We start from the raw sequence: 72,089 nt of genomic DNA, 5'->3' as shown, positions 1-72,089 counted from the left end.
AGCTCAGGATAATCGATTATAGCTTCTAATAATCGATTAAATGCGTAAGAGTTCTGGAAGTACAAGTTTTTCTAAGTATTACATGTTTAAAGCCTTTCCTAATACATTTATTATCTATAAAGTGCTTTTAAAACAATTAGAACAGTCTATCTTGTTGCAGCATCATCAAAATCATTTATCTTCAAATTTACCAATGCTCCTCATTGGTAACAATCTCCCCCTTTTTGATGATGATCAAAAATCACTTTTTAAAAGCAACTTTGGGTTATCTGCAAAAGATACAAACTAACACACAACAAGAAGAGTTAGTAGTAACTGCACATATTTCTCCCCCTTTTTGATCATAAGCAAAAAGAGTCATAATGCTCCCCCTTAATATGAGCTCCCCCTCAATTAAACAATGTATGTACTAAAACAATAGATCATATTATTCATGAAAACATTAAAGATTACAAGGGCACATAAAGCAAGACATGAACATGATAAAACATCCTAGGAATTCAAAACAAAAATTTCTCCCCCTAAATGTGATATTTCCCTTAAACTTAAAAACAGATTCTGAAAAATATTTTAAGATCTATTCAGTCCAATGCAATGCAGAAATACTTACAATGCAATATTAGCTTAAATGAATGTGATCACAGTTACTCCAGGTTTAACAAGAAAGCATTCCAGCTAGCACAATCAGTTCAAAAACTAATTTTGACAGCACAAATTTCAACTTCCCAAACACCAACTGATTCATGCACTCTCATATCCCAATTTATTCAACTTCATAAATTTAGCTATGCATATCAAAACAACATATGCAAAAATTCAATCACAAGAGCTGATTCAGGTTTTATCTTTCAACATTTTTAAACAAAATAATTTACATCAAAATTATGCAAATTTGATCCATTCATTTACTGCATCCAAGCTCTCAATGTATATTATCATAGCTCATTCGTTATGCATTTGAACTTAAAAGCAAATTTCCACATAACCAACTTTGAAATAGAAATGACAATTTAATTTTCACATGTCTTAATCATCCAAAATTGCTAATGAAAATCTGTCAGCCAACTCATTTAAATGACTTTTTCATAGTTTTGATGCTTGACAGAGATTACACCAAAGGTACCTTCAAAGTACTCATGAAATTGAATACTAAGCCAGTTAAACACAAATTCAATAGATAGTTATCAATAAAGCACTGAAATAACAATGCACATGGCTTTACATGACATGAGTGAAATTCAGAACATGAATATCTTAAATAGATGAATTTCACTTGATCAAAATGTGTAAACAGACAAGAACACACCACAGGATGAATAAAATAGTTATGAACATATCATTTGCCTAACCAGAAATGAATATGACATTAATTAAATAATGGAAGATCAAGTAAAAACAAGATGCAACATCAAAGTTTAAACAACACTTAGCTCAAATACTTGGTGCTTGAACGAAGGCTTTTGGATACCACTTGATGGAGTTACATCCTAGCTTGTAGCATCAATTCAAAGAGCAGAATATCATAGAGTTCTCTTCTCCTTTTGAAAACTTAACCTACAAAGTAAAACAATATAGTTTGGTACCCATAATCTTATTTGGGTCCTTTAAGGTTAGAGACATATTATTTTATAACAGGAATCCAAGCATATTTCCCATTTGGAACATCAAAATGTTTAATTCTACATTTGTTTGAAGTATGTCCCTTTTTCATGCAATAAAAACAACAAACATCATGCACCTTGTTTTTCACAAAAGTCCCTTTCTCAACCCAAACTCTACGAGTTATCTTAACTTTAGACTTTTTATGATGATGCATGTTTATATTTCTAACATTGCTCTTTTTAAAAACATTTTGAACATGTGAGATAGGCTTGATTCCTTTAGAAAGTAAATTTTCCAGTATGTCAATATCAAACATGTGACTTTTACAAGATAAACACTCAACAGGTTTTTCATTTGGATTAGATTCAGACAATTTTGTTTCAAGATTACTAACTTTGTTTCTTAATATGACTTCCTCATCTAATGCATTTTCATATTTCCATTTCAATTCTTTAAATTCCTTTTTTATATTTTTATGAGCAACATTCAATGTTTCAGATTCATCAAGTAATTCAAGAAACGCCTTTTGTAAATCAAATTCACTAGATTCATAGCTAGAATTACTTACTTGGCTTCCAACATCATCAAAATTAGCTGTCAAACACAAGTTTACTTCTTCAACAGAATCAATGTGAACCTTCTTCTTCTTGTGAATTTTCTTTTCTTTTCGTTCTTTACTTCTTTTGTTGCTTGAACAATAAGCTTTCACATGGCCTCTTTCACCACATCCATAACATTTGAAGCTTGAAGAGGAACCTTGATAGTCCTTCTTTTCCTTCAAGATTTTGCTTTCAGATGATTTATCGTTGGCCATCAAGCATAGATTTTCTTGCTCATTAGAATCGCTTGAGCTTGAGGAGTTTGATGTAGAGCATGAGTTCGAACAAGTCAACTTAGCCACATTCGATACTTCATCATGAGTGACTCTTAAAAATTTCCACATTTCCTGAGCACTTTTATAAACAGATACTTTGAAACAATCATCAATTGTTAGTGCAGATAAAATTATATTTCGAGCCTTAATATCAAATTGGGCTCTTCTATTTTCCTCAACAGTCTAGTCAAAATATGATTTTTCTACTTCCACACCATCAACTGTATTTTTAGGAATATATGGACCATTTTGTACGGCTTCCCAGATGCCTCTGTCAATTGACTCTAAAAATATTTGCATTCTTATTTTCCAAAACGCATAATTTTCCCCCGTAAACAAAGGAGGTCTATCAATAGAAGCACCCTCAGAATAAACTTGATTTTGATGACCGGCCATTTTTGCAAAAGTTTGAAAGAATATCAAAGCAAGCTCTGATACCAATTGTAGGAACAATCGGTACCGTTATAGAGTTGCGCAGCGGAATAAAATACTCAGAAAAGCGTGTTACGGTCACAAATCAAGTTTTGATAGTCCGTTTTAGAAAAACAATTTTCTTAGAGAAAATTTATCAAACAGTTGATATGCGTAAAATGTAAAGAGTATAGAGAGCAAGAAAATTCAACACAGAAATTTTATCCTGGTTCGATTCAAAAGAATCTACATCCAGTTGTTAATCACTATAAAAAGTTATTAACGTTTTCACTAAAAATAGTTTCACAAATTACAATAAGAGTGAATAAAAACAAATAAAAAACCTTCCTTCGACGAACGAACCGGAAGATGACCACCTTGCCAACTCGAAGAGAACCGCTCCGACTATCGACACACGAAACGCGAGCTTCTCCTATTCACGAGACCAGGCAAAGCACTTGAACTAGCTTTTTAGAACTTCCTCAGATCACACTGTATTCTCAAAAGCTCAGAGTTATCTTCTTAGAGTTTTGGAAGAACCTTATATAGCCAACTATTCTGAATTCGCAGATATGAATTATAACTGCCGCAGATAATCGATTATTGTTAGTGATAATCGATTATTTGAGTCCGTTACAGGGTTTTTCAGAAGTGATAATCGATTATCCTGAGGAATAATCGATTATTCTAGAAACTTTGGCAGTTCTCATCAGAACCAGTGATAATCGATTATTTGGAGTAATAATCGATTATTCCAGACCAACAGGGTTTTCAGAAAAGCTCAGGATAATCGATTATAGCTTCTAATAATCGATTAAATGCGTAAGAGTTCTGGAAGTACAAGTTTTTCTAAGTATTACATGTTTAAAGCCTTTCCTAATACATTTATTATCTATAAAGTGCTTTTAAAACAATTAGAACAGTCTATCTTGTTGCAGCATCATCAAAATCATTCATCTGCTGTAGTACTTGATGAATTTTATAGAATTTCAGTGTGTAAGACAGCACAGGAGATGTGGGAGGTCCTTAGAGTCACACATGAGGGTACAAACGACGTGAAACGTGCAAGGAAGAACACACTCATTCAGGAGTATGAGATGTTCAGAATGCAGCCTGGAGAAACAATATCTGATGTCCAGAAGCGTTTCACTCACATTGTGAACCACCTGACAGGTTTGGGTAAGACTTTTGACACTGATGAATTAAATGTGAAAATATTGAAATCATTAGACAGGTCTTGGCAACCAAAGGTGACTGCCATCTCGGAGTCTCAAAACCTCACTCAAATGTCAATGGCAATTCTCTTTGGAAAACTTCGTGAGCATGAGCTTGAGCTGAGAAGATTAACTGCAGAAGAGGATCAAGGCAAACGAAAGACGCTTGCCTTCAAGTCTGAAATCTCAAAAGGAAAAAGTTCTAAGAGAATTGAGGACGATGATTTCGATGACGATGAGGAAAATATGAGTCTTATGATTAAGAAGTTTGCTAAATTTATGAAAGCAAAGGGAAAAGACAAATACCGTGGAGAAAGGAAAGAAAATCAAGGATCTCCATCAAGCGTTAAATGTTATGGATGTGGTGAAAGAGGCCATATAAAAGCCGTTTGTCCAATTATCAAGAAATTTCACAAAAAGAAGAATGTCCACATTGCTTGGGTTGATAATGACTCAAGTAGTTCAAGTGATTCTGTTGAAGAAACAAACTTATGTTTGACAGCTAATGTTGATGACACTGCAAGCCAAGTAAGTTGTTCTGATTCTGAATCTAGTGAATTTCATTTGCAAAAAGCTTTTCTTGAATTGCTTGATGAATCTGAAAAATTGAATGCTGCTCATAAAAATTTGAAAAAGGAATTTAAAGAATTGCGAATTAAATATGAGAAGGCATTAGATGAGGAAGTAAGTTTGAGAAATAAAATTTGCAACTTGGAAATGAAAGAGTCTTTAAATGTTGAACATCCTGTTGAATGTCTTTCATGTAAGAGTTATATGCTTGATATTGATATTCTTGAAAATCTTCTTGAAGTTGCAACTGGAAATAATAATATTGAAATGCCTATAACTCTTAGAAAGGTTTATAAAAACAAAAGTGTTTTTAAAAGTAAGAACAAAATTAAAAGAACCCGTAGGGTATGGGTTGAAAAAGGAACTGTGTCTTATAGAAACCCAAATGTTGTCACATGCTTTTATTGTATGAAAAAGGGGCACACTTCTAACAAATGTAGACTTAAACATTTTGATGTTCCAAATGGAAAATATGTTTGGATTCCTGTTATAAAGTAAATTGTCTCTAACCTCAAAGGACCCAAATGAGATTATGGGGACCAAAACTCTATTGTTTTGTTTTGCAGGTTAATTTTTCAAAAGGAAAAGAAGACTCTATGGTATCCTGGTATTTTTTAAGAGCTTTGAAATAATTTATGAATGTTAGATGTGTCTTAGGTTGAAAATTTGGCCCAAATTTGTGTTTTTCGGAAATTAACGTAAATAATCGATTACCAAGGGTAATAATCGATTATCTCGTCCTCAAAATTTGGATTTTGACAATTTGGCTCGCAAATAATCGATTATTTAAAGTAATAATCGATTATCTTAAGTCACAGCGTAAAAAAAAAAAAAAACTTTTTTTTAAAATTTTTTTTTTATGGAATCTGTCTTTGATTTTTAAAGGGAATATTACTTTTAGGGGAGTAATTTTTAATGAATTAAAAGGATCCAAATTCTTTTTATGTTAACAAATTTAGGGGGAGCATAAAGATTAGATGTTTTTCTGATTATGATAAGAAATTGAGAAATCTATTTTTGATTGACATATTATGGGATAACTGGTACCTATATAAGGGGAAGATATATGAGTTTGTTAGATATCTTGTTTTTATCTCTATTATGGATTAATTAATATTGTTTGTACTTCTTAGTTAGAGTTGAATTTCTGTTGTTCTTATATTCCAAGAGGTATTCTGTTCTTTCATGTTATGAAATTTCAATTTTATTTCTGTTTTGAAATGCATCAATTCTTTTGTTGAGGGGGAGAAAAATTTGAGGGGGAGTTTTTCCACTTTTTTACTTTTTGCTTATGATAAAAAAGGGGGAGAAAACTTCTAATTTAAGTAGTGCAGTTATTACTAACATGTTTGTAAGTATGAAATCTGTGCAGGAAATTAGAAATGCTTTTAACAAGAAGATATTTTTGATCATCATCAAAAAGGGGGAGATTGTTACCAATGAGGAGCATTGGTATCTTGAAGCTACAGTGAAATTTTGATGATGATAAAAGCTGAAGAATTGAAGACTCTAAATGCATCTTTGTTAAACGCATTTTGTAGAAACAAATGTATAGGATAAAATGTAATGATGTAAAAACTCTTAGAAGTTTTCATATTTAGTGAGTCATTGCACAAATAATCGATTATCAAGAGCAATAATCGATTATCACAAGCCAGTTTAGAAGAGATTTGCTTGCGCAAATAATCGATTATTACACAGAATAATCGATTATCACTGTTTTATTTAATTCTGTCCAAGTCTCTGGAATAATCGATTATTGCTCAGGATAATCGATTATCACCATTTTGAAAACCCCATAACGGACACAAATAATCGATTATCACTTATGATAATCGATTATCAGTGGCAGTTGGGAGATGTTTTTTTAGTTTTTGACCTTGCACGAAACTAGGCTTATAAATAGAGGTCTTCACAGCTCTTAGAAATAACTTTTCAATTGAGAGTATTAGAGCTTTGTGCCTAAGGGAAGCTCTCTGTGAGTGAAAATGATCTATGCCATTTTGAGAATACAGTTTGTCTGAGGAAGTTCTCAAAGTGATAGAGTGCTCTTGCCTGGTCTTGTGAATAGAAGAAGCTCGCGTTTTGTGTGTCAAAGGTCGGAGCGGTTCTCTTCAAGTTGGCTGAGCAGGTTCTTCCGTTCGTTTGTCGAAGGAAGGTGTTTTCTATTCTTTGCTTATTTTGATTATCTGATTGTAATCTGCAAACTATATTTTTAGTGAAAAAGGTTAATCACTATTTATAGTAATTAATGACTGGACGTAGAATCTTTTGATTCGAACCAGGATAAAAATTCTGTCTTGATTTTCTTGATCCCTAAACTCTTAGCACATATTTTAACTTGTGTTGTGATCGTTACACGCTTTCCGCTATCTATATTTTATTCCGCTGCGCGACTCTATAACGGTACCGATTGTTCCGACAATGCTCACATATAGTAGTAGCTTTATTCGTAATAACTTTTTTTTTTGTTTTGTGGTTGAGATTATCACTTTGTTTATAGTTTTGATTTAACTATATTGTATATAAATTTTTAAATTTATGGTTATTTTGGATGATAGTAAATCTTCCTTTCTCTAACTAATCTATTATATTAAATCGATGACAATTATATAGTTTAATGTTATATTTTGGATGATATATATTTTTATATTAAATTAAGTAATTATTTAATACTACTTATAAATAATTATATTAAGATTAAATAATACAATCATTATATTAAAATTATAATTAAATAGTTTCTAATTAATTTATTGAGTAAATTTTTACATTGACAATGAACATGAAAAACTATTGTTTTAAATTGGAAGACTTTGTTTTGTTAAAATTTAACAATAGAGAGAACTCATTCCAGTCTAGATAGTTCTTCACTCAATCATTTTGTTGCATGTAGAGATGGCATAAAAACCCGTACTCGCGGGTATCCGCGAATAAAATCAGCAATCGGTATTTAGTACTCGTGGGTAGCGGGTATCTTAATACCCGCTTGTTAAAGGATTGGGTTCGAGTATCACATTATTTGTACCCACGGGTACCTACTATCCGTCTGAAAAATGAAATTACAATTTTATCCTTCATCCTTTAAATTATTTTCTAAGTAGTTGTTGTATCCTGTCTCTACCGTCAAACCCTAAATCTTAATTTTTTCTCCTACATTTCACTCACATTGTCGTCACAGAAGGAGAGAAAAAAAATGAAGTTTAATCCTAGGGTTTCCTCTAGTCGTTCTCCACAGATCTCATCGTCTACCATTTTCAAACCCTAAATTGCGGTCACAAGCAGCGCCAACCAGTCATCTTTGTCGCGTAAATCTCGCAAGTTCGTCATCTTTCTCTTGCACAACCTGCAAGAAGAATCCAAACAGAGATTCCAAAACAAAATTGCAACTTAACCGCGGCTCTAGGGAACCAAAAATGCAACTTGTGCCACCGCCACCTCCTTTGAAGGAGCCACCATGAGAGCGCCGCTGCAGAAGAGAAGATGTAAAACCCTATCATCACGAGAGAACGTCCAACGCGGGGAAAATTTTCATGCAGTCGCCGCGAAGCATCTTGTCGTGGTTCAATTCGCGGCGCAAACTCTCTGCATTTTGGAACCCTAATTTTTTGGATGACAATGAAGGCTGCCACGTGGCATCCTTCCCCTGCTTTCGTACCGCACCATATGGGGAGGAAAAGGACCACTACTCTAAACTTAAGGAATAAACCTTAAAGAAGGGTTTGGGCTTGGCCTATTTTCAAGAAAAAAATTAATAATAAAAAAGGTGATTTAGACTTTTTGCCCGTTTTCATAAAATAAATGATTTGAACATTGGCCCAATTTTGTTTTAGAAAATTATGTTTTTTTTTTCAATTTAATTTATTTATTTTTAAAAAATCATAAAATATTATTTGTTAAAAAAATTTACGAGTTGAAACGAGTATCCGCAGGTTGGAAAAAATCCGGAGATTTTTTTATACAGATATCTGACGGGTTGCGGGATGGGTAAGGATACAATTTTTTACATACAGATTGGATTGAGGTATCATACTATCTGTGTCCGACCCGACTCGTTGTCATCCCAGTTACACATCACGAACATGCAATACACTACATACTTTTTTATTAAGAATATACTTGATTTAGTGTACTTAAGAATATTTTATTTAAGAATATTTTATTTATTCAAAATAATTGGACCAAAAACAGAACAACGGAAACGTGTTATTTTGTTTTTGTACGAAAAATATTTTTCTTATTAATTATTATAATTATATAATAAGAGCAGTTAAAATCTATATCAATTTCTTACATATCATGGAACTAAAAAAAATTTTCCAAAAAATTTTAGAAAATAATTATAAATGGTGAGAAATAAAGAAAAAAAAGTATTTTGTGTTGGGCAAATAAGAATTTGAAATTGTGTGGCAATTACAATTGGAAATGTTTGATTGAGAAGGAGAGGATTGGGAGTTTGACCCGATCCATGAGAAGTGATGACAATTTAAAAACCGTAAACCATACGAATCAATCAATGATTGGAACTTGAGAGGTTTATGTTGAAAAATTGTAATAAAACAGTTGTGGAAATTTGAGAGCAGAAAGGTTAGCAACGCGTAAAGACAGTCTGGGAACTGGGAAACGGTAGTTGGAAGTAGGCTGGAAAACCGCCACACACAGACAGCGATACCTCCCTCGACCTCCAACCGACACATGTACTTCACAACAACCTCTGACCTATTATTCTATATCTTTTATTACCAAATCATGCATTAATTTCTTATTTTCCGTCTGTTTTTCTTATTTCTTCTCTGTATGCAACAACATTATTCTTCCCATAACTTAAAATACACGTCCCACACCGTCCAAGCCAATATACAACACAAACAACAACATTTGTTCTCTCTATAAATACATGTTATTATTAGGTCACTCCTACAAAACATAATCAACAACAACTCTCGGTGTGGTGCTTATAAACATAGGATGGCTTATTCCGCTGTTAAAGTCTATGTCGTGTTTGGGCTTTTGGCCACCGCATGCTTAGCACAAGCCCCTGGACCTGCACCCACCCAACCACCATCAGCAACCCCATTACCACCCACGTCAGCACCTGCCCCATCACCTACCGCGAACACGCCTCCTCCTGCGGCTGTACCTGCACCAGCACCAGCACCACCCACACCAACACCAACACCAACGCCATCTCCTTCAACTCCTCCACCAACTTCTTCTCCTCCTGCACAGGTCCCAAGCCCAAACATCTCATCCCCTCCTGCACCAGGCCCATCAGGCGCAGCTCCAGAGCAACCAGCTTCTGAGCCTCCTTCCGCAGCATTCTCCATAAGCAAGGCGTACATTGCTGCCACCGCTCTTGTTGGGACCTTCCTTGCCGTGGCTTTGGCTTAATTACAAAAACTTTTTCCTTTTAATTATGATTAAGAGAAAATATTTGATTTATTTCGGCTTTGGTAGCTGTTGAGTTCCTCTGTTTAATTATCTTATGTTTTTTCGTTTGTGTTTTCTTTCATTGCTACATGATTCGGTGATTCTTCTCATTCCTGTATCTAGATCAATGTAAAAACGCTTCATTCTTTTTTTCTCATAATTGCCTTCTTTCCTATAAAAAAATTGCTCAAAATCATGATTTTCAATTGCTGTTGATTGCGCTCATTAATAGGTCATTAATCGTTATTAAATACTTTTTAAAATTTTGTTATTAAAATGATTCGTAAGAGATAGGAAAATAATAGTTTGGTTGACTAATAAACTTTTACAACTATTTACTGGAGGTGGCATTCAATGTGGCATATCATTTCATGGTTTTATTTTCTAATTGTATCATGATATGACATGGTAACAACTTTTTTTAACAACTTTTTTGAAAATAGACTGTGTCATTATCTTATTGGTCCATATATTTGAAATAGACCAATCACAAGCTATCACACAGACGTTGTAAAAAAGTTGTCAAAAAAAAATTGTTAAAAAAATATTTTCCTTTCTATTTTTAAATAATACCTCCTAATTTCTATTTTTAAATTCCACCCTTGCAAGAGGGGAAAGTGAGTGAGGGCTTTTGTTTAAAATTAGGGTATTCTAGGTTTTTCAAATAAGGAATCTTATGAAATTCTTGAATTTTTAGATTTTCTTTTGGGCATTGATTGAGACTGAACTCGTCTCCCTTAACAACTGAAGAATCTCTTTATTTACCATCCTTCACGCTAAAAGCTTTAAGTATGTCATCAACATACAAAGCCCTTCCTTTTGAATATAATCTTTCACCCCAAGACAAACTTTATACCTCTCCATATCACCGTTAGAATCCCTTTTGGTCTTAACTTCATATATCTTAAAATTCAAATTTTTGTGATGAGTGCATATTTATGTCCACATTTATGCTTTAAAATTCAAATTTTTGATAGGATAATTGTGCTTAAATGATTGATTTTAAGTGAATTTGTGATGATTGAAATTGTTGGGTTTGGGAATTAAAGAGACGTAAAAAGTGAGTTTTAGCGCATAAAATATTCTTGGATGTTCTTACGTTTATTTGTGCAGGTGAAATTATAAGTTCTATTGGTCCAAATGGCAATTCAAGGCCCAAAATCAGATTTTATTTGGAAAATAATGTATAGATGGACCAAACAGGCAACTTTTACCCTTGCACCTCCCAATTTCCCTACATACACCCCTCTTCTCTTAAACAGGCCCAATACTAAGCCAAACAGTAACCATATTCTAAATACACCTCCTAAATTTACCTACCCATACCCTTCCTAAGTTAGACTCCACCAGATCATGCCACGTGTCTAAATCCTCCCCACACAGATCTAGCCAACCACATGCCGCCACATCAGCCCTAACCCATGAGCATCATCTTCCACCTTCTCCACAGAAACCCTAGCCGCCAATGCCGTAAGCCGCCGTTTCGCTTCCGCCGTACCATCCTCATCGCCGGCCAACTTCTTCTCCCTCCTTTCTCACCGGAAGCCCAACGTCACCACCACGCCACAACCTCCGTTCATCTTCTCCCTTCTCGGAACCAAATCGCGCCACCATCTCCATGCCGCCGTGAAGTCGCCGCGCACTCCTCCTCCTTCATCGCGACAGAGAGCGTCTCTTCTTCCTCGCCGTTGCCCAACCACCATGCCGCACCGCCAGACCATGAAGCGCAGCGCCGCAGATCGCAACCTTCAACGCACATCACCATCATCAGACCACGCTTCTCGCGCATCACCTACACTCAGAAAAACCACACAGCAAAACCCAATTCTTCCTTGCGAAATGGCGTCGTCGCACAGCAACCGTCGCGCTCCACGCCACTCGCGCCTTGCCACTACAGTACCACTATGCCACCGCCACGGTCTCACCTTCACCATGGTCTCGCCGTCACCACCATGAACCACGAGTGCGCCACCTTCTCAGAACCCAATCGCGCATCTCAATCGCAATTCGTGAACTTCTCGCGAGTTCCATCTTCTTCGCACCGCCTCCATCACCGCCGCATAATTCCGGACTCCGCCACTTCTAGTAACTTGCACTTGGAAGGAGGAAAACCCAGAAAAACCAGATTCACAGAAGGCGAGCTCGAACAACGATGCAGGAAGAGGCACAGGAGCTCCCTTTCCCCAATCTGAAACCCTAATTTTGGGTGGGAAAGGGGATGACACATGTCAGTCTCCCATTGACTGCGAAAAACTGGTCAAACAGAATTGATTATGGTCAACTAAGGGGTTCAGTTGCAATTTTAGGAAATTCAGCTGGGGCTAAAATGCAGATAAAAGAAATTTCAGGGTATTTGTGCAATTTTGGAAATTCAGAAAAGCTAAAAGATAAAATTCAGTTGTTGAATTAATTTAATTTGGGAATATCAACAGAAAATATCTTCAAAATAATGTTATAATTATCTAAATCTTTTAGTTATTTGGAAGATATAAGATAAAAGATTCTATCAACTGAATACTTATAGTCCAAGCCCAATCAAGCTCTATATAAAGAGACCCAAGGACTTCACTTAATTCATTCTCTCATACTCCTTTCACTTTTCTTTCATCTTGTATTCAACTCCATTCATGGAGAGCTAAGCATCTAGGGCTATTCTGTTGTAATTCCATGACGGATTCTGAGGTTACGTTCAGTTAATGCAATTGTTTACTTTGGTTATTGATTTAAGTTGTTCTCTCTATGTCTTTCATCTCTCTATCTTGTTAAAAGCAAAGATTTTTGCATCATAATGTGTTTGAATCTACATGCATATTGATTATATAAGTTCTAAGGTTTCTAGGTTTAATTGAGAATTTACTTTGATTTAATTTAGGAACTTTCATATGATTAAATGGTTTTTACTATCAATTGAGAATGTACTTTGGTTAATTAGTAATAATTTCATCTATAATCAATTGAGAATTTACTTTGATTGATTAGCTTTTAATTTGCTTACGAGATTTAAGAATAGACATGATTAAACACAATAAAATTTGATTGAGAATGTACTTTGGTTGAATTTATTGTGAATAATCTAGAAATGTTTTGCATTTGATTGAGAATTTACTTTGGTTAAATGCATGATCGCCCTCAAATTAATTAAGAATGTACTTTAATTAATTTGAAACTTAAACAATAATCAATTGAACAATTATCCGTGAATAACCGATGATGAATCTATCTTGGAAAAGCAGTGGAATTAGCCTATTTCATCGTAACTGTTTTTAAGTTTCTTATTTGTTCTTTAAACATTCTTAAACCATTACTTTTATTCATAAGCATTGCATTCATAAGAATCAGATATTCGAAAGCAATTCCGTGTTCGTTGGGAGACGACTCAGGGTTACTTTAACCCTATCTACTTTATTGAATACTACTTGGCAATACTGAAGTTGCCTTGAAAAGTAGTATTAATTTGATAGCTTCAACGACAGCCTGTCACCCTTCCTTTTGAATATAATCTTTCACCCCAAGACAAACTTTATACCTCTCCATATCACCATTAGAATCCCTTTTGGTCTTAACTTCATATATCTTAAGCGCCAATCCAAGTTACACTTTTTACACTATTATAACTGCTACTGGATAACATGATGGAGGGACTACAAATGATAATCATTGGGTGAACAATAAATATGTAAAGCAATGGATAACATCTTGGGTGTATTGTTTAACTTGTTTAAAGTCATATTGTTGGATAAATAAAATTGACAAGAATATTTTTATATAATTTGCACATTATTATTTTTACACGTGACATTTCATTAGGAGTGTTACAGTTTGAGTCATAAGTAATGTTGAAAATACTTGTGTAATATAATTTATTATAGTTGAACCCTTTTAGGTTCTCTTAAAGGGGAAGTGAACTTAGACCATCTTGAGTGAACCTATAAAACAAGTCTTCATTATATTGCATCTGTTATGTGCTTATATTGCAGTAGAACTTATCTGGTTTCGTAGGGATGGTCACAATATTGAGATGGAGAGAGAGAAGGAGGCTACCCCATGCGTGAAGAAATAGGACTTCTCCCTACACCACCACATTCCTCATTTACCCTTCATTTATTTTTGTTAGAATATGATGTTGGGGCAATATTTGATTAGAAAAAAATTCAATCAATTTAATACTATAGGTAGCTTGGAAACATTTACAAGTTCAGCTTGTGCTACTTCCATGGGAAAATTTGCAGCTTGATATTCATTACACCTTGTATTTCTCTTCCCTTTTACTTTTGGACTTGCTAGAACTGTTTGTTTGCTTGATTTCCATTTTAATTATGAACTTCTTGAGGATTTAGTTATCTCATCCTTAAATTTGATAACCTCTTTAATATCAATGGCTTTGAACTTTGTGACCACCTAAAGACTTGTATTGTTGTTTTGGATATAGTTAGCCAAGGCTTTAGAACATGAGTTAGCCAAGGCTTTAGAACATGACTTGGTCACTTGTCTAATATTCTGATAGTTAGTATGATATTTAGTTCAATATATGTATTAATGCTACAGGAGGAAATAAATTCACCAATTTAAGGTTGAATGCTTTTTTAATTAGGTTTAATAGGTTTGGAGGTCCCTATATTTGCGGGCTCGTTTCAATTGGGTCCTCCAATTTTGGAAGTGATCAATTAGGTCTCTAATTTGGTCAATTTGATTCAATAATAGCATTTTCGTTAAATGAGGTTAACGACGTTAACTTTTTTAACAAGTGGCAAGTTGAGGCATCCAGGTGGCACCGTTTTAGCCGTATAGGTGTATTTTTAACATTTTTAAATTATTGACAAATAAAATAAAAGCAGAATAATGAATAAATGAATTTTAGAAATATAATTATAACTCATTAAACCAAAACAATGTTTCCTATTTTGGGGTCAGGTAGCTCGTGTTTGGAAAATTGGGGAAATCTGCGAAATTGGGGAAATTAGAGAAATTAGGGCTCATCCTTGTATTTGAAGGTCAAATCCCTAAATTAAAACTGTGTGATAGGAGGTCGAGGTTGTAGTTCTACGACGTGGCTGGGTGTAGTGCTTGTGGTTGTTGTTGTTCGAAGACGATGTCGAAGGAGCACTCTTGCTATTCATCGAGTTGCAGTGCCAGGCGGAAGGAAAATGGTACGTCTTCACCGATCTGCTACTGTGGTCAAAGTTGTGTGGTGAGAACTGCCAAAACTACGAAGAATCGGGGCAAGCAATGTTGGGGATGCTCCAAGTATAAGGTATGTTAGATTCAACTCAACCTAATTAAGTTGTGGTACTGTTTGTGAGAACAAGGTGGTACTCCCTAATTAAGTTGAATGTTGTCTTTACAGAATGGTGGTGAAAAAAGTGGTTGCAACTTCTTCAAATGGTGCAATGATATTGGTGGTGACGAAAGGGGTAGCTTCTTCAACAGTGAAGGAAACAAAGAAACTTTGGTGAAGAGTGAAGACATGGATAGTACTAGGAAAATGATAGTGAATTTACAAAAATCAGTTTTCATTGCTCAAAAGTGGATGAAGGTGTTGATGTTGTTGGTGTCTGTTTTATGTGTAATACAGATAGTTTTAGTTTCAATGTTGATGAGGAAGGGATGATTTCTTGTAACTCTGTTGTAGGTTTGGTCTGTTGTAATGAAATTAATGAAATGAATGAAATGGAAGAGTTGTTATAAATCCAGTCCATATATTGTGTACAAAATTACTGCTAAATCACAACATTGTTATAATGCTAAATCATCTTTATAGAATAAGCAATTTCAATTTATGTTGACAAGACGCAAGATAGCCGAAGCACAAAGACAATCTCAGTGGCACGAGGGTGAGTGTGAGGAGGGTTTAAACTTAAAGAAAACATATCCTGTTCAGACCACAGATACATTGCTGAGATATTATTGGCTTCAGCTCTACTTCTGAGAGCTTTGAGTTATGAGCTGCTAACATTTTAAATTAGACTCATCAAGTTAAGTAGTTTGCTTTCGATAAAAGGGGGCAACCATGGAAAAATTGGTTACAGGAAGCTAAACACAAAGATAACAAAAACTTCTTAAAGAACTCATCACTGCAAACACAGGAAGCTAAAGACAAAACTTCTTAAATAACAAAAGCTTACAGCAAACTGGTATGAATCATTCCATAAAAGCAAAGATAACATTCCATTAAAACAAAGATAACATTACATCAAACTGGTATGAATCACAAAAGGTTCAACATCAGAATTTTTTACATCATTACAAGGTACAAAAAACGACTGCTGCAAGAAGTTTTGTTTTCAACATCAGAATTTTTTACATCACTACATCATTAAGGCTGATTTGATGAATGTATGTTTTCTTCATTTGTTGGGTTGCTTTGTTGTGTTTGGTCAGGGTTGACTTCACCATCTTGGGTTGATTTCTGGCAAGAAGTTCTGTGGTGACCCAGCTCCTTACAAATGCCACATCTTTTATGCATACCACCCTTCCTCATTCTTGTTTCATCCCTGACTAACTCCCATTCCTGCAACCTTCTTTTCTTCTTGGGCCTCCCTGACAATATTCTCTTATTTGGAGGGAGCACATCATTATATGGGGTAATTTGCGACATATTCTGACCATTAATTGGATACACAATGGAAGAGTACATTTCTTCATATGTTGACTTCCTAAAACAAAATGGGATGAAGCCATCTGCATCTAAATTCAGAAACTTCATAACAGCCAACGCATGACAACATGGTTATGATTGGCTTTGACCTTGTATGCAACAATACACTATTGAATGCCTCTGACATGTTGTTTACCAAAGTATCACACTTAGCAGTGGTGGTAAACCTTGATCGTGACCAGTATCTACATTTCAAGAGATTAGGAAATATGGGTATCACATTCTGCCACTTCCACAACTATGAATTGAATCATATTTCAAGAGATTAGGAAATATCATCATACCTGGGAGGAATTTTTATAAGGTATTTGAAGGCCTCGAGGTTCACTTCCTTTAATTTTGTCATTTCGGTTTCCCAGGCTTGTGGATGAGTTGTTGTAGCTGCCTTCCACATCATCCGCTTTAGCTGCTTTGAAGGGAATTTTTTCTTGAAATTTGTGTAAAGGTGCCTAACACAAAACCGATGATCAACTGTAGGGAGCACTTCTTCAAAAGCTTGCATTAAGCCCTGTAATTTGAAATTGACAGTGTTGTTAAAGGTCTCATATCAATAATAATGAAAATTAACATACGTATTTAACAATAAAGGGCATGTGAATAACCTTTTGTTGATATGATATGAATGTCAATGATGCATGTACTGCCTCCCCACCAATGTCTTCAACCACAAGTTCCAGAAACCATTTCCATGTTTCTTTATTCTCTACTTCCACAATGGCATATGCTAGAGGTAGCATCTGGTCATCGCCTCTTGCAATAGCAGTTAGCAATTCACCACCATATTTACCTTTTAAAAAAGCACCATCCAGCCCTATAATTGGCCTGCAGGACACAAAACTGTCCTTGCAGGCCTTAAGACAAACATAGAACCTCTTGAAAATATGGCCATCGACATTCTCTTCCACTTCCACCTTCACTTTGGATCTAGGATTACGAGCTAAGAGCTCATTCACATAATCATATATCCTTTTATATTGTTCTTTGAAACACCCATCTACATGGTCTGAAGTAATGGACTTTGCTCTAAAAGCCATGGATCTAGATACACCAACATTCCACTTTCTACTTATCTTGTCACGAATTTCCCCTACCTTGACTTTGGGATTTTCTCTCACGGTTTTCTCCAACCTCTTACTCAGCCATTTTGAATTAAGTAATTTGACTTTGTACTCTCTACTACAAGTGTGATTGTCAACAATAGTCCTTAATTGTCACGTTCGTACTGCATTTATATAACCACAATATGCCATCCAGGGGCACTTTCCTTTAGCACCCATACACTTCACTCTAATTCTCTTCTTATCATTTTTAACACATGTTAGATTTCTCCCATTTTCTACTGCATATGTTTTTATGGCATCCAAAATATCTTGCTTGTTAGCAAAATAAGTGCCCAAATCCCACTTGTAATCCACCATTGTTTTACGCATACTAAATGTTACAAACTTTCCATAACTTTCTTCCTCATCATCTTCTCCATCACTTTCTCCTCCACTAAGCAATTCTTCTGATTCCCAATTATCATCAGACAGACCTCTATCATTGTCAGTATTTATACCATCCTCAACATCATTATCGGAAATACGAGTCTGTGATGGTCCATCATCTTGCACATCAACTGAAATTTCACCAAACCAATTCCCAACTCCATGCCCTACCTCTTCTTGGATATCACAGTCAACTAGGTCATCCATACTAGGAACATCCACATTGCAATCAACATTGGCATCCTCACCACTGCAACTCCAACTATGAACATTAACATCATCTCTTTCAGACTCACCCACATCACATTCAACTTCAATTTGACCTTCTACAACATCATCTCTTTCGGACTCACCCACATCACATTCAACTTCAATTTGACCTTCTACAACATCATCTCTTTCGGACTCACCCACATCACATTCAACTTCAATTTGACCTTCTACAACATCATCTCTTTCGGACTCACCCACATCACATTCAACTTCAATTTGACCTTCTACAACATCATCCCTTTCGGACTCACCCACATCACATTCATCTTCAATTTGACCTTTTACAACATCATCTCCCTCAACTCTTTCTTCTGAAACAGGAACTTCATACTCATCATCACCTACCTCCTGACACTCATCATGAACTTGTTCACACTCACCATCATCACTATCATGCATCACAGGTTGAACTTCTTCTTCACCTATATTATGTGGAACATTTTCTAACAAGTGTACGATCTCAGGTTCACACACTGTGTGAACAACAAATAAATGAACTTCTCCATTTAGCCTAGCTAAGTTCATCATGTGCATGGCTCCTCTATCATCAGACAAAGCCTCTAACCTATCATCTAATACAAAACCCCCCTACACAATACCACAACTTCTTAAATCCATCATATCCAAGTCCTTTTACTACACTGACTATAATGAAGTAACTCCACACGTCTGGGTCAAAAGACAGAGTTGTACTTTCCCCCTCATACTTAAGTGGCCCATCGTTTATGAAGTGACCTCCATGGTGGAAAACAACTTCAAAATGATCCTCCATGTAATACACTATAACAGTATATATCCTATAAAATAATAAGACGACAATACAACAAAAATTATATAAAATTAGAAGCAGGACAAGGAAACACAGGGACAAACTACAACATAACTTAAACAAAAGAAAAAGCACAAGAAAAAAACATGGGGGACCACATTGCAACACCAATATAAAGCAAAACAACAATTAGGGTCTACTACGACACTTCAAACATGGAGGACCACTTTCAACAACAATTTCAAGAACAACATAAATAACACACTACCACACCACTTCAAACATGGGGGACCACGACTAACCATGCATCATTGTCAAAAATATACAAAGAAGTAAACATTTACTAACCTGGACACGTGCTACACCTCCAACGACCTTCGCGAAACTCTTCCACGTGATTCACCGCCAAAAATTACCTGCTTCTAGTCAAAACCACCGATAGATCACTACAATTTTATACAACGAAAGCTTATGTCTAACTAATTTCTCACGCAAAAGCGATGCTCCCCAAATGCCAGCACAATGCCATTTCTAGCAACGAACCCTAAGTTCGCAGATTTCCCCAATTTCTCAAACACAAGCTACCTGACCCCAAAATAGGAAACATTGTTTTGGTTTAATGAGTTATAATTATATTTCGAAAATTCATTTATTCATTATTCTGCTTTTATTTTATTTGTCAATAATTTAAAAATGTTAAAAATACACCTATATAGCTCAAACGGTGCCACCTGGATGCCTTAGCTTGCCACCTGTTAAAAAAGTTAACGTTGTTAGCTGCATTTAACGAAAATGCTATTATTGAATCAAATTGACCAAATCAGAGACCCAATTGATCACTTCCAAAATTGGAGGACCCAATTGAAACGAACCCGCAAATATAGGGACCTCCGAACCTATTAAACCTTTTAATTATTGTCTCTCTCTCCTAGCATTAAGCAACATATATGAATTCTATTTGTCTAGTCTTTGCTGCTTGGAATTTTGACTTTGATTAGTTTAGATCACCAAGGATTTAACATCAATTTTTTTCCCTTTCTTCCTAACCTTGGTATTATCTTCAAGTTGAAAATAGTTTAATACTTGGTTTTTTAGCTCATTCATGTGATTATGTGATTTGGACAATTAATGAACAAATTTATATTGTAGATCGTTTTACTGTGGTTATGATATTGTGTTGTTGTTAGTATAACTATCTAAGGAGTAATCATGACAAATCATTGACTTTAATATTACTGATAGATTTACTTTTTCTTTTGAAAAGATTTATTTAGAAAGAGATTATATATATTTAACATTAGTCAATCCCATATAAAAAATTGACATGATTTTTAATATAAAATCTCGATACTTGAATTTATAACTTTTTTTCTTATATGATATTTACTTTTGTCATCTCTACTTAATTATTTACAACAAATAATAATATGAATATAAGTGTAAAACAAAATCAATGTAAAAAAGAACAAAGAATTATTATGAACAAGAACAAATATTTAATTTTCAAAAAAGAAAATTTCAATTGGTTTGAGGTTTTTGTTATTTCTCTACGACAATATGATTAACTATATAAATTTATAGCAATATATAAAAATTTCAATACTTCTCTTATAATTTTTTCTTTAACATATTTTTAAAAATTATTTAATTGAAAATTGCATTGAAAATAATTTTTTTATTCATATAATTGATTTTATCTATATTTTTTGATAATTCGTCTCGCATAGTAATATAGGTGTAATCACAACAACTCTATAGATAAATCTATTATGCAAATTATTTTATTAATGGTGTCTCTTCCATTCATATAGGCAGAACAACCATACTTCCTTACTTCAGTGTGAGGAGGTTGTGGCAGAGTGGCTGAAGACGACCTACATTGGCAGAGTGATTACTGCAATGGCTGGCTAAGTACTTTCCATGATGAATTCATAGAGATATGCAAAAAGCTTTATGCCAAACAACATTTTCAGTCCTTTCAAAAAGAAAAAGAAGGTTGCATTGCATCATACTTACATTTTCTACATTAATCAACAAATCATAAACAGATCCCACCTCACCAATTTATTTTGTCATATGGCTTGTTAGGGATGTTGATGTCAGCTAGTGTGACATCCCAAAAATACAGTAATAAAACCATATAATTGAAAAATCACTTAAATAATAATTCAGCACAGTTTTTACTAAACATAACGAACGCTCAAGGACGAACGTCCTTGAGTACAGTCTTACAATAACAAAGAACGAACGCACACAACCGTACGTCCATACATAAGGTTTCAAATTTAAAGTCGAACATACATAAATCTGACCGAACGGTTTACAAATGAAATACCGAACGTTCGTAACAAAATGAAAACATAAGGTGGTCGAACGACCAATAAATCCCATCACTACGCTACCAGCCGAGCGTCTCACTGCTCGATCTTCACCTCAACGTCCACCAAGTTCTCTTCGTTCAGTGCCTCTCCCAAACGCTCGTCTCCTTCTGCTCACATCCACGCAGATGATCATTGCAATGACAAGACGGACGTACAAGGACAATGGACAACACAAGGAAAACGAAAGGGTAAGCTTATGTAATTTAACTGATGCAACAACATATAAATCATGTATACAGTTCATCACAAACATACACATCAACGCACGCATCACACGACTGACCGTCCGGACTGTATGAATCTGCGTAGTTACAGGCGTTCACGCACCCGGGTGGTGTGGTAACTGGCATCCTCATCAGCTGCCACCCGAGGTTAATCCATCCGTCCAAAGTACCCCTAAGGACGAGGACCTCCTGCCATTCCCACGCATGACGTGCCCCCTCTATGTGAGGACGAACACTCACGGAATATCAGGATTGAACAGCCAGCATTAACTTCCCACAGTCATACTTTACAATTTCTCAAACTCTCAATCAGGAGTCGTTCCAACCCGGAACGCTCATTCAAAACCATAATATTCTTTGCAGCTCAAATAACATTCATCATTTATTTTCCATCATTTCACAACCGTTTTCATCATTAATAGGATGACCATCAAAAACCGTACGTTCTGCATACTGAGAACAAACGCTGTGAGCGAGAGCAAAAGACGCTAGTTAAGATTCAAGAACGAACGACCCAGATTTGTAGAATAGGACGATCGTCCTTTATCAGGTCAATCAGTTTAATGGACGGACGTTTAAAGACTTCCAGGGAATGTTTTTCTTTATAAAATTTATCACACTGAACCCACTGCCAGTCAATGACCGAACGTGGCAAATCTGAAGTGGACGTACGCTATTTCAATAAAACCGAACACCAAACATAACGAGCACTCAGTAAAAGACCGAGCCCCATCTTTAGAACGAACGCCAATTTCAAAACCGAGCACCATTTGGACGAACGCTCAGTTCAAAACCGAGCCTCATTAGGACGAACGCTCAGTGTGAGACCGAGCCCCAATTTGAGCGAGCGTTCGGTAGAAGACCGAACACCATTTTGAGCGAGCGCTCGTTATGGACCAAACACCATTTAGAACGAGCGTTCGGTAAAAGACCGAACACTCCTAAGTACGAACGTCAGGTGTGAGACCGAACGTTTATAACCTTAAAATAATAGATTTTACGAACGAAAATGAAACATTTCAAACATACCAAATACAACAAAGCTTGGCCGAACGCTCAAGAAGACAGTGGAACATGAGGACGCTCGTCCTCGACCAGGGATCATTCCAAATGAACGAATCCCATTCTTCACTATTAAAAAGGGAGACCGAACGGTCAAAGACCGTTCAGCACGAACGTCCAATATGAAGGGAAAGTCTCTTTCAATTCATTTACATTCCAGTTCATTTCTCATTCAAATCTCATAAATTTTCCATTCGTTCATATCAAAATTTCATACTACCCATAACATCAAAACTCAGGTATTTCATGCATTACATCAACGAACGTCCATGCATATCAGTCACAGTAAACATCATGCATCATACTCATCCAATCAAAGAAACGAACGTTCATACGATACACATATATCATACATCATGCATTGCTTTCATACAGTCAAATAACGAACGTTCACATAGCATATATCAAATCAGTTAAATTAAATAAGCTTCCCTTACCTGGAAATGACGAACGTTCACAGACGCACACAATTTCTCCTTTCCACTACAAATCCCCCGCTCGTCAACGCTCGCTAAATCAAGCAGTTCAGTTTCTCCAGACGAACGTTTCCTCTGGAATGCATGACGCCGAGCGTCCTTCAACGGTGCAGGAATGCTATACGGAGGAGGGTAACGGTGGTTCTTAGAGAGAAGGTGCAGAGAGTGAAGAGACAAGGAGGAGAGACTTGGATTCTTAGGAATGAAAAGTGGTGTGCGTGCAGAGGGTGGAGGATTTATCAGAATCTCAGATCTGTTTTTCCACCTTGCCAGCGTACGTTCCCACTGCCAGCGCACGTTCCCACTGCCAGCCTTCTGCCAACGCACGTTCCCACTGCTTTTTGACTAAATTTCACGCGCATGGTTGGCGTCCGTTAGCGGATGTCAGACGCTGCTGTCTCCACGTGCGTCGCTGAGGTGGCGCGCTCTCAGGCTGCCACGTTTTTTTTTTTTTTTTTTTTTTTTTTTTTTTTTTTTTTTCTGAGGCCTGACATTCCCCCCAACTACAAAAATTTTCGTCCTCGAAAATTAAGACGTACTCTCAAACAGACGGGGATACAAATCCTTCATGGCATCTTCCACTTCCCATGTAGAGTCGCCCGTCTTTTCATCCCAGACGACCTTCACCAATCTGACTGGTTTCCCCTTGTAGTATTTGGTGTTGCTATCTTCAATGCGTACCGGCTGCATCTCCAACGTACGATCTTGACGAAGACGAATATCTTCTAACTCTAATATGTGAGAAGGGTCGGATACGTACTTCCGAAGTTGAGAAACGTGGAAGACTGGATGCAAGTTTGATAACTGAGGCGGCAAAGATAACTCGTACGCAACTGGCCCGATCTTCCTCAAGATCTGATAAGGTCCGATGAACTTGGGAGACAACTTCTTGGGTCGAATGGCTCTCCCCACTCCAGTGGTTGGATGTAGTCTGAGGAAGACGTGATCTCCAGCATCGAACTCCAATGGCCTTCTTCTTTTGTCAGCGTATGACTTCTGTCTGCTCCGAGATGCCTTCAGCCTTTCTTGAATCAACTTCACCTTCTCAGTCGTCTGCTGAATGAGCTCTGGTCCTGTTAACACTCTTTCCCCTTCCTGAAACCAACACAAAGGCGTTCGACACTTTCTCCCATACAGAGCTTCAAAGGGAGCCATTCCTATGCTGGCTTGGAAACTGTTGTTGTAGGTGAACTCTACCAAAGGTAAGACTTCATCCCAAACGCCCATGTGATCTAGAACACACGTCCTCAATAAGTCTTCAAGCGTCTGGATGGTCCTCTCGGACTGACCGTCCGTCTGAGGATGATAAGCCGAACTCATGTGGAGTTTGCTACCGAGCTCGCTTTGTAACGATTGCCAAAACCGAGAGGTAAACCTTGTGTCTCGGTCTGAAACAATGCTAGACGGAACTCCATGTAGACGAACGATTTCCTTGATGTAAAGCTTAGCCAGGTTCGTCATGGACATCTTCAGATTGACGGCTAAGAAATGAGCACTCTTCGTTAGTCGATCCACAATTACCCACACGGAATCATGATTCCTGACAGTTCGAGGTAAGTGGGTCACGAAGTCCATCGCAATGCCGTCCCACTTCCATTCCGGAATCTCTAACTGCTGAAGCAGACCGCCAGGTCTCTGGTGTTCAGCCTTAGCTCGTTGGCACGTTAAGCATGATGCCACAAAACGTGCTACATCACTCTTCATTCCCGGCCACCAGAAAGATTTCCTGAGGTCTTGATACATCTTAGTCATACCAGGGTGTATGCTAAGACGACTATGATGACCTTCCTCAAGAATAATTCGCTTCAGCTCGCCATCATTAGGAACGCACGTCCTACCCATGTAGCGTAAGAGACCGTCCGTTCCAGTGTTGAATTCCTTGGCCTGATCTGTACCGAGTGCGTTCAAGATCTTCACCAACTCTTCGTCTTCTCGCTGCTTTATTCTAATCCGGTCAAATACGTCACTGGAGATTCTAAGAGTACAGCATTTAATAACATTCGGTTCCAAGTCGAACTGTAACCTTAGATCTCTAAAGCTCTCTACCAAACTTAACTCTCGGACCATCATGGAGGAGACGTGAACTACCTTTCTGCTTAAAGCGTCTGCTACAACATTTGCTTTTCCCGGATGGTAAAGTAGTTCAAAGTCATAGTCCTTCAAGAACTCCAGCCAACGTCTCTGTCTCATATTCAACTCCTTTTGATCAAAAAGGTACTTGAGACTTTTATGATCACTGAACACTTGGAAAGTTGATCCATACAAGTAGTGCCTCCAAATCTTCAAAGCAAAGACGACCGCTGCTAATTCCAGGTCGTGAGTTGGGTAGTTCTTCTCGTGAACCTTCAGTTGCCGAGAAGCGTAAGCAACCACCCTCTTTTCTTGCATGAGTACACAGCCCAAACCCTGATGAGACGCGTCACAATATACCATGAAGGGTTTAGCCGTGTCAGGTATGACCAGTACTGGGGCGCTTGTTAACTTATTCTTCAATTCCTGGAAACTTCTTTCACACCGATCGGTCCAAGCGAACGGTTGATCCTTTCTGGTCAGCTGAGTAAGCGGAGCTACTATTTTGGAAAATCCTTCAATGAACCGTCTATAGTATCCCGCGAGTCCCACAAAACTACGAACCTCGGTAACTGAGCGTGGACTCTCCCATTCCAGTATTGCTCTTACTTTAGCCGGATCCACTGAGATTCCTTCAGCTGAAACCACATGTCCCAAGAATGGTACTTCCTTCATCCAGAATTCACATTTAGAGAATTTGGCATATAACTCCTTTTCTCTTAGCACGCCTAGAACGATCCTCAAGTGATCCTCATGCTCTTCATAGCTTTTGGAGTAGACAAGAATGTCATCAATGAAGACGACTACGAACTTGTCTAGATACGATCTGAAGATACGATTCATGTAGTCCATAAATATTGCTGGGGCGTTTGTCACACCGAACGGCATTACTACATACTCGTAGTGTCCGTATCGAGATCGGAAGGCTGTCTTCTGGATGTCTTCTTCCTTCACCCGAATCTGATGATATCCCGACCGTAAATCAATCTTTGAAAATATGACCGCGCCATGTAATTGATCTAGTAGGTCGTCTATCCGAGGCAAAGGGTACTTGTTCTTGATAGTCAGTTTGTTTAACTGCCTATAATCAATGCAGAGACGAGAGCTACCATCCTTCTTCTTCACTAAGAGTACCGGCGCTCCCCAAGGTGATGCGCTAGGTCTGATAAACTGTTTATCCATTAATTCTTCAATCTGTTCCTTGAGTTCAGCTAACTCTGCTGGCGACATCCGATAAGGTGCAATAGAGATAGGTCCAGCATTCGACATTAAGTTGATAGTAAATTCCACCTCGCGTGGAGGAGGTAATCCAGGCACTTCATCAGGAAATACATCAGGGAATTCATCCACGACTGATCGTCCTCCATTCGATTTACTAGACGGTCGCTCATGATTCAAATCTTCAATTCGTTCGTCTGAATGCGTCATGATCAGAAAACAACTGGCACCATCTCCGATGTCTTCTTTCAATTGACCGAGCGTCACAGATAGATCCACTTCATACTCGTCTGGAAACACCAATTCCTTTGCACCGCAATCTATGAGAATGCGATTGGCAGCCAGCCAATCCATTCCTAAGATTACTTCTAAATCTTTCAAGGGTAGACAGATGAGATTCACTTTATAATTTCGCCCCTCAACCTCTATAGGACACTTAACACATACAGTAGACGTCCTAACCTCACCAGCCGCTGGGGTTGATACTACCAAGTCGAACTGCATCTCGCGTTCGGCTAATCCCAATTTCTCAACACACGCCTTCGAAATGAAGGAGTGTGTTGCCCCCGAATCATACAACACACAAACAGGCATTCCAAACAACAAACAAGTACTGGTGACGAGCGTACCTGAGTTGGCAGCTTCGGCGCCCGTGATCGCATACACTCGACCAACAGCTTGTGCTCGTCCACCCCGATCCTGTTGCATCCTCCCGGCATTTGGCGGCCTCATTGCCGCTCGTCCGCCCATTCTACACTCACGTTCTATATGACCATTTCTTCCACAACGAGTGCAGGACTTCACTCCCAATAACTGAGGGCAAGACGACCGGTAGTGTGGTCCTCCGCATTGGAAACACTTGACTGATCCGTGCTGTCCAGACTGGCCACCAACAACCATAGCCTGGGAATTAGATGGTTGTGCTGGGCGAGCATATGGCAACCTGTTCCGATTCAGATTAGGCCTGGACATGATTGGCCCTCTAGTTGGTTGTTGCTGTTTCTTCAGTCGTTCTACTTCAGCCATATTTTTCTCTAACACTTTTGCTCTCTCAACCATGGCAGGAAAAGACTTAATGCAAAGGCTGGAGATTAGTACCTTCAGATCACTTCTCAGCCCATTTTCAAACTTCCGGCACTGCCACACTTCACTGGTAGCCATGGTATTGAAACGGACCAAGTGCTTGAACCTGTTAGTGTACTCAGAAACAGACATATTGCCCTGCACCAACTGGAGAAACTCTACTTCTTTGCCGAAACGGACACTGTCCGGGAAATACTCCTCATAAAATTTTTCCTTGAACACTTCCCAGGAAATAAGGCTTTCAGCTTCTGTTAGTATCATCTTAACGCTTGTCCACCAGTGACTTGCCTCCCCAGTCAGCAGATACTCAGTATATGCTAACCTGTTGTCTTCTGGACATCGCTTGGCATTGTAGATCTGCTCCATGTCCCTTATCCACTGATCAGCTTCGTCAGGAAGGCATTTCCCATCAAACTTTGCAGGACGATGCTGCAAGAAATTTTCCAAACTCCACTCAGCCGGATGAGTAGTGTTTGAAGCAGATGCTCCTGGCATACCCCTAGTAGCTGCAAGAATCTCCATCAGCTGCCTCTGAGTCATTTCAGAATTAGCGCGAGCAGCTTCGAGATTTTGTGAATTAGTCGCGTTTTGTTGCATCAGAACAGCATTCTGCTCTTGTAGCCTTTCGATCACCGATTCCAACAATCTGGTGTTGTTGGGCACATCATGTTCATTGGTCTGTGGTGGAGGAGGAGGAAGTCTAGGTGCCATTGACTCTTTGGAACGGAGAAAAGAACGAACGTTAGTCCTGTTCAAAGAGTCGAAAATAACTCATTAAACGCAATTTAAGCACACAGCAAAAACACAGTGTACTCATAACCTACAGTGTCCTTAAAAGAACAAAACTGCTCTGATACCACTAATGTGACATCCCAAAAATACAGTAATAAAACCATATAATTGAAAAATCACTTAAATAATAATTCAGCACAGTTTTTACTAAACATAACGAACGCTCAAGGACGAACGTCCTTGAGTACAGTCTTACAATAACAAAGAACGAACGCACACAACCGTACGTCCATACATAAGGTTTCAAATTTAAAGTCGAACATACATAAATCTGACCGAACGGTTTACAAATGAAATACCGAACGTTCGTAACAAAATGAAAACATAAGGTGGTCGAACGACCAATAAATCCCATCACTACGCTACCAGCCGAGCGTCTCACTGCTCGATCTTCACCTCAACGTCCACCAGGTTCTCTTCGTTCAGTGCCTCTCCCAAACGCTCGTCTCCTTCTGCTCACATCCACGCAGATGATCATTGCAATGACAAGACGGACGTACAAGGACAATGGACAACACAAGGAAAACGAAAGGGTAAGCTTATGTAATTTAACTGATGCAACAACATATAAATCATGTATACAGTTCATCACAAACATACACATCAACGCACGCATCACACGACTGACCGTCCGGACTGTATGAATCTGCGTAGTTACAGGCGTTCACGCACCCGGGTGGTGTGGTAACTGGCATCCTCATCAGCTGCCACCCGAGGTTAATCCATCCGTCCAAAGTACCCCTAAGGACGAGGACCTCCTGCCATTCCCACGCATGACGTGCCCCCTCTATGTGAGGACGAACACTCACGGAATATCAGGATTGAACAGCCAGCATTAACTTCCCACAGTCATACTTTACAATTTCTCAAACTCTCAATCAGGAGTCGTTCCAACCCGGAACGCTCATTCAAAACCATAATATTCTTTGCAGCTCAAATAACATTCATCATTTATTTTCCATCATTTCACAACCGTTTTCATCATTAATAGGATGACCATCAAAAACCGTACGTTCTGCATACTGAGAACAAACGCTGTGAGCGAGAGCAAAAGACGCTAGTTAAGATTCAAGAACGAACGACCCAGATTTGTAGAATAGGACGATCGTCCTTTATCAGGTCAATCAGTTTAATGGACGGACGTTTAAAGACTTCCAGGGAATGTTTTTCTTTATAAAATTTATCACACTGAACCCACTGCCAGTCAATGACCGAACGTGGCAAATCTGAAGTGGACGTACGCTATTTCAATAAAACCGAACACCAAACATAACGAGCACTCAGTAAAAGACCGAGCCCCATCTTTAGAACGAACGCCAATTTCAAAACCGAGCACCATTTGGACGAACGCTCAGTTCAAAACCGAGCCTCATTAGGACGAACGCTCAGTGTGAGACCGAGCCCCAATTTGAGCGAGCGTTCGGTAGAAGACCGAACACCATTTTGAGCGAGCGCTCGTTATGGACCAAACACCATTTAGAACGAGCGTTCGGTAAAAGACCGAACACTCCTAAGTACGAACGTCAGGTGTGAGACCGAACGTTTATAACCTTAAAATAATAGATTTTACGAACGAAAATGAAACATTTCAAACATACCAAATACAACAAAGCTTGGCCGAACGCTCAAGAAGACAGTGGAACATGAGGACGCTCGTCCTCGACCAGGGATCATTCCAAATGAACGAATCCCATTCTTCACTATTAAAAAGGGAGACCGAACGGTCAAAGACCGTTCAGCACGAACGTCCAATATGAAGGGAAAGTCTCTTTCAATTCATTTACATTCCAGTTCATTTCTCATTCAAATCTCATAAATTTTCCATTCGTTCATATCAAAATTTCATACTACCCATAACATCAAAACTCAGGTATTTCATGCATTACATCAACGAACGTCCATGCATATCAGTCACAGTAAACATCATGCATCATACTCATCCAGTCAAAGAAACGAACGTTCATACGATACACATATATCATACATCATGCATTGCTTTCATACAGTCAAATAACGAACGTTCACATAGCATATATCAAATCAGTTAAATTAAATAAGCTTCCCTTACCTGGAAATGACGAACGTTCACAGACGCACACAATTTCTCCTTTCCACTACAAATCCCCCGCTCGTCAACGCTCGCTAAATCAAGCAGTTCAGTTTCTCCAGACGAACGTTTCCTCTGGAATGCATGACGCCGAGCGTCCTTCAACGGTGCAGGAATGCTATACGGAGGAGGGTAACGGTGGTTCTTAGAGAGAAGGTGCAGAGAGTGAAGAGACAAGGAGGAGAGACTTGGATTCTTAGGAATGAAAAGTGGTGTGCGTGCAGAGGGTGGAGGATTTATCAGAATCTCAGATCTGTTTTTCCACCTTGCCAGCGTACGTTCCCACTGCCAGCGCACGTTCCCACTGCCAGCCTTCTGCCAACGCACGTTCCCACTGCTTTTTGACTAAATTTCACGCGCATGGTTGGCGTCCGTTAGCGGATGTCAGACGCTGCTGTCTCCACGTGCATCGCTGAGGTGGCGCGCTCTCAGGCTGCCACGTTTTTTTTTTTTTCTTTTTTTGTTTTTTTTTTTTTTTTCTGAGGCCTGACAGCTAGACGGCTTGACTCAATTTAACTCATTTCATTTTCTGCTCAATTAGAACTTTATAATTCACCTGATCTGCTATATGGTAACTTAACGATATTTCATTTTTTAATTTATTTTATATATTTATTATAATATAATCAAATGTAGATTAACTGAACCCATTGTTTTATAATAATATATATAATCAAAACATTTATTTATTTTATTATTATTGTAATTATAGTAATTGAAAGTTAAAGTATGTGTATATATAACTTGAGAATCAAATCTAATTTTAATCCAATTTGATCCTACTTAACCAGTAGTTTAAATCAAATCTAATTTAATTAATGTTTAATAATATTAAAAAAAATAATCTAAATCGACTTAAACTTATAATAAGCTAGTTGGCTCTGTTATAATCAATTTTGACATTTCTATAAATTACGAATCCAAATATGAAAATAAGTCAAGCCACACATTTAATAAAGATAAGAAATAAAAAAGTTGAATGCCTATAAATCCATTCTCCTTCTTTTATTTTGACCATTTGTAGCAAGCTACTCTTGTCTTTTACCGACCTGCAGTCAAACCAAGCAAAAAGTAATAGTAATAGTTGAATATTTTTTTGGACAGTTAACAATTTTTTGGCAATAAATTTTGGCAATAAATTATGTGTCTCTATTTTATTGGTCCATATATTTGAAATGGATAATCATAAGCTACCACATAGGCTATTGTAAAAAAGTTGTCAAAAAAAGTTGTTAAAAAACATTTTCTATTTTTTATCATTCAATCAACATATTTATGATTGGGACGCATTTATTGAACTACAAAAAGAAAATGTTTTGTTGATAACCTATATTTGTCAACTTTTTGATAACTATACATGGCACATTTTTGTTGGGTTTTGTGTTTAAGCTTTTAAAAAAGGGAAACTTTCTCTTTAAGGGCATTTTTGGAAGGGAAATTTCATTTGGAGGTTTCATTTCATTTTCATTTCACATAAGCATCTTCTTCCTTACGGGCTCTCACTCTCTCCCCATCATTTGGCGGTTTCATTTCACTTCATCGTTTGTCTCTCCTTCTTGGTGTTTCGCTCCCCATCAACGTTGAAGTTGGTCTGATAATCATATTTCCCCCTCTCTAACTCTCTTTCTTTGTTCACGTTAGCACTGACTCTTTGTTTTTGTTGGCGTCATTGTCGCGTTCTCTCTCTGTTGCATTGTGCCTCTTTGTTGCTGTCCCGCTGTCCTGTTCTCCATCAAGGAGTAAAAAGGTGTGTCCTTTGTTGAAAGTTTTGGGTTTTCGCAATGTCGAGGTTGGTATACTTTGACCATCAAAGTTATGTAATTGAACCATAATACACTTCATTGTTAACAATGAATGGTGCAAATACTAAATACTATTAATAAACACAGTTATCCATATAAGAAAATCGATTAAATAACGTCAATCACCCCTTAAAGAACACTTGAGGATAGTAAACTGACCCTAGAGACGTTATCATAGGTGGGGAGTGCAGGTCAATTTTCTTTACAAAACACATTTTGGCCTCTGGTAATCGCTTACAGCTACCCTGTAAGCGATTACTAGTCTATTTTTGCATACAAGTTCTGAAGAAATTCACCTCCCCTACTAGAAACACACCCATGGGTTCCTTGATGCAAAATGGATTGCCCAAAGCACAATTTTCATGCACTTGGGACAATCAACCATCAACAACATGAGTCACCCATAAAAAAAGATGGAAAAAACCACCCTTGAGGATAACAAACTCAACCTAGGGAGTCACATTGTCATTTTATTAATTAATAAATTTGTCATCTAATGTTGTTATAATGCACAAATTTTAAATGGTATCTTTAATAAATAATAGATCTTTGAACAAAAGGGAAAGATATACGTATAAGATATTGTGTTGTCAACTTTGACCTTTGCTGACTATTTTAATGATAACATTTTCACTGACCTCCAAATGATGTGATTCTTTTTTTATTAGAAAATATACTCAAAATTCTTTCCAATGACTACTAATTTGTAATTTTTGGACATTTGAGTATGTACAGTTAATTCCTTAAATTTATCGTTTTATATATTCTTGTCAACTCTAACCTTTGCTGGTTGTTTTGCTCTTAACTTTCTCCACCGAACTTCAAATGAGTTGATTCTTGTTTTCTTGGAATCTAGACTCAAAGAGCTTTCAAATGACTATAAACTCATTTTTTAGACCATTGTACTAGGTGTAGTTAATTTCCCAAAAAAGAACGTTTTTCTAAGCTTCCTAAATGAGTTTACTTTCAAGTTATTGTTTCAGGTTTCTTATTTTAGATGGGTGAGTGAGTTTAACGGTCATGGCTAAAAAAATAATGTTTTTCTAAACTTCCTAAATGAGTTTACTTTCAAGTTATTATTTCATGTTTCTTTTTTAGATGGGTGAGGGAGTTTAATGGTCATGAGTGGTGTTTAGTGCACCAATGAACACGTTAAGTCATTGAATTGTTGAAAAAAAAATGTCATTTAGGTACTTTCATGTAAGTTAGGTGAGCTCCATAAACATTCCTGGCCATTTTCTGCCCTAGCCATCGATTATATGGGTCTTGTAATTGATTACCAAAGTCTTGGGAGCCATTAGTACAGAAACTTCAACTACACTCCCAATTGGATGAACAACATTCCCCAACTCTATTTTTTTTACCTTTGCTGGTTGGTTTGCTCTTAACTTTCTACACTGAACTCCAAATGAGTTGATTTTTGTTTTGGTTGAATCTAGACTCAAAGAGCTTTCAAATGACTACTAACTCTTAATTTTTAGACCATTGTACTAGGTGCAGTTAATTTCCAAAAAACAACATTTTTCAAAGCTTCCTAAATGAGTTTACTTTCAAGTTATTGTTTCATGTTTCTTATCTTAGATGGGTGAGTGAGTTTAACGATCATGGATGCAAAAACAATGTTTTTCTAAGCTTCCTAAATGAGTTTACTTTCAAGTTATTGTTTGATGTTTCTTATTTTAGATGGGTGAGTGAGTTTAATAGTCATTAGTGGTGTTTAGTGCAGCAATGAACACGTTAGGTCATTGAATTGTTGAGAAAAAATGTCATTTAGGTTCTTTCATGTAAGTTAGATGAGCTCCATAAGCATTTCTGGCCATTATCTGCTCTGGTAATTGATTACATGGGTCTTGTAATCGACTACCAGAGTCTTGGGAGCCATTTGTACAGAAACTTCAACTATACTCCCCAATTGGATGAACAACACTCCCCAACTCTGTTTTTTTTATCTTTGCTGGTTGTTTTGCTCTTAACTTTCTCTACCGTACTCCAAATGAGTTGATTCTTCTTTTCTTGGAATCAAAACTCAAAGAGCTTTCAAATGACTGCAAACTCATTTTTTTAGACCACTGTACTAGGTGTAGTTAATTTCCCAAAATCATCGTTTTTCTAAGCTTCCTAAATCAGTTTACTATCAAGTTATTGTTTCATGTTTCTTATTTATGATGACTAAGTGAGTTTAACGGTCATGGTTGAAAAAATAATGTTTTTTTGAACTTCCTAAATGAGTTTACTTTCAAGTTATTATTTCATGTTTCTTTTTTAGATGGGTGAGGGAGTTTAATGGTCATGAGTGGTGTTTAGTGCACCAATGAACACGTTAGGTCATTGAATTGTTTAAAAAGAATGTCATTTAGGTACTTTCATGTAAGTTAGATGAGCTCCTTAAGCATTCCTGGCCATTTTCTACGTAGTCATCGATTACAGGGGTCTTGTAATAGATTACCAGAGTCCTGTGAGCCCTTTGTACAAAAAGTTCAACTATACTCCCAACTGGATGAACAACACTCCCCAACTCTATTTTTCTTACCTTTGTTGGTTGTTTTGCTCTTAACTTTCTCCACCGGACTCCAAAATGAGTTGATTTTTGTTTTGGTTGAATCTAGACTCAAAGAGCTTTCAAATGATTATTAACTCTTAATTTTTAGACCATTGGACTAGGTGCAGTTAATTTTCAAAAAACAACATTTTTCTAAGCTTCCTAAATGAGTTTACTTTCAAGTTATTGTTTCATGTTTCTTATTTTAGATGGGTGAGTGAGTTTAACGATCATGGATGCAAAAATGATGTTTTTCTAAGCTTCCTAAATGACTTTACTTTCAAGTTATTATTGCATGTTTCCTTTTTAGATGGGTGAGTGAGTTTAATGGTCATGAGTGGTGTTTAGTGTACCAATGAATACGTTAGGTCATGGAATTGTTGAAAACAAATTTCATTTACATGCTTTCATGTAAGTTAGATGAGCTCCATAAGCATTTCTGGCCATTATCTATCCTGGTAATTGATTACAGGGGTCTTGTAATCGACTACCAGAGTCTTGGGAGGCATTTGTATAGAAACTTCAACTATTCTCCCCAATTGGATGAACAACACTCCCCAACTCTTTTTTTCTGACCTTTGCTGCTTGTTTTTCTCTTAACTTTCTCCAACGAAGTCCAAATTAGTTTATTCTTGTTTTGTTGGAATCTATACTCAAAGAGCTTTCAAATGACTACAAACTCTTAATTTTTAGACCATTGTACTAGGTGTATTTAATTTTCCAAAAACAAGATTTTTCTAAGCGAAAATGAGTTTACTATCAAGTTATTATTTCATGTTTCTTATTTTAGATGGGTGAGTGAGTTTAACGATCATGGATGCAAAAATAATGTTTTTCTAAGCTTCCTAAATGAGTTTACTTTCAAGTTATTGTTTCATGTTTCTTATTTTAGATGGGTGGGTGAGTTTAATAGTCCTTAGTGGTGTTTAGTGCACCAATGAACACGTTAGGTCATTGAATTGTTGAGAAAAAAATGTCATTTAGGTGCTTTCATATAAGTTAGATGAACTCCATAAGCATTTCTGGCCATTTTTTGCCCTGGTAATGGATTGTTGGGGTCTGGAAATCGATTACTAGAGTCCTGGGAGCCATTGTACTAGGTGCTGTTAATTTTCGAAAAACAACGTTTTCTAAGCTTCCTAAATGAGTTTACTTTCAAGTTATTGTTTCATGTTTCTTATTTTAGATGGGTGAGTGATTATAACGGTCATGGGGAAGGGAAAATACGGTTTACAACCACATTGGGTCTTTCCTCTATAATGGATTGGGCAAATTACGGTTTACAAGCACTTCCCACCATCAACCATTACCAAGACGTGTTACCCATTGCAAAGTATTTAATAAACCCTCCTTAATGATAAAAAATCTACCCTAGGGAATGAGATTCTCACAACTAGGTTGTACGCTCCAACTTTCTGTACAAAAACTATTTAAACCCTGGTAATCGATTACAGGGATGATGTAATCGATTACCAAGGCATGTCTTGCCTAAAAATGGACTTTCATCCACAATGGACTTGGCAAATTTCGGTTATGAAGGACATTGAAATGGAATAAAAATTGTTCATAAAATCAAAACTGATGAATGATCAACAACGATGATCAACAACAATTCAACTGAAAACGACAATCACAAAGGGAATAACATGCATCTTAATTAACATTCAAAATATTTATTACAATACATTTATATTCACATTTACATCTATCTAAATTGATCTCCTACTGCCAATAATCACTAAATACAAAATTCACTATTGTTTTGGACGATATCCAATATACGGGGTTCTACAAGCTCTACTCTTGTATCACTTTCGTCGTCCTTCCTTCATAAGGTTGTTTTTAACGTGTTGGTTTTTTTTTCCTTCAAATCCTCTCCAATTATATTAGTTGATGCTTTAATATAGGAGTAACAAATTTCTCTGCTTGATGCACCAACATCATCAACGAACTAAAATTTAACAAAAATTACAATTGTATAGAACCATAAAAGGAAATTCTAACAATAAAGGAAAGGGCAAACATCGAAACGAGACAGAGGAAAATAAAGGTCATACGACATATACCTTGCTCTCACCGAACAAATCCATTTTGCGCAATACAATCAACAAAATTAAACAAAAAAGGTGAGACCTTGAACAAACAATAGAGAACTTTCATTTACAAAAACAAAATTGAGACCTTAAAGAAAGAAATGACACACCTTCAACCGAAAAACGAGACACCTTCAACAAAGAAAGGTCAAACTGTCGACAGAGAAGAAAAATGACACATCTTGAACTGAGAGTGCAGAGAGAACGGAGGACTGGATAGAAAAGGGAGAGCGGAGAGAAAATTGAGAATTTGAATTGTAGAGAGGGAATGAACCCTCGTAATCTGACTACAATACTATACGGACACATGACAATTGTCAAAAAGTTGTAAAAGAAAAAGTAGTTAATGTATTGCGATCCTTAGGGAAAAACAAGTTTCGGACGTGAGGGAGTACCTTTGTTTTACACCTTTCGACCCCTTGGCCACAATTTGCTTTATTTTAGTTCACATATATATTCTCGTGGGGTTGGGGGTACCTAATAAACAACACAATTCAATAAAGGCTTAAACCTCTTTTGGTCCCTCGAAAGGGGGGAATGTTCAAGTGCATCCTATATTTTTTAAAAAGTTAAATGTGGTCCCAACTTGTGAAAAAAAATGTGCAATTAAATCCTTTTTTGTCACGACGTTAATTTTTTAACGGTGCAGCTGATAGTGTGGACTGAACTACGCACGTGTCTGTTGAGGGTGAATGTGTGGCTGTCTGAGGGTAAAGATGTGAATATTATTACAGATAACGTGGCAGTGGTTAAAAAATCTGGGGTTAGGGTTTCGGTTGTAGAGAAATCGCGATTTGGGATTAAGCATTGTGGAGGAACTGTCTTCAAATTGGGGTGTTCTTGAAGCTGAAATCTGCAGAGCGAATTGAAAACCGCAAATCAGGTTAGGGTTTATGTTTGATAATTTTATTAAATTTTGTTATTGGATATGTTATCAGTGTTGTCGCATTTTAGGGGGTTTAACTACGAGTAAAATTGTTGTGTGTGAAAAGTTGTCTTCTTTTGATGCTTGATAATGGTCCCATAAGTCTTACTTTAACTTAAATTAGTGGTCCCTATTTGCATTTACAGGGTTCGGGTAGGGATGTGTGATGACATGTTTCAGGTAGTGGTCCACCACGGTGGTACCTTGATCAAAGAAGTGCCCTTTAAGTATATAGGTGGAGAGATAGTTTATTGGGACGTAGACCCCGATAAATGGTTTTATTTTGGAGTATTAGGTTCACTTAAACATATGGGTTACATGGAAGTAAACGAATTATATTACAATACCCAACATGTTTTACATAAGCTTGATGATGATAAAGGAGCTATGAACATGATGAAGGTGGCTAATTATTTGGGGAAAGTGAACATGTATGTTGTGCATGGGGTGGACGAACCAACTATTTTAGAAAATGATGAGAATGAGATTCTTTACCTATGTGAAGGTCCTGTAGAGAGTGGTGAGGGTAGTGACGTTGGAGGAGAAGCACATGTTGAGGGTGGTGATGAAGGAATTGGGGACGTAGTGGAGGGTGTAGTGGAGGTTGAGAATGAGGATGCAGTGGAGGTTGAGAAGGAGGATGCAGTGGATGTTGAGAATGAGGATTCTTGGGAGGTTGACAGCGAGGATGCAGAAGATGTTGAAGTTGTAGTGGAGGTTCAGAATGAGGATGGAGATGAGGTTGTAAGTGAAGAAGTAGTGCAAGTGGACAATGACGATGGAGTTAAGGTTGAAATTGAAGAAGTAGTGCAAGTGGATAATGAGGATGGAGTTGAGGTTGAAAGTGAAGAATTAGTGGAAGTGGACATTCAGGATGGAGGGGAGGTTCATAGTGAAGAAGAAGTGGAAGTGGAAGTGGACAGTGATGATGAACCAGGAATGGATGATCTGAGTGGTGATGAAAATGTGGATGAAGACAATGATCAAGAAACCCAACAACAATGTAGGGGTTTTTCAGATGATGATTGGGAGTCTGATATGCTTTTAACTCCTGAAAACAGTGCAAGTGAGGAGGATGACAAGGAGGATAGAGTATTTGTAGGTCCTTTCTCAAAATATGCAAAACAGAAGTCCATGGTAGATTTCAAGTGGGAAGTGGGCACCATTTTTAGTGACAAGGGAGACTTTAAGGATGCTATTAGAAGGTATGCTGTTCATGCTGGGAAGGATCTAAAATTTGTCAACAATGATAACCGTAGGGTGAGGGTGAGATGCATGGGTGGCCAAGGTAAGTGCCCATGGGTAGCTTACTATGGGTATTTTTCATCACGAAAAATTTGGCAATTGAGGAAGATAATTGATACTCACACTTGTAGTAGGAAACTTAACATTAAACTAATGAATGTTAAGTGGTTGAGTCAGAAAATAGATAGGTCTTTAGTTGACAATCCTAATTTAAGGGTGAATGATATTCGTACTAAAGCATTAAGAAAATGGAATACAAATGTGTCAATATACAAGGCACAAAGGGCAAAGTTAATTGTCGCAAGCGAGCAAATGCTACCCCTTGCCTATGTAGTAGTAGAATTGGAGAACAAAGACAACTGGACATGATTTTTGTAATTGTTAATTGAAGACTGATAGGCTGTCGTTGAGGCTATCAAATTAATACTACTTTTCAAGACAACTTTAGTATTGCCAAATAGTATTTAAGAAAGTAGATAGGGTTAACGTAACCCTGAGTCGTCTCCCAACGAACATGGAATTGCTTTCAAATATCTGACTCTTATGAATGTTATGCAATGCTTATGAATAAAAGTAATGTTTGGAGAATGTTTAAAGAAAATAAGAAACTTAAAAACAGTTACGATGAAATAGGTTAATTCTACTGTTTTTCCAAGATAGATTCATCATCGGTTATTCACGGATAATTGTTCAATTGATTATTGTTTAAGTTTTAAATTAATTAAAGTACATTCTTAATTAATTCGAGGGCGATCATGCATTTAACCAAAGTAAATTCTCAATCAAATGCAAAACCTTTATAGATTATTCACAATAATTTCAACCAAAGTACATTCTCAATCAAATTCTATTGTGTTTAATCATGTCTATTCTTAAATCTCCTAACCAAATTAAAAGCTAATCAATCAAAGTAAATTCTCAATTGATTATAATTGAAATTATTACTAATCAATCAAAGTACATTCTCAATTGATAGTAAAAACCATTTAATCATATGAAAGTTCCTAAATTAAATCAAAGTAGATTCTCAAGTTAAACCTAGAAACCCTAAAACTCATATAATCAATATGCATGTAGATTCAAACATATTATGATGAAAAAATCTTTGCTTTTAACAAGATAGAGAGATGAAAGACATAGAGAGAACAACTTAAATCAATAATCAAAGTAAACAATTGCATTAACTGAACGTAACCTCAGAATCCGTCATGGAATTACAGCAGAATAGCCCTAGATGCTTAGCTCTCCATGAATGGAGTTGAATACAAGATGAAAGAAAAGTGAGAGGAGTATGAGAGAATGAATGAATTAAGTGAAGTCCCCCTTTTCTACCTCCCTTGGGTCTCTTTATATAGGCTTGATTGGGCTTGGACTCTGAATAGTTTGTTGATAAGATATTTTCTGTTGATATATTATATCTTTCAAATATTCATTAGATTAAATCAGTTTTAAAGAATATTTGATAGATATTAACTTAATTATCTTATATCCTATATCTTCCAAATAACTAAAAGATTTAGATAAAAAATTATTTGGAAGATATTTTCTGTTGATATTCCCAAATTAAATTCAACAACTAAATTTTATCTTTTAGATTTTCTGACTTTCCAAAATGGCACAAATACCCTGAAATTTTCTCTGTCTGCACTTTAGCCCCTTCTGAATTTTCCAAATAAAATCTGATTTTGGGCCTTGAATTGCCATTTGGACCAATAAAACTTATATTCTCAGCTGCACAAATAAACATTAGAACATCCAAGAATAATTTATGCACTAAAACTCACTTTTTACGTCTCTTTATTTCCCAAAACCCAACAATTCCAATCATCACAAATTCACTTAAAATCAACCATTTAAGCACAATTATCCCATCAAAAATTTGAATTTTAAAGCATAAATGTGGGCATAAATATGCACTCATCACACCCCCACACTTATCCTTTTGCACTCCTGGGCAAAATTGATTAATTCCAAGACTTTGTTCTGACTCATTTTATTCCATATTTGCATTTGGATCCAAAGAATGAGTAGCACTAGACATAGATCAATCATCTAGACATTACTTTGTCATGGACATGCAAATGAAATCACTCTATTCTTCACACATAAGTTGACCTTTTTTGAATTCCCAAGAAAATAAAATATGAAAGATAACACTCAAGTCAATATGTATCTATTCCTCTCCAACTCTCTCATGTGTTTTTGGCTTGTGTTTACACTCAAAATACCCATGTAAGTAGACACCTCTGATATTTAGCAAGATTCTAACATTCACATACTTCAGAAAACATGCAATTATTGATCATGAGGGCTTTTTAAAGGTTGTATTGAGGCTAAGGCAAAGGTAGGAAATTTTCTTGGAATTTCTGAGCTTTTGAAATTGATATAGAAAGAGTAATGACTCTTGATTTCAAAAACAACTCTATTTCTTGCTCTTTTAAGGAAGATTTTTTTTCTTTTGAAAACTCCAACTTTTCATCTTCCTTTTTGCTTTTTTAATTGTTATTTTGTGGGTGAGGTACTCACCCACACACTTATTCCTCACTTTACTTTTAACAGAATCCATTACTCCTTCTTCTTTCCTAAGGTAAGGAACATATGATTTTTCTTCTTTTCATTTGACAATGACTGGAAACAAGAAAAATAGGCTTAAGGCTCAAAGAGGGTTCCAATGGATTAATGTTAGGACAAGTTTATTTGGCCAAGTAGCTAAAACAAGAAATGCCTCAATCATATCAAATCATGCATATTCACCTCAATTGCACAACATAGAATCAAGCTAACTATTAGAGTATCAACAAAACATGGGCAATTCACACAAGAAAAATAGGTATGGCACATGGTGGTCCACCCTTAACATTAAGTTCAAAACTCACATGGTTCAAATTTCTTTCACAAAAGATTTAATCAGGAAATTCTCAAGTCAACTCAATCAGCAAATCATAAAAGCAATCCACTCATATCAACATGACTCATTTTTTTTTCTTGAATTCATGATCATTCCAGTTACTGATTCAAACTCTCAAATCCAATGCAAATATTTATTTAAAAAAAAAAACAAAATAGGGAACAAAATTAATTGTTTCCCCACACTCCCACACTTAAACTATGCATTGTCCTCAATGTATGCCTTATATATAAAATGCAAAGAAAAAGTATGAGGGAACTTACCTCTTTCATGGTGGAAGGAATGCTATTAGGACTTCATTGGAAAAATCATCCTGGATAGGAATGTTATCTTTTCCCTTTTCAATCCTACTAAGATGGTCAACTACTACATTATGTGACCCACTTCGGTCTTGAATAGGAGTCAACTTGTCCTTCTCGTTCTTGACCATTGTGATTCCATATTTCTTGGACACAACATGTATAGGGCCCATCCAAGTGCTGTCAGAATTTGAATATATAAGATCTTTTTGTAGCAACTTGGTGTCCTTCTTCTTTACACCCCCATCAGTTGAGGATTTAGTCTTCCTTGAGGTTGTCTCACTGGTTTAGCATCCTTCTCCAAAACGGGTGGTTGTACCACATATGGCAACATCTTACTGCCTAAGGTATTCTCAACCACCTCAACATCACACTCGGACGCCACAGAGGTATCATCTATTAATACTGCGTCCTCAATATCACCTGCTTTACAGTTTCCTTTTTCGTCCAAAATTAGGGACGACATATTTGAAAAAGAAAAATTGTTTACCACATCACTTGATAAGTCAATACAAAACAAAGAATGATCTTTAATCGGGTGCTTCCCAGCTTCCAACACGTTGAACCGCACCTTCTCGTCTCCTATCTCCATTGTCAATGATCCTGCATGCACATCTATTTTAATTCGTGCTGTCATCATGAAGGGTCTTCCCAAGATAATAGTTGTTGGACTGATTCCTTCATCATCCTTCATGTCCAAGATATAAAAATCTGTAGGAAAAATTAATTTGTCTACTTGGACAAGGACGTCCTCAAGCACACCTGCAGGGTTAACTGTGCTACGGTTGGCCAGTTGAATGACCACACCAGTAGTCTTAAGAGGTCCCAAAGATAGAGAAGTAAACACTGATAAAGGCATTACATTTATGGAAGCCCCTAAATCTAGCATGGCATTGTCAAACTTTGAATTTCCAATAACACAAGGAACATAAAACATACATGGATCCTTGCATTTTCGCGGTATTTCAATATGTTTCTGAATCAAGCTTGACACATTCCTTTCCAAATTCACAACCTCATTATCCCTAAACCGCCTTCTATTTGTACAAATTTCTTTCAAAAACTTGGCGTATTTAGGGATTTGTTGAACAGCATCTAGCAAGGGAATGTTGATCTCCACCTTTTTGAAAGTATTTAAGATCTCTTGATCTAATTCCTCCATTTTTTTGTTTCTCGGCTTCAACCGATTTGGATATGGAGGAGGTGGAGAATAAGATGAAGAAGAATTTTTAGAAGAAGAGTTAGAAGATACTAACCTGGATTTATCAGTGGTAGTCTCAGGTGATGGTTCACTCGGTCCTCCATTGTCATCAATTTGCGCTCCTTCTTTCTCCTTATCTTCATCCTCTTGGGCTCCTTCAGAGCTTTCTACTTGCTTACCCGTTCTCAAAGTAATAGCACTTACATTTTGCGGGTTGATCACTGTTTGTGCAGGTAGTTTGTTTGATTCCTTAGCCTCTAATTTTTCCACCCTCTGAGTCAAATCTACAATTGATTTCTTGATTTCTAAATTTTGCTCAAGTATTGTTTTCATGAAATCTTGTAGTGACATTTCAGGTTGAGATTGCTGCCTTTGTTGAGGTGGAACATAAGGTTGCATGTTCTGCTGATACCTATTGGAGGATGAGTCATGATAATTCTGGTATGGTCTATTTCCTCCAATCATGTTTGTAGCAAAAACTTGAGATGGATTTTCCACAGTGGTCTCCACCAAGCTAGGACATTCATCAGTATAATGGTTAGTTGAAATGCAAATTCCACACTTCTTAACAATTTGTGGAGTTGAGGTTTTAAACAAACTTGCAATCTCGTCGAGTTTGCTTTCTAGCTTATTCAATCTTTCATCTATCCTCTTTCCATCAACTGCACCATTATCAATTTCATGTACTCCCTTCAACAAAGTCACTGAATTTTCTCTTGTTTCATATTGTTGATTGTCTACTGCCTTCCTTTCTATTAGATCTATACCATCTTCTGGTGACCTATCTAAGAAAGATCCTCCGCTTGCAGCATCTGCCCATGATCTATCAGTAGGACTTAAGCCTTCATAAAAGCTTAGAATAAAATCTTCCATTTGGAGTTGAGGGCATGAAGAACATAGTTTCTTGAATCTTTCCCAGTATTCACTAAGATTCTCTCTATCTCTCTGTCTTATATCTTGAATTTCTCTGCGGATAGCTGATAATCTGGATGCAGGAAAATACTTCTCAAGAAAGAGTCTTTCAATAGTTTCCCAATTTGTAATCCGTGCAGAGAGATAATACCACCAATCTTGAGCTGCGCCTTGAAGAGTAAAAGGAAAAGCTCTCATTTTAAGGCTCTCTATTGTGATCCTGGGAGATCTACAGTTTTCACACAACATGTGAAATTGTCTCAAGTGCTTGTGTGGATTCTCCCTTGATAACCCATTGAACTTTGGTAAGTCATTTAATAGGTCAGGTCTCAACTCCCACTCCCCATTAGGGTATTCAATGTTACTTCGGATGGCTGTATTGTGGGAGGTGGCTAACTGTCTGATGGTTCTTTGTGCCATATTGTTTGGGTTAGGATCAGGCAAAGGATTGGATGGTATGCTTGTTATGGGAGATAATGAAGGTGATATGACTTCGGATGTAGGAAGTGTTCCCTCAGTAGAACACCCAAATTTCAATCTTCTCCGCAGCTTACGCAAATTCCTTTCGACTTCCGGGTTAATTTGATAAAATTCTCCCGGGTTAGCTCTGGTCATGCACTACGTAATCTGCTTGAAGTTGTTTCTCTTGACTTCTCTTTTTCTTTTGTTCTTGCTTTAGATAAAGATTTCAAATAAGAGATAAGAGAGACTTGTTGGGTCCACTCTTAGGAAAGAGAGGTGCGTCACAACGGACAACTTAAGTACCAAGTCTTTCCTAGCCAGAGTGTATTCAAACTAGCCTCAAGTATTTCTCAAGAGAAATTCTTAATAAAAACAAGAAAAAAGATTTTTGCTGAAACAAGAATGACTAAAGGCTACAAAATAACTCAAATTAAATTAAATGTATGTGCGTAAAAAAAAATAAAGATAAAAACAAAAAAAACAAAAAAATAAAAAATAAAATAAAAAATAAAAATCAAATAAAATAAGAATCAAAATATTTAAAATACTAACCGTATTCCCCGGCAACGGCGCCAAATTTGATAGGCTGTCGTTGAGGCTATCAAATTAATACTACTTTTCAAGGCAACTTCAATATTGCCAAGTAGTATTTAAGAAAGTAGATAGGGTTAACGTAACCCTGAGTCGTCTCCCAACGAATGTGGAATTGCTTTCAAATATCTGACTCTTATGAATGTTATGCAATGCTTATGAATAAAAGTAATGTTTGGAGAATGTTTAAAGAAAATAAGAAACTTAAAAACAGTTACGATGAAATAGGCTAATTCTACTGTTTTTCCAAGATAGATTCATCATCGGTTATTCCCGGATAATTGTTCAATTGATTATTGTTTAAGTTTCAAATTAATTAAAGTACATTCTTAATTAATTCGAGGGCGATCATGCATTTAACCAAAGTAAATTCTCAATCAAATGCAAAACCTTTATAGATTATTCACAATAATTTCAACCAAAGTACATTCTCAATCAAATTCTATTATGTTTAATCATGTCTATTCTTAAATCTCCTAACCAAATTAAAAGCTAATCAATCAAAGTAAGTTCTCAATTGATTATAATTGAAATTATTACTAATCAATCAAAGTACATTCTCAATTGATAGTAAAAACCATTTAATCATATGAAAGTTCCTAAATTAAATCAAAGTAGATTCTCAAGTTAAACCTAGAAACCCTAAAACTCATATAATCAATATGCATGTAGATTCAAACATATTATGATGCAAAAATCTTTGCTTTTAACAAGATAGAGAGATGAAAGACATAGAGAGAACAACTTAAATCAATAATCAAAGTAAACAATTGCATTAACTGAACGTAACCTCAGAATCCGTCATGGAATTACAGCAGAATAGCCCTAGATGCTTAGCTCTCCATGAATGGAGTTGAATACAAGATGAAAGAAAAGTGAGAGGAGTATGAGAGAATGAATGAATTAAGTGAAGTCCCCCTTTTCTACCTCCCTTGGGTCTCTTTATATAGGCTTGATTGGGCTTGGACTCTGAATAGTTTGTTGATAAGATATTTTCTGTTGATATATTATATCTTTCAAATATTCATTAGATTAAATCAGTTTTAAAGAATATTTGATAGATATTAACTTAATTATCTTATATCCTATATCTTCCAAATAACTAAAAGATTTAGATAAAAAATTATTTGGAAGATATTTTCTGTTGATATTCCCAAATTAAATTCAACAACTAAATTTTATCTTTTAGATTTTCTGACTTTCCAAAATGGCACAAATACCCTGAAATTTTCTCTGTCTGCACTTTAGCCCCTTCTGAATTTTCCAAATAAAATCTGATTTTGGGCCTTGAATTGCCATTTGGACCAATAAAACTTATATTCTCAGCTGCACAAATAAACATTAGAACATCCAAGAATAATTTATGCACTAAAACTCACTTTTTACGTCTCTTTATTTCCCAAAACCCAACAATTCCAATCATCACAAATTCACTTAAAATCAACCATTTAAGCACAATTATCCCATCAAAAATTTGAATTTTAAAGCATAAATGTGGGCATAAATATGCACTCATCAAAGACCTCGGGGGCAGTCAAGTATGTTTGGGGTGCACGTGGATGTCAGATCAGCAGAAGGTAAATATACTACTTATATTCATTTTTAGTTAATGTTTTGTTAAAGGATCTGGTTTTATTACTAAATTTAATTGTGCAGGGGTTGGTCCCAGCTATCCAGGAGCTTCTGCCTGGGGCAGAACAAAGATTCTGTCTCAGACACCTCTATGCAAACTTTAGGAAAAAGTTTGGTGGCCAAATATTAAAAAATTTGATGTGGAGGCTTGCCACAAGCACATATCCCCAGGCTTGGGAGAGAGAAATGCTAAAAATTAAAGAAGTCAATATTGAAGCATATAAATACCTCATAAGCATTCCCCCGAGATAACCCATTAGCCATTACATACACTTTAGTGTCACTGATGCATTGTAACCCATTTGAGAAATCTTTTGTGCAACAGGTTTTGGTAAGGATCTCGCTTCACAGGTCAACCAATGTGTGAAACCCTAGATAACAACATCAGTGAAGCTTTCAACAACGTTCTTATTCATGCAAGAGGAAAACCAATTATCACTATGATGGAGGATATATCAGAGTTTATCTCATGAAAAGATGGGCCACCAACAGAAGAGGGGTGACATCTATGGACTTCACAATATGCCCAAAGATAAAGAAGAGACTTTAGAAGGAATATAATTTGTCAAGATTTTGGGTGCCAAGGTAATATTATCATTTATTTTGATATACATTTTGTTATTTATCTACATTGTTGATGTGTTTCATTTCTTTCAGCTGGTCTGCACGAAAGATTTTTAAGGTTAGGCACACTTCATCCGTTGGGAACAAGTTCACAGTGAACCTAGACACTAAAGAGTGTAGTTGCAGAAAGTGGATGATCAATGGCATCCCATGCTGTCATGCAATTGCAGCAATGAACTACTCAAATGTTGATCTACACTAGTAAAAAATGACGTTTTTAACTCGTACATTATGACTCGGTTTTTATTGAACCGAAGCATATCAAAACGCGGTGGCAGTCTCATAATTTTAAAAGCATTATATGCCTCGGGTTTTAAGCAACCGGTGTCTAAAAAGAATACTGGTTCGGTTACCAGAGTGAACCGAGGCATAACCCTCACGTAGCAAAGATACGGCCTCGGTTGGCATGGACCCGAGGCATATTGTGCTGGACTGTGGCTTAAATCGAGAAAAACCTGGGTAGCCTACTCATTTCCCCGAAGCACCTCTCCTCTTCTCTTGCGATCTTCTCCTGCGATCTTCTCCTGCGATGTGCGATGTGCGACAACCTCCTCTTCTTATGTGATGTGCAACGATGGTGGACGCAGCGAGGAAGCACCAACGGTGGACGCGGCGGCAGCGAGGACGCAACGACGAGGACACAGCGACGAGGACGCAACAGCGACGAGGACACAGCGACGGCGAGGACGCGGCGACGAGTTATTATTATTATTATTATTATTATTATTAGTCTCTTGTTATTGGTTTATTATTATTATTATTTGTATTTTTATTGGTAGTATAATAATAATAGTTATTAACAAAATTATTAAATTTTATTCATTATTATTGTTATTATTATTATAATTTTAGATTATTATTATTATAAATTTATATTATTACTATTATTATTATTATTATTATAATAATAAGCACGAGAATTGACATTAGTAAAAGAATATAGAAAATAAAGTATTAGAGTCGACAAGTGTTTTAAATTAATGAGACGAGATTATTTTAATGTTAAAAAAATTTAATAATATAAATAAAATTGTATAAACACGTCTCGTTATCTAAAATACTTACTATCTCTCTAGAATCCTTTTCTCTATATTTCCTCTCCCTTCTCTCTAAGATACTTCGCTCTTGAATTATCTCTTTGTCAATCAAGAGGTGCCTAGACGATCAAGGTCTATATCTTTAGCAGATCAAATTTCTATATAGAGTAAGTTAGTTTCTACTCATTTTTCCTTTTATTTTCTGTTTAAGCCATTAGCAAAATGATGAAGATGAAGTTTTGATGATGCCAAAATCAAGTCAAGAGAAATCAAGATTCAAGAAAATCTTTTGAAGACTTGTATTTAGATGAAAAAATTTTGTAATAATTATAATTTTGTGTCTAGTAGGTTCTTAGTGATTTTGATTCCATGTATTTTCGAATTATAAAATTGATGTTTAGAGTCAAAAACACATTGCATTAATCGATTAATCTCAATAAAAGCTAAAAACTCAATTTGTCTCTAGAATAATAGATTAAACTACCTTTTAATCGATTAACTAATCGATTAACAATTAGATTAATCGATTAAATTTGACCGTTGGAGTTTTCTAGCCGTTACACTCAATTTAATCGATTAGTTAATGGATTAAAAGCCTCAGAAAGGTAGAAAATGAAAAATGGAAGAGTCTTTGCTTGAGTCTATAAATAAACTCTCTTTTTCCTTCAACAATAACTCTTCCCTTGTGCTCTAGAACTCAGAAACCTTTGAGACTTGTGTGTTCTTGTTCGGCTTGAAAAACTTGTGTTTGTGGAGCTGGTGAAGTGCTGCTACGGTGACAGAGGAAAAGTCGGTTCATGATTGGTGCATCTAATGAGGTATTTGGAAGAGGAAGTCATCCTTCATGAAGTATTCGGATGAAGTGTTCATCCTTTGTGAAGATTCAAAGGAGGTGTTCATCCTTCGTGAAGTATTCGGAGGAGGTGTTCGTCCCTTGGTGTGTTTAAGGGAAGTGTGTCTCATCTATTGTAGTTTCAAGAGAGGTGTTTTCTAGACTATTTCAAATTGTATCTGTGTGATTGTGGTTTGTATTATTAGTTTTGTGATTAGTGAATTGTTTATCTTGTTTTGAGATAACGAATGGACATAGGATTGGTAAGATCCGAACCAGGAGAAAATCATCTGTGCAAATTTGTCTCAACCTTACTCTCTTTATTTGTTATTATTATTTGCTTAGTAAGTTTAATTGACTAGAAATTTTAAAAGACACACGTTTTTATTAAAGACCAATTCACCCCCCCCCCCCCCGCCCCCCTCTTGGTTTGTTATCCCATGTTAACCATTCCACTACAGCCGCTCTGACATAAGCAATAGGTTTGACACATATGACATCCAACCTTCTTTTCTAGTTCCTTGTGGATCAATGGTCCTAAGGACCTTCCGTGATCATCATTTTATGGTCTGTAGGTACTGTTAAAGATAGTTGAGTTTAGGTAGAGATTCTTGGACTAGTAGAGCTCCTTAAGCTTTCCACCAAGTTAGGGAAACTAATATATTATTTTATTTTATTTTAGGATTGTGAATTTATGTTGGATAGATTATAATATTGATGTTGGTTGATTTTGTTATCAAATAAACTGATTAATGAGTGGATATTGTATGTTGATGAATATTGATACTGTGAATTGTGAATTGGTATGTGATTGAACTCTAATGTTGTTGATGTGGGGACTTGTCTAGAACTTTAAATAACCATAAATTTGATCTTGAGTTGATAAGTAGTTAATAGGTTGAGTTTAGGTTACTTTTGGTTCATTTTTTGAAGGGTTTTAATATTTGAAAATCTAAAGGAGCAAGTCTAAGTTAAAAATGAAGGTTTAGGGTTTGTTTTCGAGTCAATTGTGATTTCTTTAGACCCTTAGTTTGTAAATTTATGGTTTATAATGTGTAGAGTTGGTTATAAGTGTTTTTGAGTGATTGAGTTGATCTAGTGCATCTTGGTTTTGATCAAATGGGCAAAGTGGTACTCAATTTCATTGATAAACATGTTTTGCATCAATCCGAGGGTCAAGGAAGTCATTTTGGCCATTGGATAGGTTCAAGGTGCATCTAAATCAGTACAACAAGTTGTTATTATCTGGTGTGGTGTTGAGTGGTCCTTTGTGACGCTCAATGTTGTCAAACTTGAGATCCCCTAGGCTTCAGGTGTAACACCACGATTTTTGAGATGTCATTATGTAAAATTTTTTTTTCAAAACATTTCCATAAAACATTCATTTTAGATAATTAAACTTTATACTATTAAAATGCGAAAGCAAAAACATAACTTTAAACATTGTTTGTTCAAAACAAAAATTTCAAATTATCTCTTTTATAATAAAAATACAGAGTATTAAATAATGAATAAATAATCAACTCGGAAATAAAAGATCCCAACTCTCGTCAGCTACTTCGATCCGGTCTTATCTGCAACGCCATCTACTCCCGTACTAGTACGATCATCGTAGGTGGAAACCACAACCACGAACATGCAAGGGTGAACAACCAAAAATATCATAACATACATTACACAATAATCATTTTAAACACATAATAATCATAACATCTCTCATCACAACTTTAACATCACAACCAAACCATTCACAAACCAATTTTGTTTCCTTGCATTGTGTGATCATAACTTGTTCTCACTAACAAGGCGATTCGAGTTGTCTTGCATCGCAACTTTAGACCTATCTCCCTGACTTCTCAAGGACTAACGAGTAAAAGCACCGATACTATGTACACCAGTACACTATACTCAGCACGAGACGAAGCCATTGGGCGAGAAACCTAACCCTCTCGAGTCCTCGCGCAGGAGGAAGATTGACACTTGAATCTCTGTCTCTACTCAAGACCCAACATCCTTAACATAACGCAGTACGTAAAGCTCACACATGACCGACTACAGTACAAGGAGATAATATAGTTTCATGACTCAACACCATTCAATACACATTCACAATAATATGTGATCATCCAAGACAAATTTATCATTAGTAAGAGATATACAACTCAGCCATACTCACTAGTTCACGAGAAAATACACTACTCTCACCAAAATAACTATGCCACTACTTACATTGCAAAAATCAATACCTTTCTCTCTCATAGAATTCACGGCCCACATGAAAAATAGTTTATGCCTTCTGCCCCATATAATTCCCTTTCTACCTAAACACGAACCCTCAATTTTTTTTTCAACCAAAGATGTACCCTGCCATGCAAAAATTCATCTCTTCACTATCTTAATTTACAAATTCGAGAATCAACTCCTAATACTAATAACGTTCTTTTTAAATTAAAAAAAACACCAGGCAAAAGGGGATTCTTCTTCTCTACACCTAAAACACTACACGCCATTGTCAAATACCAAGATATTAATTAGAGAAAAGGAAACTAAGTAGGACCCACCCGATTTTGTCTATCATTTTGTTTACAAGAACGCCCTAACAAAAATAGAACTCTTCCTCAAACCACAAGATGTATCTCTTTTCATGCAAAGAATTATTTCTCCATTTGTCCTTCATTATCAATCCTGTTTTCTTCTCCAAAAGCTCACTCTTTCTCCCTCACTCATTACACTACGAGAAAGACATGAGCATTCCATGCAATGCATTCTCTCTTCTTTTCATTTAAGCCCACAACACCCAACATCTCCCATAACCCCATTTTCCACATCTCTACCTAACTCTACTTGAGCTCACACTTTCCCTCTTCTCTTACTACCAACTTTGCACAACACCTCCCTCATACACTCACTTTCTATTCAACGAAGACTCGATATTGTCGAAATAATAACACAAGGTATATAACACTCTTCACAAATCTCACTCACGTAAAACCCGGCTTTTGTACGTATATAGGCAAATTTGAAACAAAAATTACGGATCTAGGAAAAAAATTTAAAAATTACCGAAGTAGGCAAGTTGTGGGGGGCCTAGACAACTTCAAATGAAGAAGTTGTGCCCCCCCTACACGACTTCACCTTGAGACACGATTTAGAGGTGAAGTCGTGCACCCCAAAAACGATTTTAGGGGGTGGTAATCACCAAGCCTTGTAATCGATTACTGCGTGCTGAAATCGTGTAAGGGGGCACGACTTCAATTTGTATAAACAAAAACTCTCTGGTAATCGATCACACCAAGGTTGTAATCGATTACTAGCAATGTTAGTGGGCATAAAACTCTCTGGTAATCGATTACAACAGGATTGTAATGGATTACTAGAGAGTTTTGATGTTTAAGCAAAGAGGTTTTTTGGTTTTGGACCATGAATGTATGCTATGTTTCTTGATTACATTGACATGCTCTTGTAACATATTTGTATGTTATTGTTGTGTACGGATTTTAATTATTGTAAACACATTGTTGTTGATTACATTTACATGAGTCATTCTTTGAATGTAAGTAGAAATTAAAAGCATAAAAGAAAGTCATAAAGAAAATATGAACTATTTTATTAAATTAGAAATACATTACAAAAGAAAAAGCTTAAAATAAAATTACAAGACAATATAATTAGATGGAAATTAATCTATGAAGAAGATCTGCCATGTGGACCAAAATGATGTCACAGATACTGCATATCTTGCTCAAGATGTTCAACTCGAGCATCAATTGTATCAAAGCGGTCACCCATGTTTAGCTCCAATTGTTCAAATCTAGCATTCATATTATCATTCATAGTGTTGAAGTTGTCCCCAACAATTGTTCGCAGATTATTGATCATCCTCACAATGTCATGAAGTGAAGAAGTGTCTTGTTGAAGGAGAGGTGGTTGTTGTTGAGGACATCCAACACGATGGCGTTTAGGAGGAGCAAGAGAATTTTTATGAACCCCTTGATTGTCAAGGGTTTTTTTTAATCCAAAGGACATTATCACTTTTGTTGTTATTGCGAACTTCCTCTTCTCTAGGACAAGCATTTCATCATCCAATGGAATATGAAAATGTTACATAATCCGGGTGACCAAAAATGCATAGGGTAATGGTGCCCCTGGCCTCAAAGCCTTGTTCATCCTAAGATGACCCAAGTTTATCTGATTTGCCGTCATTATAATCCACATTAAAAGAAGATCTTCCTCAGTAGCCTGTACAACGTTAGAAATACGAGGAAGCAAAACAAAACATATAACATAATGTAATATTCTAGCCTCGATTGTCATAGAGCCAACTAGAATTCTACCAATAAGGGGTTTGTTGGAAAAAGAAATCATTTTTCTAGCTTCGTAAATATTATATTGATCCGCCCATTCCTCAAGTAAATTACCTTCAAAATTCAAGCCGACAGATGACAGGTTGGCTATGGAAGCTAATAGGCTAGGTTTGATAATCATTTTAACATTTTTCACCTCACTCTTAATGGTTCCATTTTCAGATATTTTGAGGTTGCTAAAAAAAACACATACTAAATCAGGGTAGAAATGTGAGTAATGACAGACAAAATCACCCAAACTCATATTTGCCAGCATGAGGTAAAATTCAAAATTTTCATCGTTAAAATATTCTTCATCAAGGTGTTTAGGCTCAATAACCTCACGGTCACAAAAAGAGTGAGAAATATCTTTCTGATTGTGTAGAGGTAGAAAGCAGAAGATTTGGGCGTGGTTGATTCGGTGACGGTGGTGGTGAGGGTGAAGGTAAGCTTTCAATCGGTGAGGGTTGATGGTGGCGATGTCCTACAACTAAAGAAGATGAGCCCCTAACACTTTGCCTCTTTGAAGAATCCGCCATTTGAGATTTCAATCGGTGCAAATTGAAGAGAATTGAAAGGGAAATGGGAAAATGTTGATTAGAAGTGAAAGGAGTAGAAGAAGGGGTGATTTTTGAGCTTTGGAAGGTGCTCTAAGGGAGGAGGGGCATTGTTCTACGAGTGGGAAGTGTGGTTGTGTGAGAGGAGAGAAAAAAAGTTGAATTTATAGGGGTAGAATTTCATGGTAATCGATTACATGGTTTCTTTAATCGATTACAATATGGTCTCAGGTTTTAATGGAGGCAGAAGATATGGACATATGACCACTAATCTTTTTGAGTGCATGAACTTCGTTTTAAAGGGAGCACATTCATTACTAATTTCTGCTCTGATCAAAACAACATTTGAGAGGACACAATCATGGTTTGTTGAACAAGGCTTAAAAGCACAATACATGCTACAAGCAGGCCATCAATATCATGAAGAAATCACCGACATTATTCGAAAAAATCAACAATCTGCATTTTATCACTTCCAAGCTACTCGTCTCCCATGTCATTGTTGTTTGTGCATATTCCCATATACAACAAACCCAATATAGCGATCCAGTGTACAGTCTTAACAACATTTACAAGGTCTACGAAGTATAATTTCACCCCATCCAAAATGAAGACTATTGGTCTGCATATACTAGTCCAAACTTCATACCAGATCCTCAAATGCGACGCAAGGCATCCGAAAGACCAATTACGACCAGAATCCGTATTTAGATGGATGAATCCACTTCAGATCAGCTGAAAAAATGCTCTTACCGCCACAACGAAGGTCATCATAGGGGGACATGTCCATTTCATCAATATTTTTTTCTTAATCTTACCTTTTTGTAATCTCTTCACTAATTAATAAAACACTATTACTATTTCTTATTAATTTTGTTGTAGGGATTTATTTTGTTTTTAGATTAAAAGAATGATGATTTAAATTTCTTTTTCTATAAACACAATAAAAAAACAAAATTGTCAATCAATAACAAAAGACATTGTAAATAAGTATGTCAAAAACCATAAAAACAAAACATATCACCCTTTGGTAATCAGTTACAACCCTGCTATAATCGATTACCAGAGAGTTTTTTGCTCACTAAAACTGCTGATAATCGATTACAACCTTGGCGTAATCAATTACCAAAGAGTTTATGCTCATACAAGATGAAGTCGTGTAAGGGGCACGACTTCTTCATTTGAAGTCGTTTGAGCCCCCACGACTTGCCTACTTCGGTAATTTTTAAAATTTTTGCCTAGATCCGTAATTTTTGGTTCAAATTTGTCTATAAACATACAAAAACCCGTAAAACCCTTTCCTCAATCTCTCCTCTCTTTTCTTTTTTCCTTCTTTCATTCATGCACAAGATCACATATCCCTCTTCATGAAAACCTCACTCACTAAATCCTTTAATTCATCACCTCTACTGTTTCACTCTAACCCATCACCACCTTTCATCTTGCTATCACGAAGCACTCCCTTATGCCACCCTCTAGCCACTTCTAAACTCACATCCAAAACTTCCACCTCTCACTAACGTAAAGCTTCTTCCCCATGTACCCAAGGTCCAAAACCATCACCTTCCTTCATCTTTTCTTGAACAACATCTCTCACATCTACTCTCAACTCATCCCTTTCCTCTCTTTCTCACACTTACTCCACTTAACCCTAAACTCATCATACTTTACACAAATCATTGCATCTTCCCCTTCATCTTCATCTTTTCCTTTCTTTTTCCAAATACCCTTTTTTCCCCTCTAAGCTTTCTATCAACCCTCACGCCTTCTCCGTTCCAAGTCCCTTCATTTAGACCTAAAAGCTTAAACTCGCTACCCACTAACTGCTTTCTACCTTACTCTTTATCTTCCTCTTTTTAAACCTTTATTTATTCTCTAACACACTCTTCCTCTATCGTACTCCTCCCTTTTCCTTCACTCCTCTCTACCCATGCAAAATAGAAACTCGTGAGCCCCTCCCTTATAACACTGCCATTCCACACTCTACCCACTCGAGTAAGCCACCCCATTCTCCCACGCTTCGAACACACCACCAATTTTATCCCTACTAGGATCAAACGGCTACTTACATGAAAAAGAAGAGGCACCAACAACCATATATATACAACATGCATTGAGGAAAACATACATCACCAAACCCTACCTATACAAGACAATCCTAGCTACTCCCCTTACCTGTGTTTTCTAGAAGGCTTCTAATGCTTCCTTAATAGATCTAGGTCTGATTGGGGAGGCACCCTTCCTCTAAGAGCAATCGCACGTCCGAATGGAAAGATGGAAACTCTCCCACTCCTCCACAACGTTCTAAGTGGAAGCAAAGAAACTAGGGCTTCTTCACCCCTCATGGCTGCTTCCAAAAATTATCTCCATGTTTTCGTGTTTTTCCCTCACGGCTACAGTGGATATCACTCCTAAGTTTTACCCTAAATACCGCTTATAAACCTACTACTCAAACCCACTAACCTCAATTAACTCTCCTAACGGCCCGAAAACCCTTCCCTTATTTCTTCAAATAAATCTGTTAAGATTCTTCCCCTAAAGAACAACCACTTCCACTGCTCTCTGTCTCGTAAGAAGAAGAGAAAATAATAACGTTTTACACTCTCTCAAAACAACAATATTGTGCATGCAAAGAAAAAAAACTTCAATCTCTAATCCTATTGGTTAATCAAGGTTACGGGACCACACCTCTCTCTTCTATTGCTAAACTAAGGAGGACCTAAAAACAAGGAAAAATATACTTTGACACACATAATTTTTTTACATTTATTTGACACTACCTTTCCTTCCTTTTTACTTTCTTCTTTTCGTAAAATTACAAAAATTCATCGTTTTAAGACCATTTTACCTTTATTAAGTGTGTCAAAAACAAAAGCATTTCTCCCTTTTGCAAGCATAAAAACAAACAAAAATATTTTTTAACACACTTAAATTTTTTACATTCATTTGACATTATTACCCTTATTTACTTTTTACTCTCTTCTTTCTTAAAAAAATACAAAACTTTATACTTTTATAACCATTTTACCCTTGTACCCTGTATCAAATAAATGTAAAAGTGTGTCATGATACTATCACTCTAACAACAAATATTTTTTCTTATTGGCCATACCGATTTAAAATCAAATCTTATTGGTTAAAACTATCTCCTGACTAGGGATGGCAACGGGTCGGGTCGGGCACGGATAGTGCCTACCCGCAACCCGACCCGACAAAAAAAAATCCACCCGCTACCCGACCCGCTACCCGCACGGATACCCGCTTAAAAAATATCCGCGGGTATTTTAAAACCCGCGGATACCCGTGGATATCCGCGGATACCCGCAAATATTAAAAAAATATATATTTTAATAAATTATTAAAATAAAATTTAAATAAAATTATAAAAAATATATAAAATATAATATAAATTAAATTAAATATAAATTTTAATTAAATTTTAATTAAATTTAATATTGTAAAATATAAATTAATGTTAATTTTAATTAAATTTAACTTAATAAAATATAAATTAAATTTTTATTTTTATTTTTTGCGGGTAGCGGGTATCCGCGGGTACGGATAGTATAATATCCGCACTCGACCCGTTTATAAGCGGGTATTAAAATATCCGCTACCCGCGAGTTGCGGGTAATAAATATCCGCGGGTATCAACTATCCGTCGCGGATTTTTTTGCCATCCCTACTCCTGACCCCATCAAAAGCTTAAAAAATGAAGGAAAATGTTTGTTCGACAACGCCGATTTGACAACAAATTAACAACGACACGTGTCGTTGTGTGATTTGTTGTTTTAATTGGAGATTTGAAAAGTAAATAAGCTGATTTGGAGGGTAGTTTCGGAATGATTTTTTGGCGCCCTTACAATTCCAGAAACTCTGTCTAAACATTTGTTTCATTCGAAAACGAAGCCTTCCACCAAAAGAGACTCCGAAACTCTGCGTCCACCATTCTGAACTTTGTGCACGCCAGCGAAATCGTGTTTGGAAGTATTGAAGTCCGGCATTGAAGTCCTTTGTCTCCGTCCACCATTGAAGTGTTGGGAGGAACTGTATTGAAGGGGCAAGCGTTGTCATTTTCTTCAAAGGAGCGGTTTTTTAACGTCGTCGTTGTTCGTTGGACGGTTGGGGTGAGTGTTAATCGCAAGGTATTTTATATGCCCTTGTTCGTTTTCGTTTTATGGAGATTTGACAACGACGGTTTTTTCATTGCGAACCCGTGTTTTCCCATTTATTCCTTTCGCCATTTATGTATGTCCGCCATTGGTTTTCCCGTTTATTGTAAGTTTGATTGTGTAATCTATGTTTTAAAGGTGAGTTTTTTGATTCCTGACTCCATGGTATGTGTACTTGCGTTTTGGAAGGAGTTTGACTAATAGTAAGTTGATCAGCCTTTCCTATTGTAGGTGAATATTTGACAGACGCTATTTTTAGAGTTGAAAATGGAATCCTCTAATAACAATGTAAGTAGACAATAAAGAGGAATGTTTTCTTTGTTGTTTTGGAGAAGCAATTTGACTATTATAATTTTGAACTGTTTTATAGTGGCGCCTTCTGTAACACCCCGAAATTTGGTGTTACGCCGACTAATTTTTCCGTAAAACACGTAGGTAAAAAATTCAAAATTTTAATATCCAACCTCAACGGAAAAATAGTACGTTATTTATTATAAACCGATTATTCCGAAAATAAAATGTTCAAATAGTCAGGATCGAATAAAATATTAAAATACATTCCCAAGTCCTCTATCCCATCTCTCTTTCATCCTTTATGCATGTTCAGAAGCATCAGCCATCACATCTGTAATAACATCTGCTCCCGTATAACATCACGCATTATACGATCATCGCATTCACATGCACAAACAAGCAAGGGTGAGCTAACAAAAATACAATTCATATACATCATAAATATATTCATAATAACATACTATCATCCACACCTTAACCAGATCAAACTACACACACAAGTACGAATTATACTTCAACCATCTTACATACACCAATATGTATCACACCAAATCAGAATGTATACACCAATATGCATCATAAACAAATACCTGCATACACCAATATGCACATAAATAAACAACATGCATCCATCGATATGCATCATAAACAAATACCTGCATACACCAATATGCAATCACACCAAATCAGAATACATACACCAATATGTACTAGCGTCACTCCCATCACTCTTTTCAGAGCTTCCCCGGGCCGTTACACATTACCCTAATGTGTAGTGCTGCTTCCCATCACTCTATAGGGAGATTCCCCGAGCAAGTACACCAGTCACCCTCCATCACTCTAATCAAGAGCTTCCCCGGACAAGTGCAAGTATACCCCTCATCACTCGCCTAAAGAGATTCCCCGGGCCCGCAAGCACAACGCCAATTTAATTATCTCGAGCTTCACCGGACTAGTACCCCACGTCACCCCCATCACTCTTACATAATTGTAAGAGATTCCCCGGGCGGTTACACATTACCCCAATGTGTAGTGCTGCTTCCCATCACTCTATAGGGAGATTCCCCGGGCAAGTACACAATGTCACCCTCCATCACTCTGAACAAGAGCTTCCCCGGACAAGTGCAAGCATACCCCCCATCACTCACCTAAAGAGATTCCCCGGGACCGCACGCACAACGCTTACTATCCACCACTCGTTTAATAACATCATCTGACCAAAATACCCATATACAATAATCCTTACAATACCAATCCAACCATACCATAACGCCCATATCATATCATCATCACATATTCGCCAACCATGAACTTAGCATATGTTCAAAATATTCAAATGCATAAATGAGATTATCACAATACCATATCATTAATAACCTCAATTCTTCATTTAACATGAAACTTATAATCAAATCATATACAACCATAATTTCAACAGTACTTAACCATCAAAACATCATTCTCATATCAATTTGCAATGTCAAACAGATCACCCAACATTCCTATATCAAATAGATATATCAAACAACTCAAAACAGTGTACACATAACACATTTTCTTTATATCTTTTTAATACTCATATTTAGGTAACTCAAACAGCTTTGAAACCATCACCAACAGCTCCGGAAGGGTCAAAAACCCCCAAAACGAACTAAAGAACGTCCAAAACGGACATCCAGAACCCCCAAAACTCCCAAAAACAAAATCTGCAGCATGCTGCTGCGTTCAGCGGCGCCCGGCGCGACCAAACGGCGCCCGGCGCAATGACAGCAACCAGATTCACAAATTCCACCCAGTTTCGTCCAGATCTGATTTCCAGCAAAGATTTGATAGTTCTAACATGTTTTCAAACATATTTGGAGTCTAATATCACTCCACAATCACCCACAAACATCATAAACATCAAACCATCCATTTACTCATGCAAAATCAACTCTTTAAGTGCATAGCTTCATATTTTTCTGCATAATTTCTACCAACTTTTAATCACTCAAACAACTCCCAAACTGAGTTCAATCCATCCCAAAACAGTTTACTCACATCACCAATTCATCTATCATCACAAACAGATTTGAATTTGCACTATGCTTAAGTGAGTTTCCCAAAACTCATCACTCATACTACTCATCAAACCATACTTATAAATTCCATCGTTTTCCACAACATAAAACTTTTATAACATCAACATCTTAAATCCTAACTCACCATACTTTCATCTTATTAAAGATTTCTACACAAACCATCAATTCATCCATCCAAAATTCATCAACCAACCAAAATACCCAATTTTCGTATTTGATCAAAAGGAAGGTAAAACCATCATGTTTCTCATCCCATTTCACAACCTAATCCAGCAAAAGCTTCATATACATATATATCAACATCCTAGAACGAAAATCCACCATCAATCCAATATATTCATCAATTTTTCATCATAAAGTTCATACAAATTTCATATATCAAAGTTATAGCAAAAACCCATTTGATTCATCTTTTTACCATCAAAACATACTCAACAACCATCATCTAAGAATAGGACATTTCCAATCCAAGATCTCACAACAAACATTCACATCCATCCCATTCAAACTAATCATTTGTTCAAGAAGTATGATTTTCGGATTTGGAAAAAGCTAAGGGAAAACCACCATGTTCTTCATCCCATTTCAAGAACCAATTCATCTAAAACTTCATATCTATATATACAAACACATTAAAACGAATTCTCATCATAACTCCCATCATTCAATCCATTAAAACTCCTCACATTTCGTAGAACTTTCATCAAACAACACATGTGCATTTTTCCAAATCAAAGTTAGCTCCCCTTACCTCTTGAAGACCTCCTTGGAACACCTTGAATCCTTCACTACGAATCTGGGCAGCACCTTGCTCCAAAGACCTCTAGAAAACTCTCTCACGGACCACTTTCTTCTTTGTAATTCAGCACCTAAGTCCAAGTGCAGAATCCACCCCTTTCTCTTATTCAAATCTGCCCCAAGGGACAACCATGGCCCTTCACTCCAAAAAGAATCACTCAAAATTGAAAAAGAGGATCATCCCATGCTCTTCTCTGGCCCAAAGGACCGAAATGTTGGATCTGGAATAGATTCCCCAACTTTCCACGTAAGTCCCACGTGTTTTAGATCCAAAACGCGAAAACTGACAACTCTCGCGCCAGGCGCCCCACAGAAAACGGCGCCGGGCGCCATCCACCCAGACAGCACATCTGTCACAACTTTGACAGTTCGGTTGAACCCCTTCCCGAAGTCGGAATTAGGCGTATGAGTACTCGAATCGAAGCTCTTTGAGTCTACTTTCCAATGGAAAAAGAATCAACTCAAAATATTGATTGTATAAAAAGTTATACATAAAATAGTAAACCATGTCAAATTTTGACAGCATTCTATTTTACACTACAACTTGAAATTTTTACAACTTGGTAAAATTTTGAGTTTACAAGGGTCTTACATTCTCCCCTCCTTTAAAAATTTTCGTCCTCGAAAATTGTACTTGTTAACTAAAAAGATGAGGATAAAGATTTTTCATTTCTTCTTCCAATTCCCAAGTCATTTCCTCAGTCTTCTCATTCCACAACACTTTCACTGTACGAATATCCTTCCCTCTCAACTGCTTCGACTGAACATCCAGTATTCGCACAGGTTTCGTATCCAATGACAAGTCTTCTCTGATTTGAACATCATCCAATTCGAGCACATGATCAGGGTTTGACACATACTTCCTCAACTGAGAAACGTGAAACACATTGTGTAAATTTTCCAATTGAGGAGGTAGTGCAATTTCATATGCTACCGGTCCTATCCTTTTGATAATCTGAAATGGTCCAAGAAACTTCGGAGATAACTTCCTTGACTTGATGGCTCTTCCAACTCCTGTCATCTGAGAGACTCGCAGAAAAACATGATCTCCCACCTCGAACTCAAGAGGTCTCCGTCGTTTGTCTGCATAAGACTTCTGCCTACTCTGTGTTGCACGCATCCTTTCTTGTATCAGCTTAACCTTCTCGGTTGTCTTCTGTAACAACTCTGGACCCACCGATATTACTTCCCCATCTTGGAACCAGCACAAAGGCGTCCTACACCTTCTCCCATAGAGAGCTTCATACGGTGCCATTCCAATGCTCGCGTGAAAGCTATTGTTGTACGTGAACTCTACCAAAGGTAACACCTCACTCCAACTTCCTAAGTGATCCAGCACACATGCTCTCAGCAAATCTTCCAAGGATTGTATAGTCCTTTCAGACTGTCCATCCGTTTGGGGATGATAAGCTGAACTCATCCTTAACTTTGTACCCAAAGATTCTTGCATCTTCTTCCAAAATCTTGACGTAAATCTTGGATCACGATCTGAAATAATGCTCTTGGGTACTCCATGCAACCTTATTATCTCCTTAATGTAAAGTTCTGCTAGCTTATCCAATGACATCTTCTGGTTGATGGGTAAGAAATGAGCACACTTTGTCAACCTGTCCACAATCACCCATATAGAGTCATGACCTCTCGGGGACCTTGGTAAATGAGTCACAAAGTCCATTGATATGTCATCCCACTTCCATTGGGGAATTTCTAACTGTTGCAGCATTCCTCCTGGTCTTTGATGCTCAATCTTAGCCTTCTGACAAGTTAGACAAGAGGAGACAAATTCCGCCACATCCTTTTTCATTCCAGTCCACCAAAAAGAATCCTTCATGTCCTTGTACATCTTAGTCATACCAGGATGTATGCTAAGACGACTCTTATGTCCTTCTTCCAGAATCTTTCTTATCAATTCCAACTTTGCTGGAACACACACCCTGTTTCTAAACCGCAAAACTCCGTCAGCTCCTAGACTAAAGTCCTTAGCCTGCTCTGTCCCTAACAACTCCACCGTCTGTTGTAAGTTTGCGTCTTCTTTTTGCTCTGCTTTAATCTTCTCCAAGAAGTCACTTGTGATCTTTAAATGACTACACCAAATATGATCTTGGTTCAACTGTAAACCCAAGTTCATATCTCTAAACTTGTCGATTAGCTCTAGTTCCTTAACCATCATAGCTGACATCTGTATCCGCTTCCTGCTCAAAGCATCTGCAACAACATTTGCCTTTCCTGGATGGTACTGTAAGTCAAAGTCAAAGTCCTTCAAGTATTCCATCCATCTTCTCTGCCTCATATTTAACTCCTTCTGATCGAAAAGATACTTCAAGCTCTTATGATCACTAAAGACCTGAAAACGTGATCCATAAAGATAATGTCTCCAAGCCTTCAGAGCGAAAACAACAGCGGCTAACTCGAGATCGTGTGTTGGGTAATTCCTTTCATGTACCTTCAATTGCCTCGATGCGTAGGCCACTGGTCTCTTTTCTTGCATTAACACACATCCGAGTCCTTGGTGTGAAGCGTCACAAAACACTTCAAAAACCTTCGAAGTATCTGGGATCATTAGCACTGGAGCACTTGTCAGACTTCTCTTCATCTCTTCAAAGCTTGCTTCACACTTGTCTGTCCAAGAGAATGGTTGGTCCTTCCGAGTCAACTGCGTCAGTGGACCTACTATCCTTGAGAAATCTTTGACAAATCTCCTGTAGTACCCGGCTAGGCCCACAAAACTCCTCACTTCGGATACTGTTTTTGGACGTTCCCACTTCAATACTGCTTCTACTTTGGTTGGATCCACAGAAATTCCTTGGGCAGAAATCACATGACCTAGAAACTGTACCTCACCCAACCAAAACTCGCACTTGGATAATTTCCCGAACAACTGGTGCTCCCTGAGTGTTTCTAACACTGTCCTCAAATGTTTAGCATGCTCTTCCTGATCCTTAGAATAAATGAGAATGTCGTCTATGAACACAACAACAAACTTATCTAACCAAGGCCGGAAGATTCGATTCATGTAATCCATAAATATTGCAGGAGCATTGGTCACTCCGAACGGCATCACCACAAACTCGTAGTGACCGTAACGTGACCGAAAGGCTGTCTTCTGTATGTCTTCAGGCTTCACTAGGATTTGATGGTACCCAGACCTTAAGTCGATCTTTGAGAACACGCTAGCTCCACGCAATTGATCCAACAAGTCTTCAATCCTCGGTAATGGATACTTGTTCTTGATCGTCAGCTTGTTTAACTGCCGGTAGTCAATGCATAACCTCGAACTTCCATCTTTCTTCTTCACTAATAGTACTGGTGCCCCCCAAGGTGAAACACTTGGCCTGATGAATTTCTTTTCTAACAACTCTTCAATCTGCTTCTTTAGTTCGACCAATTCTACCGGAGCCATCCTGTACGGGGCCACAGACACTGGTCCAGCTCCTGTGACTAGATCAATGGAGAACTCTACTTCTCTGCTTGGTGGTAATCCTGGAATTTCATCCGGAAAGACATCCGTAAACTCCTCTACCACTGGGATTCTCATTGCTTTTTCTCCAGGACTCTTCTTCTTCTCCTGAGCCATCACTACAAAACATGTGGCTCCATTACTGACCTCCTTCAAGGCTTCCTTAGTTGTGATCAACTTAAAATCGTCAGAGTCCGGAAACACCAACTGTTGTCGTCCACAGTCGAGAAGAATGTGATTTGCAATCAACCAATACATTCCTAGGATGAAATCTAAACCTTAGGATGGTAGAAAATCAAGTTCTCCTTGAACTTGTGTCCAGCCAAAAGATCGTGATTCCAACACAGACTAAACTGGTTGAGATCTAACTCGATATGTGTTGTAGAAAACTCTAGTTTACACTAGTTTCTCATAAGAAGCTACACTAACAATTCCTTCGATTCTCTCAGTCACATTGTGAGAGTTGCAATTCTCAGTTCTCTGAGACATGATGCTCTTTACACGCATAGTAATGACACAATCAATTTCATAAACAAACAAGAAAATTACAAGAATGCATGATAGAATTTCTCACTCCCCAATCCTTAAAATTTTATTTTCGAAAAAGAATCACTGCTCTGATACCACAAGTGTAACACCCCGAAATTTGGTGTTACGCCGACTAATTTTTCCGTAAAACACGTAGGTAAAAAATTCAAAATTTTAATATCCAACCTCAACGGAAAAATAGTACGTTATTTATTATAAACCGATTATTCCGAAAATAAAATGTTCAAATAGTCAGGATCGAATAAAATATTAAAATACATTCCCAAGTCCTCTATCCCATCTCTCTTTCATCCTTTATGCATGTTCAGAAGCATCAGCCATCACATCTGTAATAACATCTGCTCCCGTATAACATCACGCATTATACGATCATCGCATTCACATGCACAAACAAGCAAGGGTGAGCTAACAAAAATACAATTCATATACATCATAAATATATTCATAATAACATACTATCATCCACACCTTAACCAGATCAAACTACACACACAAGTACGAATTATACTTCAACCACCTTACATACACCAATATGTATCACACCAAATCAGAATGTATACACCAATATGCATCATAAACAAATACCTGCATACACCAATATGCACATAAATAAACAACATGCATCCATCGATATGCATCATAAACAAATACCTGCATACACCAATATGCAATCACACCAAATCAGAATACATACACCAATATGTACTAGCGTCACTCCCATCACTCTTTTCAGAGCTTCCCCGGGCCGTTACACATTACCCTAATGTGTAGTGCTGCTTCCCATCACTCTATAGGGAGATTCCCCGAGCAAGTACACCAGTCACCCTCCATCACTCTAATCAAGAGCTTCCCCGGACAAGTGCAAGTATACCCCTCATCACTCGCCTAAAGAGATTCCCCGGGCCCGCAAGCACAACGCCAATTTAATTATCTCGAGCTTCACCGGACTAGTACCCCACGTCACCCCCATCACTCTTACATAATTGTAAGAGATTCCCCGGGCGGTTACACATTACCCCAATGTGTAGTGCTGCTTCCCATCACTCTATAGGGAGATTCCCCGGGCAAGTACACAATGTCACCCTCCATCACTCTGAACAAGAGCTTCCCCGGACAAGTGCAAGCATACCCCCCATCACTCACCTAAAGAGATTCCCCGGGACCGCACGCACAACGCTTACTATCCACCACTCGTTTAATAACATCATCTGACCAAAATACCCATATACAATAATCCTTACAATACCAATCCAACCATACCATAACGCCCATATCATATCATCATCACATATTCGCCAACCATGAACTTAGCATATCTTCAAAATATTCAAATGCATAAATGAGATTATCACAATACCATATCATTAATAACCTCAATTCTTCATTTAACATGAAACTTATAATCAAATCATATACAACCATAATTTCAACAGTACTTAACCATCCAAACATCATTCTCATATCAATTTGCAATGTCAAACAGATCACCCAACATTCCTATATCAAATAGATATATCAAACAACTCAAAACAGTGTACACATAACACATTTTCTTTATATCTTTTTAATACTCATATTTAGGTAACTCAAACAGCTTTGAAACCATCACCAACAGCTCCGGAAGGGTCAAAAACCCCCAAAACGAACTAAAGAACGTCCAAAACGGACATCCAGAACCCCCAAAACTCCCAAAAACAAAATCTGCAGCATGCTGCTGCGTTCAGCGGCGCCCGGCGCGACCAAACGGCGCCCGGCGCAATGACAGCAACCAGATTCACAAATTCCACCCAGTTTCGTCCAGATCTGATTTCCAGCAAAGATTTGATAGTTCTAACATGTTTTCAAACATATTTGGAGTCTAATATCACTCCACAATCACCCACAAACATCATAAACATCAAACCATCCATTTACTCATGCAAAATCAACTCTTTAAGTGCATAGCTTCATATTTTTCTGCATAATTTCTACCAACTTTTAATCACTCAAACAACTCCCAAACTGAGTTCAATCCATCCCAAAACAGTTTACTCACATCACCAATTCATCTATCATCACAAACAGATTTGAATTTGCACTATGCTTAAGTGAGTTTCCCAAAACTCATCACTCATACTACTCATCAAACCATACTTATAAATTCCATCGTTTTCCACAACATAAAACTTTTATAACATCAACATCTTAAATCCTAACTCACCATACTTTCATCTTATTAAAGATTTCTACACAAACCATCAATTCATCCATCCAAAATTCATCAACCAACCAAAATACCCAATTTTCGTATTTGATCAAAAGGAAGGTAAAACCATCATGTTTCTCATCCCATTTCACAACCTAATCCAGCAAAAGCTTCATATACATATATATCAACATCCTAGAACGAAAATCCACCATCAATCCAATATATTCATCAATTTTTCATCATAAAGTTCATACAAATTTCATATATCAAAGTTATAGCAAAAACCCATTTGATTCATCTTTTTACCATCAAAACATACTCAACAACCATCATCTAAGAATAGGACATTTCCAATCCAAGATCTCACAACAAACATTCACATCCATCCCATTCAAACTAATCATTTGTTCAAGAAGTATGATTTTCGGATTTGGAAAAAGCTAAGGGAAAACCACCATGTTCTTCATCCCATTTCAAGAACCAATTCATCTAAAACTTCATATCTATATATACAAACACATTAAAACGAATTCTCATCATAACTCCCATCATTCAATCCATTAAAACTCATCACATTTCGTAGAACTTTCATCAAACAACACATGTGCATTTTTCCAAATCAAAGTTAGCTCCCCTTACCTCTTGAAGACCTCCTTGGAACACCTTGAATCCTTCACTACGAATCTGGGCAGCACCTTGCTCCAAAGACCTCTAGAAAACTCTCTCACGGACCACTTTCTTCTTTGTAATTCAGCACCTAAGTCCAAGTGCAGAATCCACCCCTTTCTCTTATTCAAATCTGCCCCAAGGGACAACCATGGCCCTTCACTCCAAAAAGAATCACTCAAAATTGAAAAAGAGGATCATCCCATGCTCTTCTCTGGCCCAAAGGACCGAAATGTTGGATCTGGAATAGATTCCCCAACTTTCCACGTAAGTCCCACGTGTTTTAGATCCAAAACGCGAAAACTGACAACTCTCGCGCCAGGCGCCCCACAGAAAACGGCGCCGGGCGCCATCCACCCAGACAGCACATCTGTCACAACTTTGACAGTTCGGTTGAACCCCTTCCCGAAGTCGGAATTAGGCGTATGAGTACTCGAATCGAAGCTCTTTGAGTCTACTTTCCAATGGAAAAAGAATCAACTCAAAATATTGATTGTATAAAAAGTTATACATAAAATAGTAAACCATGTCAAATTTTGACAGCATTCTATTTTACACTACAACTTGAAATTTTTACAACTTGGTAAAATTTTGAGTTTACAAGGGTCTTACACCTTCGAGCTTGGATACATACATCGTACATTGCCAACATGAACTCCTTACTGGCAGCGACACATAAGATGCGCATTTCACAAACTCCGTTTAAGTGGTGTTTAGAAATTGGAGATCCTTTAGAGGTGAACCTAAAATTGTTGAAAAAGATGGTTCGTCGATGGGTTCCCCACCATCAATCGTTTAGAGTTAGCCAACATCTGGTGCCTTTCAATGTGCAGGATGTGTTCATGACTTTAGGGTTAGGAGTTGGGGGTTTGGAAGTTCCTTTTGATGAATCAATTGTGGGTAAAGTTGGTGAATCCCTTAATTCAAAATGTACGAAATTGAAAGACCTCATACATATGTTCAATGTCCTTGTAGGTAATGATGATAGTGAGGTAGATGGGGTGTGTCGCTTGTATGTATTAGTTTGTTTTGTGGTGTTCTTTTTTCCCAGGAAGGCAAGATATGTGTCGAACATGCCTTGTTTAGTCTTAGATGACTTAGACAGTTTGTCTAGTTATGATTGGAGTAGTGCTGTACATAGATATCTTGTACATAGTCTAAATAGATGTAATAAGAAACTACTTTCTGGATCGATTGCTGATTCATTGAGCATAAGTGGGAATGCTGTTGTTTTGCAGGTATGATTTATATTGGTTGTTTGTTGCATTAATTGAATCCATAGTAATAACTGTTGTGATTAGTTTGATTGTTTTAACTGTAGCTTTGGGCGTATGAACGTCTTGGTTTGCATGATGATAATTCTGCCAAGGAATTTCCGCGCGTTAGGCGATTTTCTTCGTTAAATTATACAACAAAAAAAATAGATGTTATGTTTAAGACTGCCGAGGTAAGTAACTTTGTTATGAAGTTATGTTGTTATGTTTTAATGATTTTTTCTGTTGTTATGTGATTGTTGTATATTTATTGTCATTGTCAAAGGTACAATTTGATTGGTACCTCAGTGAGAATGATTGTTTAAATCCCATCATACGTCGTGCTTTCAATTTGGATGAGGGATTGAGGCGTGAAGGTTCCAAGCGTGAAGAAAAAGTAGAAGAAAAAGTAGCTGAAAATGAATATGATGAAAATTGGCTATTATCCACTTTGGAAAAACTGAGAACAAACAATGCTAGGATAAGAAAAGTCAAAGATGAAATTGCAGCTGTTAGGAAGCTACTTGCTGATCGTGTGAAGTATCAAAAGGTGGAACAATGTCCTTCATTTCATGAACAACCTGCAGACGAAAAACATGAAGATGAACAAAATGAAGAACCTGGACATGAAGAACCTGGACATGAAGAAGCTGGACATGAAGAAAATGAAGAACGTGCAGATGAAGAACCAGCTTGTACCATGGTTGTAGAAGAAGAAGGAGTCGCCAGTGACCATCCAATAGTTGTCGTTGACGTTGGCGATGGTGTTGATGATGGTGAAGGAGAAGTGGATGTACAACCGTTGAATGTACTGCCTTTGTGTTCTTTTGTTGGTGATCCAAAAACAGTGGTGGATTTGGATCAGTTGTACCACGCAGTTACGCGAAGAGACATTCCACGGAGGTTAGAACACAGTGATTTTTTATAAGTTGTTGTTATCGGTAGTTGAATTTATGGTCAATGATATTCGTAGGTGATTTAATGATGTTGTTTTTTCAGGTACGTCTCTGAAATTATGTATCAACTGTTGAGCACAAGTGAATGTAGCTCTTTAGGGCCAAGGCAATGTGTAGACAACATGGTAATTATACAGTTGAATTTAATTACTGTTGTCATTCAATTTAGAAAGTTGATAAATTTGATGTTGAAGTTGTTAATTGTTGTGCAGGCTTTAATTTTTGCAGCAACAATGTTCATGTACTTTGAAAAAAGGTTGACTGGAGTCATAAAGAGGATTGTATTCAGTCCTATGTTTGGGGTAAATGGTTTAAGTAGGTGTTGTTGGTTTTTGGTAGCCTAGAATTTAACATTGACATGGTTGTTTAATGATGTTTTAATTTGATATTGAAGACCCATGTCCTGCACGACTATAGGAAACGACCAGTCAATCAACATGTGTGGCAACTTCTTGACTACCAGCCATATTTTCGATATGATCTGGTTCGAGTTCAGGCCTTATTGTCTGCTGATTGGGTGAGTAAGATGTACTTTGTAAGCAGATCCTTGTTTTTTAATGTGGGTTACTATTTTGACATATTCCAAACAATGTGTAGGTGTTCATCCCAATTGTAAGTGATGGTCATTGGTGGTGTTATGCACTGAAGGTCTGCACTTTTCAGTTTTATGTCATAGACTCACTTGCCAATGGTATCAAAGGACGTTGTCGGATTGATAGAAGCATTGTAAGGTTTACCTTGATTAAAAAGTTGTTTGGAAAATGACTTCTTAAATCGTACTTAGTTTAAACTAAGTGTTTTCGTTATTTTAACCAAACAGACTCAAAATATTCAACGCCTTTGGGGTTTGTTGACGGATAAACTTGAAGAGACTAAGTGTCCTTTGTTAGTTGAGAAAGCCAACATCCCAGTCCAACCAAACACGTAATTATATTTGACCTATGTGTTAAAAAATTTTGTGATTCCATTCACAAA

At 37.0% G+C, this 72,089-nt stretch overlaps 3 protein-coding genes, 1 long non-coding RNA gene and 1 pseudogene across 4 annotated transcripts in view; 3 read left to right on the top strand and 2 right to left on the bottom strand.

The window, feature by feature from the left end:
• The first annotated feature begins 9,578 nt into the window (after positions 1–9,578).
• LOC148206273 (uncharacterized) lies at positions 9,579–10,261 on the top strand. The gene has a single exon (XM_088113128.1). It carries the CDS (start codon positions 9,640–9,642, stop codon positions 10,060–10,062), a length of 423 nt encoding a protein of 140 aa, XP_087969254.1. The 5' UTR covers positions 9,579–9,639; the 3' UTR covers positions 10,063–10,261.
• Positions 10,262–16,414: 6,153 nt separating this feature from the next.
• On the bottom strand, positions 16,415–19,860 carry LOC148206272 (uncharacterized; annotated as a pseudogene).
• A 1,839-nt stretch (positions 19,861–21,699) lies between these two features.
• Positions 21,700–28,658, bottom strand: LOC148206271 (uncharacterized). The gene is made up of 2 exons (XM_088113123.1): positions 27,346–28,658; positions 21,700–21,773 (listed from the first exon to the last, which is right to left on the bottom strand). Exons 1-2 carry the CDS (start codon positions 28,508–28,510, stop codon positions 21,700–21,702), a joined length of 1,239 nt encoding a protein of 412 aa, XP_087969249.1. The 5' UTR covers positions 28,511–28,658.
• Positions 28,659–69,555: 40,897 nt separating this feature from the next.
• Positions 69,556–71,879, top strand: LOC148206270 (uncharacterized). Its single transcript, XM_088107572.1, has 7 exons — positions 69,556–70,143; positions 70,227–70,352; positions 70,445–71,061; positions 71,158–71,239; positions 71,327–71,416; positions 71,509–71,631; positions 71,712–71,879. The coding sequence occupies exons 1-7, from the start codon at positions 69,556–69,558 to the stop codon at positions 71,877–71,879; spliced, it is 1,794 nt and encodes a 597-aa protein (XP_087963698.1).
• Positions 71,880–71,947: 68 nt separating this feature from the next.
• The window catches only part of LOC148206269 (uncharacterized), a 510-nt gene continuing 368 nt past the window's right edge, over positions 71,948–72,089 (top strand). Inside the window, exon 1 of the long non-coding RNA XR_015779706.1 lies at positions 71,948–72,038. This is a non-coding gene — a long non-coding RNA (uncharacterized LOC148206269). The remainder of the gene's footprint in view (positions 72,039–72,089) is intronic.

This window comes from Vigna umbellata, chromosome 1, assembly GCF_029865625.1.
Source record: "Vigna umbellata cultivar VRB3 chromosome 1, Vumbellata_1.0, whole genome shotgun sequence".
Lineage (NCBI taxonomy): Eukaryota > Viridiplantae > Streptophyta > Magnoliopsida > Fabales > Fabaceae > Vigna > Vigna umbellata.
Note: the sequence above shows the minus strand (reverse complement) of the source record. Positions and strands in the feature narration are given on the sequence as shown.

Coding starts and splice junctions, on each gene's coding strand:
- LOC148206270 (XM_088107572.1), top strand. CDS start 69,556: ATGAACTCCTTACTGGCAGCGACACATAAGATGCGCATTTCACAAACT. Junction 70,144..70,226: donor GGAATGCTGTTGTTTTGCAG/GTATGATTTATA, acceptor TTTTAACTGTAG/CTTTGGGCGTATGAACGTCT. Junction 71,062..71,157: donor CGAAGAGACATTCCACGGAG/GTTAGAACACAG, acceptor TTGTTTTTTCAG/GTACGTCTCTGAAATTATGT.
- LOC148206273 (XM_088113128.1), top strand. CDS start 9,640: ATGGCTTATTCCGCTGTTAAAGTCTATGTCGTGTTTGGGCTTTTGGCC.
- LOC148206271 (XM_088113123.1), bottom strand. CDS start 28,510: ATGGCACCTAGACTTCCTCCTCCTCCACCACAGACCAATGAACATGAT. Junction 21,774..27,345: donor CGCCGAAGCTGCCAACTCAG/GTACGCTCGTCA, acceptor GGATGTGAGCAG/AAGGAGACGAGCGTTTGGGA.